The 50,889-nt window shown below is 35.6% G+C and overlaps 1 protein-coding gene across 1 annotated transcript; it reads right to left on the bottom strand.

Annotated features, from left to right (window-relative positions):
* Nucleotides 1-8,127: 8,127 nt before the first annotated feature.
* On the bottom strand, nucleotides 8,128-28,302 carry LOC129232673 (uncharacterized). Its single transcript, XM_054866806.1, has 4 exons — nucleotides 28,265-28,302; nucleotides 17,376-17,598; nucleotides 12,935-12,979; nucleotides 8,128-8,329 (listed from the first exon to the last, which is right to left on the bottom strand). The coding sequence occupies exons 2-4, from the start codon at nucleotides 17,585-17,587 to the stop codon at nucleotides 8,251-8,253; spliced, it is 336 nt and encodes a 111-aa protein (XP_054722781.1). The 5' UTR covers nucleotides 17,588-17,598; nucleotides 28,265-28,302; the 3' UTR covers nucleotides 8,128-8,250.
* Between the last annotated feature and the right edge of the window lie 22,587 nt (nucleotides 28,303-50,889).

Consider the following 50,889-nt stretch of genomic DNA (forward strand, 5'->3'; position numbering starts at 1 on the left):
GGTAAAAACCACTGTCCTGTCTTAAACCAGTTTTGGACAGTTTAAAACCCAATCCTGGTTCCTAATTCTCTGGAAAAATATCATGTCGGGCGACAAATTTCTGACTGATAAATAAACCAAAGCCTGTATGAGTTTTCACATTTACTTTAGTTCAGTTATTACCGAATACTGTATTATACAGTGAAACCTGTGCAAGTTGACCTCTTGCAGTGCACTACTTTAGTGCTCAACTTATCAGTGTTGCCAGATGGTCAAATCCAGATTTCCCCAATCCCCTTCTAACTTTTCCCCAAAAAGCAATGTTTTCTACCAAACTTCCCCAAATGCAAAAATTATTTTTCCACTAATATTTTCATAAAATGAATCGACTTCCTCTAATGTTTTTGTCTCTTGAAATTTTTTTCCCCCCAAATAGCCAAATTTTCTTATAAAATTCCCCAACTTTTATTTTCTTCACATTTTCGCTTTTTTTTTTTTGCTTCTTTATCTTTATCTTTCTTTATCTTTATCTTATAATCAAGCTAAAATTATCTCTGTCTGGATATCTCTCGGTCCGGATCTTTTTCTGTCTGTCAGGATCTCGAACACGCATATAGCACCAAGACCGTTCGGCTGATTTTCAAGAAATCTGGCAAAGAATTAGTTTGTAGCATGGGGGTGTGCACCTTTAAGCGAATTTTTGAAAATTTGATTTTGTTCCTTTTCTGATCCAAGTTTAAGAACATTTTCCCGAGCAAAATTATCATAAGATGGACGAGTAAATTACCAAGTTATCATAACGTGGAACCTAACGTAGGCAAGCCAATTGGCGAGAAATTCATCATGCATTATTTGTAAATATACAGGGGGACCAAAAGACCTTTTAATTTTCCACTACGGGCAAAGCCGTGCGAGTGCCACTAGTCATTAATACAAGCGCCTGACCGAGAGATAAAAACTAACCAAATATTTTTTTCTACTTGCATTTACTACTCTGCTTCTGTATGTACATTTTAAACTATGATTTTTGTATATATTTATCCAAGAACACTCTTCATCACACTTATTTTTACCTGTTTCACGTATCAACTAGTTACTCACACGGAACATTAATGCGAATTCCATAAAGTTGAGCAAAGCTAACCCAACACTGTTTGATACAAAAATGTGCCCACTACTTCTTGACGCGAATTTAAATACGAAAAAAAATCTTTTTTCCCCAGGTTTTCCCCAAGGAAAAAATGTTTCCCCAAAGAATTCCCCTCAAAACCCATTTCCCCAAAATTTCCCCAGAGAGCACCAGATTTCCCCAAAATGGGGAAATTTCCCCCAATCTGGCACCACTGCAACTTATAGAGGTTGAATTATATGATATAGATCTAATTCTGTGCATGAAAATAGCTGTCAACTTACAAGGTGGTCAACTTTACAGGTTTTACTGTATGTTTAAATTTTTTTAAAATTTCTTTGTTGTATGCTTATATCTTTGTGCTTAAAAATATATGCACTGAAATTTTGTTTGTTTTTGAGAGCATCATAATCCCTCAATTGGTTGTTAATTTTATAAATTGCGAATTGGTGACATACTTTTTGCGTTGGGTACATACATTTTTACAAAAGGCTAACAAAAGTGCAAAACTGTGGATATCATTTTTTGTGTCTTCGGTAGCCAGTGACTACGATTTAAAATTCCTAGTCTAGAAATTTATGGTAGGAAAAAACCTATACCGTAATTTCGGGTAGATAAGCCGCGGCTTATACGTGTTTTAAAAATGAAATTTTACTTGTGCAGCGTATGTGAAGAAATTCCCCCCACCGTTCTTTCTTAGTATTTCTTGTGTTTGCCTAAAAAATGTAAAATGTAATGTCGAGCGGCAATGCTAGAATTCATTTAAAAATTGCTAGTAGAGCTCTCAAATTGCACCATGAAACAAGTTTCTCATTTAACTTAATTTTTCATTCCCTTAAACCTGCGTTAGTTTGCTCTGATTTTACTGCTGTTCGCTGTTGTTGTTCTTTCCAGTGTTGCCAGATTCATGATGGTGCCATATATTTCACAAGGCTGAAAAATGGAGGAATCACTAACTTGTTTGAGTAATGTTTTAAAATGTCTCAATGATGATAAATAAAAAAAAAATGATAAAATTTAAACAATTTTTCGATCTGTTACTAAGTGTAACATGATGAGATGATTTGAAAACTTCTCATCCAACCTAATGTAGATGTATCTGGCAACAGTAATTTTTTGCCTAACCGTAGCGTTTTCTGAACTTTTTCTTTTTTACATGAAGTTTACTTCATTTCTATCTATCAACAAGTGCAGTCGCTTTTTACGCTTTCATTCTAACTATAATAAATGTTCACATACATATATATATAGAGAGAGAGGGGGGGGGCGCCATGTTTTGATACGCTCTTCTGCGGCATATACAATGGGGTGGCTTATGTGATGAACTTTTGTTTTTAGTTAGTAAATTATTGTACAAGCGGGGTATACGATCGGGCGGCTTATCTATCCGAAATTACGGTATTTTCTACCCTGGTCCTGATTACGGCAGAGGCAAGTGGGGCAAATCCGCACAAATTTTATTTTTCTATCTTCCCTGATTACTGATAGAAAAAATTAGAAGAATGAAAAATATTATGATGTATTCATCACTGCAAGACTACTTTTCTTAGTGAATGTGTCTGAAAACTAGTCAGTGTATGACTAGAAGAAGGAGAAGTTTATTTTCTAGTCATTAGGATTATGTAATTGTTTTACTACTTCATTAGTATGTGAGACATTTTTACGCATTTGCACTGTATTCTTGGGGAATTTGAAACTTTTCTATTACATCACAATGTAACTAAACATATAAGAACATCTTTAATAAGTATTACCTACATATGGTTTGTTGTGATACTTCCCCTTTTCGTATCTTTCTCCCTTCGATTTATGTCCTGTTACCTCTCCAAATCCATTGTTATATCTTTTGACTGTCTGGCAAATTTTATTTTTCATACATAAAAAAGAAGCATGAATATCTCGAATCTCACAGGATGGAAAAAAAATCGAGATATTGAGTTTTTGAGTTATTAAGGTTTTGAAACAATTACACTACTAGTAACTCTCACGATTACACTCACATACACTATATACAATTATATATGTACTATGGGACCACTTTGAATTACAATGAATGAGTTAGTCTTCAATATTTTGCTGGATTTGAAATTTTATAATTGCTGGAAAGTGTACAGAATGAGATTTTGGAAACAACAATTTCGACTTTGTTAGTTCATCTAAAAATTTAAAAATTAAAATTTTATCTTCAACCAGTAACCACCCTAGGGTAGTTCAAAAAAACTTTTTTTCAGCTAGAGTTCAGACCACCCCCTTATTTTTTTAGACTTTTTAATAGCATTATGCTGTAAATGTTTTCGCTTCTTGCTCAAATTTCAAGAGTGGTTCAGTGACCCCTTCATTTAACATTAGCCGTATCATAGAAAATGCCACAAATTGAGAAATATTTAATTCGCCAGCTGTTTTTTTTGTAAATAATTGTTTTATTGCAATGTATATGCATATTTCTAGTGTATATCATAATGTGTAGCACTGTTTTTTCATGTCGATGTATTTTTTTTGACCCCTCTCCCCACACTATTGAAGTTTGAGCACCCTCTTTCAGTTGTAATAGGAAGCTAAAATTCTTCCAATATATTGCTATCCACAAGTCTAAAAATAATGAGGGGTGTCCTGGTATCTGGAAGAAACCTTTTTTTACATGTATTTTTGAACCATCCCAAGCCCACGCTCAAAAATTTTTCAGCAGCCATTTTGTTTCAGTTAAAAAAGCAGAATGATGAAAATGAGGAACGCATTTTCCATTTCGCAACAAAACTGACGAAAAATCAACCCCCTGCCCTCAAAGTGGACAACATGCTCGAAAGAAATGCAGAAAGATTCTAAACTCTGGGGAAACACTGAGATAAAAAAAACTCCCTGTATATTCTTTATCTCCTCTATTATCTTGCCCCAATCCCCTGTTCTCGAAATTTCTGAGAAAAGGGATGGGAAATCTTCAAGCAGTTGTCTCTGAAGCTGGTTTTAGTACAAAACTGCCCCCCCCCCCCCAAAAAAAAAAAAAAAAACCACGACATTTGAAACTTGCTTCTGTGCAAAAATTTCCATATATCAAAAAATAATTTTGAGATAAAAATGGAAAATACATAGGAGTTTTTTATGGAAAATGCAGGGGAATTATTATTTATTATTTTTTTTTTCTGAGACATCAAGTGTTTCGAGATATCAAGGTTTGACTGTATTTAAAACATGAACAATTTTTTTGTATTTGTGTATGTTTACATGAACTATAATGTTAAAAAAAAAATTTTAATCTAAAAATATTTTTTTTTTAAATGAAGTCTGTGTGTGTGTGTAAACCTACCGCTGCTGTTGCTAATAAGCCACCAAATGAAAATTTGCTTTTTGTTACAGTCATTTTTATTGTCACTTTTTGAGTTGCTGTAATTCCTTTCTTTATGGAAATGAGACTGAAAAAATAATTGTTCTATTGAAAACCAGTGATTTTCAATTCTTTTTAAAAACATTCTATGTATTTAAGTTGATTTTACCAATACATGCTATGCTTTTGAAGTAGGGGAATGTGGGGCGAAGTGAAATGATTAAATATTTTCAGTTTGCAGCGCTACCTATCTAGCGATATTTTAACTAGGTTCTGAAACTCACAAATGATTCTGATTAAAAAAAGAAATCGCTCTACTAATTAAAGCATCTAATTTTGCGAGTCCTTTTCAAAATTGTATGCTCATATTGTTTGATTTTTTGACCTATCAAAAGTAATTTTTGTTGTTATAGAATGAAAAAGTTTTTGTAATAGACGTTTTCAGGGCTGCCACTGACGACTAAAAAGGCGACTATTGCAACTATTTTGAAGAGTTGCAGACTATAATGACTATTTTAGCCTAAATTTAGGCAAAACGACTATTTTGTAAAAAACTGCTACTATTTCTACCTACAAGCGACTAAAATGTAAAAAAATACGACCGGAAAAATATTTTATTTTTCACTTACATGGGGCAAAGTGAAAATTTTCCACCTTTTTTTTTTTTTGGACGGTTCCACTGCAAGTTTTATCACAAAATGCTTTTTTTATGTATCGTAATTTTCAAACCTAATTTCCAATTAAAAAAACAATCTCTCTTTGTTGATTTGTCTATACTCTATACATTGCTATTTCTGTCCACAAACATTGAATTGTTCTCTATTTTGTTAGTGCATTGTTGGAATTGATTTTGAATGATGATAACTATTTCACTATTTAACAATAATTACTTCATAATTTTTGCACAATTAGTGTCACTGAAAGAATAATGCCAGATGTCTATTAAAGAAATAATAGATCGGCATTGCCTCCCAAATTGATACAATTTTAATTTAAAAAAAAAAAAATCATGCTCCATACTGAAACAAAATGCTCTTATTTATTTTTATTTTTCAACATATAAAAACAATTATGTTTACTTCGCATTTATGTTTTATAATTCATTTCTAAATAAATTAGGTTTTTGAGCCCAAACGGGTCACCTAAAATTGCGAAATAAATTGCCCTTTGACATGTGGCTTATGGGATCGGTAATAGCAAAGATGTGGATGGTGTGAAGCAGCATAACTTATTCTGTGTTAAATGTATTACTTTTGTACAGTTGTCTCTTGAAAACCAATGATCCTTTTTGTTTTAATTGTATCATTTCCGTTTTCACCAAGATTCAAACATTCAGTCGTGGAATTTGTGCCTTATTTATGTTTATAAAATCTCGCAAGGCTGGTTTCTTATTCTTAAAAATAACTCACTGTCAATGTTACTGCATGTTGTGTCTACACAAATCCTAATGAAGTTTGGACATGTGTTGTATATTATGTATTTTAATAAAATTCTAATATAATAATAATTTGTGGTTGGTTGTATTGAATTTATTGGTGCAAGAGCCTTAATGGGCTATACTGCGCCAAAGAATTGCTCAGTATAGCCTATTAAGGTGCTTGCGTTATTAGTTGTGTTATTTATGTGTCTATTTATAAGTTGTGTTATTTATGTGTGTAGTTATAAGTTGTGTTATTTATGTGTGTTTTCCTAATTTTCCTGATTTCAGTTTTGCGACCGCCTTTAGTAACAACCTAACAACTCCAACATTTTGTAGGAAGAAGAAATGCATGACTTCGGGATATTTCATTGTATTCATTTCAAACCTGTGCTTGGAATTTAGTGCTCTTTAATAGCATAAAATATGGGTTTTCTTTCTTTGCAAAATAGTTGAAAATTGGGGGGAAACCAGTTTAGGAGGCCAAAATTTTCGTATTTTTCGTGATTTTCTTAAGAGGAAAGAAATAATCAAAATTTCTTTAAACTTGGAGGATATTTTATTCATCTTTTAAAGTACACCTTGTCTTTTTTTGAAGACCTTTCCACCAGAATTAGTTGAGTTAAAAGCTGTGTCCATGGGCGGTTACCATCAGAGCTTGTTTCTGGTGAGTATTACCGAAGCCACAATTTTTGCCTGTAATCATCACAATTTTTCTTTCTCATCAACAACATATTTCCCAAAATATGAACCTAATTGTGATCAAAAAAGTTGAAAATGGCACGTTTTTGAGGTGTTTGATTACAATGTTATGTTTTTCTACTATTGTTTTCACACTTCTTGCATAATTTTTTTTAATTTTTATTAATATCATCGAAGAGTTAGGTTCATTCGCACAGATTTTTAGAATGATTGGTCGAAAACTCTTTCATCTAGAACGCACACCAGTTGAAAAAAAGTTGTTTCCAGAAAAATGCATTTGAAAAAAAAAAAAAAAAATGCTGTGAACGTTTTTGAATCTTTCAGTCATTTTAAGTGCTCATAGCATCGGAACTAATGTATCTGGGATTTTTCACTCAAATTTTGGCAACATATTCTTGAATAGTTTTACTAACGTTTTATGACATTAAAAAAAAGTTAATTTTTTGACCGGTCTAAACTAGTTTCCCCCCTTAAAAGAAGCTTTTGAGTTTTTAAACGCAAACAGAACTTTTAAGTTTAAAAGTCAAGTTCAAGTTTTGAAAATTTATTTTTTTTTAAAGATTTTTTTAAGTTTCATAAAAAGAAAGGAAAATTAAGAATGCGTTTCGTGAAACCCTTGATTGACATCCATGGAACCCCTGGGTTCTGTGGAACACAATTTAAGAAACACTGGTCTATAAATGGTTAATATAATGCTTCCTTCCCTCCAAATTACAATAATATCTATGAAACTATCAAATTGCCAACAAATTATTGAAATTACTAACAAAATAAATATAGTAAATTGTTCATAGAAAAATAGTACTCTTGAAAAATGTTTGAATAGTTTACTAACAATAGTTATTAGTGTAGCATATCAGTGAGTAGCTTGCTTTAATCTGTTTTTATTGCAAGAGCAGATAACACCAATTTCAAGTTTTTGACGTCACGAATTTATAGGCGGCTGGTGCTCCAAAAAAGTGGGGTTTCAAAAGAAGCGTTAGGGGGCGTGGCTCCGAAGCTTTTCTCTCTCTCTCTCTCTCTTTTTTTTTTTTTTTTGTAGAAAAATATATATTTGGTTATATTAAAGGCTTTTAACATTTATGATTCAATGGCCCTCAAAAAGTGGAATATGGCCCCCAAAAATCGGGACGGATGACCACCTCCGACTCTCCCCTTCCAATTCAAAGTTCCATTTTCATGAAATAAGATGAGAAAAGTTCATTTATTTGGAATTTTTAGTTTTTACTTTCGAAAATCAAGCAATCCACCCTATAAAAATCATTTTTCAATGCGTCATTAATTTTTAACTCTGAAAAGTGAGGGGCCAAGGCCCTTTTATTTTTGGAAATGACGGGGCTGTTGCCCCCCCCCCCCTTCGTGTGAGTAGCCTATGACAAATAGAACCGACAATGTCAAAAACCTAACAATCCTGATGTGAGCTAACGAACGAAAAACCGTCTGACAAAAGAAGAATAATCAGAAAATAGTTTAAATTGAAGGAAAAAAAAACAGATTGAATAGTAACCAATGATACTATTGTCAACACAAGTGATTATAAGCAGATGAAGAAAATATTCAGTCGATTTGTAAAATGGCATCATGAACTTTAATCACTGTTAAAACGTAACATGGTATGTTAGTGCGATGTAAAATATCTCATAAGAATTTACAATGGTAAATTTTTCAAACATTGACTTCTTGAACCAAATTCCACAAATATTGTTATCTTTTCCACCACCATCTGTGATTGATGTCCACTAAACTTCCGTATTGCGAATCTGGAAACACCTGAATTCCAAGCCTGGAAAGAAATTAAAAGAGTTTTTTTTTTTACTTATCTTCAAACAGTTTTATTTCAATAGCATTAGCAAAGTATGGAAATAGCAAATTATTGTGAAAAGTAACCTGTTTCGGAGTTACAAACGGGATATCCATGCACCTGGAAAGTCCAGGAAAATCATGGATTTCGAAAATGGGCATTTAGACCATGTGATTTTCAACAAAAAATGCTAAAAAGTCATGAAAACTGACAATGGGGTGGTTTCCTTTGGTCAAATGTACTACTTTTAGTCATTGAAATGGATAGAATTACCAAAAGAAAATAACATGGACCCAGAAAATACTTTCATTTTCCCAACATTTTTCTTTTAATTAATTTTTTAAAATGTCCGATTTTTTAAACAAGGCGTGGTCTTGATGACGTCACATTTCTACCATGTTATGATTATCAAGAAGCGAATTATAAATGTTGCGCTGTACCATTACTATCGACCATATCATTGCCAATGCACGTGAGTAAAGATACGAATTAAATTTTTTGCACTGCGAATGTCAACACAGAATGACATTTTATTATTTGATGACATGGGCAGAAGCTGTAAACAATAAAAGCACTCCGATTTAAGTATTTTTTTTTTTAAATATTAAACTGAAACAAATTATTTAAAAAATGGTCAGATTCTATGTTTTTAAACATGCTCTTTCAGAAAAAAAAAAAAAATACTTTTAAATTTTTGGAAACGACCCCATTGGTCATGGGCTTATAAATACCTAATTTACCGAATCCGCGCTTTTTTTTTTTTTTGAGCAAATTCTGATTTTCAAAATCCAATTGCATCCCGGTCTATAAAATTTGCTTGTTTTTGTTTACTGTGTGATTTTACCATTAAAAATTTTATATGTTGTTATTTTAAATCATTTTTGTTTTAATTTATGACTTGCTCACTCGTCATTTTGCCACGCCCACTCGGAAATTTCAAGGACGTTTATAGGGTAAAGATAGAATGAAATTTATATTTTGTTTTGGTTGCTTTTTAGTTATAATAGTATCTCAGTTCGTTATATTTTGCTTGATTTGAATTTTAGAAACATATGTGCAAACTGCAAAGCTTAAGCATAGCTCAGATGGTTGCAGTTTTATGTTCACAAAGCACTAATACAGACAATTCTTGTGACAAATGTATGTATTTTCTGAAAACATTGCTTCCCTTGAGTCATGGAAATGTAGCAGATACCTTGTACAAAGAATCAGCCGCGGCGACAAATGGGGAGGGCGGAGGGGGGGGGGGCTTGCTTTAACATGAAATATTTGGGAGGACATAGATGCAAAAATAATATTTTTTGAAGTACACTTTCCAAAATTTACCAGCCGTGTCTCTTTTTTAACGAATGAAACCTCAAAGATGGATGGAGTTTTGTTGCAAGTTTTTGCTACAAAAAAGGTTAAACGGATGAATGTTTTTATGTTTTTTAAATTTATATATTTTTCGATAAGAACCAAATATAAATGAGCAAAGGAAATATCTTATATATCAAAAACTGAGTGTATCTTTGTATCTATCTATCTATCTATCTATGTATGCCGCTCTAACTTCTTCCGAACGCCAGAGAATTGACGATTGAACTAGGTCGATAGAATAGTAATTTTTTCTGGCTCATGTTTATTAAAGTTTCGTTTTTCTACGCCTTTAATTAGCGAAGATATTAATTTAAACATTTAAAGCGTTTATTCTTAAGAGCGTTTTTCGCTAGAAGGAAATCACTTTGACATGGTGCCAAATTCGACCTTTGGTTCTTTTCCCAAATCTACGTTGAATTTGCCTTTGTCGGGGGCCTTCTTTCCTGTGTTTATAATTGCTCTCTTTTTTTTCTGCTTAAAGCTGAAATTATTGAATGGTTGAGTTACAAGGTGACTGGGAATGGGATGATTCTAGAGCTACGCCACGCTGAAAATTAATGCACTTCTCATTGATTAATGTACCGACGCAAGCGATGCGATGATTCTTTTCCTTGAAAGGAATGCAATTTGCTTACCAGAAACGTAAATTAATTCTCTTTCGCTAAGCGCAGCCCCCGAAGTACAGCGCCAAAGACGCTGTACTGCGGTACTTCGGAGGAACCGAGTTGAACACCAACCTGTCTGAGGCGGGCTGTACGAGCCGCCGTAGGCGGCTAGTTGAAATGTTGCAAGATGGAAACAAGTGAAAAAACCGTATTCGCAACTCCAATAAACTATAGGGGGCGCTGCAGCCAATGTCTAATGGCGGATGAAAAAGGTAAAACAAACGCATGCCGTAACTTATAACTTGCTTTGATGCTTAGCGAATGACAGACATTTTTCATCGTGTTTGTGGGAAGCTTTTCTATTCTTCTGAAATTACACCCCAAACTGTCTGAAGCGTGTAATTTACCTAAAGAAAACACGTGGAATGGAATTTGCCGTTTTCTTTAGTATTGTTAATCACCGCAAGGCAGGATTGCCAATTTAGGGGTTTTCCCCCTAGATTTAGGGGGAAAATTTTAGTATGGGGTTTTTTTAGGGGTTTAAATTTTAGGGTTTTATTAGGTAAAAATGTTTTTTTTTAACCTTTGGGAATGCAAGTTCGACTATTTTATTTTATTTTTTTACTTACATACATTTTTTGAGGCTTTTTGGACCATTTGTTTTGATTAGAAATGGCATAAAAATGAAACAAAATGCCTTAACTCACCCAGCATCGACACTAGCAATGGGCACGTGACCTTTTAATTTGCCATGTGTGTGATGTCACAGTAAAAGATCACGTGACTTTGACGTCACATGAATCTTTTCAATCGCATTTAGGGGTTTTTTGAGTTGAGTTTAGGGGCAAAGATTTTTAGTAGTTAGCAACCCTGCCGCAAGGTAGCGTATTCAAGCCCTGGAGTTGCGAATTGATTGATCCTGAATTACTCTATTTTTGCAAACGATTAGAAAAGTGGTTTGCAATTTAATCATTTCTTACAATTTAAGCATAAGATTATTTGGTGCAGTACCTCAGAGGGTAATTTAAGAGTATTTTTTTACGTTTTTGCGATGATAAATCTTTCAAAAAAGTGCCTCCCTGAGACGTATTACTTGAATGCTATCTTTTCCACCAACTGCCGATGATGTCCACTAAACTCCCGTTTTGTGAATCTGGGAACACTTGGATTCCAAGCCTGGAAAGAGAGAAAGAAGCGTGGAAGATTTTGACTGTTGTTTTGTGTCCAACCAGGGCCTGATTATAGCACAGGCCAACCAGGCCTGGGGCCTCATCTTCCTAAGGGGCCTCAAATTTCCTAAACAATTATGCATAATAATTAAAAAATAATAACTTATTAATCGCAAAAAACTTCCTTAACACTCCGTCGGGCGCAACTGATCTATTAGGCACACCTCGAGTTCTTTAGTTAGCCACGCCCCCTCAGTAGCTTCAATCAATGTACATTCATTTTCTCAAATAAACTTATGTTACATTCGAAAATCATGGAAAACTTTTATTTCTCTTCTTTGGTGTTTGTAGTTGACAATTTTTTCGTAAGAAAATGTGAACATGCGTAGATCAGTAGATCAAAGTGTGCTTCCCAGGCTCAATGCGCCCGATCATGTTCTACAACATATTGCGCCCGACGGAGTGTTAAAGGAGAATTTTTATTCATTTTGCTATTAGCGAATTTACCATGCCACAACTATGAGGAATGGGAAGCATCATAAAGGGAATGAAAGGATCCTGAAGGGATGCATAAATGCACATGGTTAATGATTTACGTAATTCTGGGATAGAAAAAGAGGCCCCAAAAATGAATTCCGACGTGGACTAAACCTGTAACCTCCATATCCCGTTATAGTCTTCAGGGGGACTCCAAATTATTGTGGGCCTAGGGCCTCACTTTTAATTAGTCGGGCCTTGTATCCAACTGGAAGAGAGGTAAACTGAGAAAGATGCTTGGCGATACCCTGGGGCACAGTAGCGGCTCGTGAGAGGGGCCAGAGGGAGCCCGGGCCCCCTCACTTTTTTCAGACAATAATTTATAACTTTTTAGTTTTTTTCTTTTTTTTTTTTTTTTTTTTGCCGTATGTGTTTGAAATTAAAAAAAAAAAAAAAGTGGATTGATGTGGAGGAGGGGAAGGGGGGTCAGAAAATATTTTTAAAGATTTACTTTGTTTTATTTCCCCTCCCCCTGGAATGTCTATCCTAATAGTCTCAACTTTTCCTTCAAGAAAGATCGGCGCGAAGCCGGTCGAGTACTAACACTAGACATTGGTCCCAGGACCTGTCCATTTTCCCTGTTTTTCCGTTATCGCAAAAAATCGTGTTCGTTACCATTCGAAACTCTGAATTTAAACAAGTTTGAACCCTTTAATTCGTATTAAAAAACAGATTTTTTAAATTTTCTATTCAATTTTAAAACTTGAAAGAAATAATGAAAAAGTACCTTTGAAACTCAATAAGGGTCAAATTTACCTCTAACTTTGAAGGCCCGTCTTGCACCCCCCCCCTCAACAAGAACATTCGGCAGGCCTTACTGCCTACAAGCATTAAATGTAAAGCATTTTTGAAAATGTTATGTGGAAAAAATGCCATGTGGTTTGTTTAATCGCGTATGAAAACAGAAGTCAACCTACTTGGCTGGGCCATCCTTCTTCCTGCGCAGGAACATAGAGAAAAACCTGAAAATAAGTAAATGAAATAAATGCTTGTTTTTTTCTTTTTTTGAAGCGTAATATAAATTCATTGACCAATACAGTAACCTCCGCTTATAGTGTGATCGCGGTTTATGTTATCAATCGCTCTGTCCCGATTAAAATTATTGCTTTATGCGAAACGAGCTGATCCTTCCGAAGCATTTGCGCTCGACAGAGGAAATTCAAAAAATATTTTTTCTTTAAAAAATAACAGCAAAAATGTGACTTATTTGTTTATTTTCCACTGATAGAGGTGCAAAAACCTTTGAAATAAAATCTTACTTTTTTAAAGTTCGATGAAGTATTATGGAAGTTATGGCTTACCCACCAAAACACCTTTAAGGAACAACGCGATTTACCATGCTGATATGAACTTTTTTCTTCTGATTTTAATGCAACAACACAACTGTGGTTTTGAATCCTCTAATCCTACCCCCATTGAGTTAAGATTGTATATTCATGGAGGTTTGGACCAGAATTCGACTGAGAATGATTATGTATTCGAAAACTACATTTTCTGGCCTATGGGAAGATCAATTCCATGCCCTTCGAGTTATCAGCAGAACGCTCTTATTAATTAAGCTAATAGGCTTTCAACCCTGAATGCTATACACATGGATTGTAAACAATCACGTTTCAACGCAACAAAATTAATTAAAACTGATGCCTCTATTTTGTTAAAATATTGTTACAAATTCTGTAAGTAGTAATTATTTTTGTAATTAATTTGTCGTAATCTAGCTAAATTTGGCGTTTTTTAAATTATCTTTCGTCTAAAATTATTGTAGTAACGTAACCTCTAAGTAGTTTCCTGTAATGAATATACAGCCCCTGTACATTCGGCTGAAGTATACGGTCTCCTCATTTCTGAATGATAAAATTTGTGAATGGAAAGAAATAAAATAACGGTCTACGATTTTCGGGAATCTTTTGGAATATTGTGGAAACTTTTCGATGTGTATAAAAAGCGGCCCACAGGTCAAAAAGTCAGTCTTGAGTTAGCTTTTGCCTGTGAATCGTCGCAGCGGTACGCTGGAGAGCATTTATTTCTCTGTTTTGTGAAGCCTTTTGAGCTGTATTTTTGCTTATTTGGATGTAAATACGTGTGTAACCGTTGAGTTTACGGTGTTGATTGTTATTTGCTTAATTGCTGATGATTCATTTTGCAGTTGTCAATGATCTTTCCTGTACATAGTGTAAATAAATCCCCTGTGTTTCTCTCAAGAACTGTGTCGTCCTTTCAAGAAAGTTGGAAGTCGCACCGGATCTGTTACAATATTTTTAAATACTGCGATTTACTATGTTAAAATTATTTCTTGTTTCATGATTATAACAGCAGAACTGTACTGCCGTGCTAAGAACAAAATTGGTATCTGCACTTTTTATCAAAATTGAGTTATGGTCACCAGGTTGTACTTTGTCACGTATTTCACTTAAATATAATGTTTTATGATAATTTGTGAGTGGGAAATATTTAAAAAAAAAAAAAGTCTGAAAAAGTTGCATCTGAATCAAATATATGGAGACGCAAAACTTTAAAACGGGAATTTCTCCTTTTGAACTCGGCTGCAGACAAGACTGCGCTTTTAGCACGGCGGTGTAGCTCAGAATCCTGCAATGTGTTTTGCTTATATGTTCATGGAAATTTAGATCAGAATTCTGCTGAAAAAAATAATGACGTACAACGGGGTTGTTTCCTTCAGTCAAAAGTATTACTTTTAGTCACTGAAATAGATAGAATATAAGCAAAATAAATATATATATATATATATTAATTTGAATTTTGGTCATCTTGAATTCAAATTATGTTTTTCTCAATCACGAGTGTGTGTGTGTATGTAGGCATGTGTGTGTCTGTGTGCAGGCATGAGTGTGTGGGTAGTTGTGTGTATGTGTGTGGCGGGGGGGGGGGGGGTATGTGTATGGGTGGGCATATGTGTTTGTGTCTGTGTGCAGGCATGAGTGTGTGGGTAGTTGTGTGTATGTGTGTGGCGGGGGGGGGGGGTATGTGTCTGTGTGCAGGCATGAGTGTGTGGGTAGTTGTGTGTATGTGAGTGTGTAGGTGTTTGTGTACGTGTGTAAGTATGTGTATGCGTGTGTGTATGTGTTTGTGTAGGTGTATATGTGTGTGTAGGTGCGTGTATGGTATGCGCGTGTGTGTAGGACATGGATGCAACCTGGAGACGGCTTTCGCTATACGAGCAGCATCGTGAGGAGCCGGTCGACGGTGATGCTGCAGAGGGTGCTGGCGGGAAAATAAAATGATAGGACGCCAAAAACAGTCAAATGAAAGCACTAAGCAATCGTGATCGCTCAAAATAATAATAATAATATGGACCCACAAAATACTTTAATTTACCCAACAGTTATTTTTTAATTAATTTTTTAAAATGTCCGATTTTTCAAACAAGGCGCGGTCTTTATGACGTCACAAATGATGCACTTTGGCGCATCTTTCTATCCCGTTTCCACGTTATGATAATCAAGCAGCGAATTAAAATTGCGCTCTACGCTTGCTATCAACCCTATCGTTGCCAATACACGTGAGTAAAGATGCGAATTAAATATTTTGCTCAGTGAATGGCATTTCATCATTTGTGATGTCATCGGCAGAAGCGTAAACAATGAAACCGCACCGATTGAAGTAATTTTAAATAAATTGTTAAAAAAAATGGTCAGGTCCTATGTTTTCAAGCATGCAAATTTTGGAAACGACCCCATTTTTCGGCAATACAATAAAAACGTAATTTTTCGGCCGTTGAGGATTCGATCACGACCCTTCGCAGTATTAGCACGGCGCTCTAACCAGCTGAGCCAATGCATCTCCGTTTCGGGATGCTGTTCATTGAAGCAATGCGTAATTTTAGGAGGAAAGGGTGACCTAAGAAGAGTTATATGCTTCAAGGCTTTAATTTAATGTGTTAAACGTTTACTTTCTTCTTCATCTGTTCATAAAGAAATAACAGAAAGCTAAATTTGTAAAGATTTTCTTTTTTAAATTTCAGACGGACTTTTAACCCTTTTAAGGGGAATTTAAACTTTTGTTCTCTTTAGAATTAGTGATGTAAAATACCTGGGTATTTATTTTTAGGGGTAAATACCCAGGGTATTTACCTGGGTATTTATTTCAAAAATTTATATTCAACTAAAATACTTTTTTGTCTACTCCACTGTGTATATATATAGCCAACCATATACAAAACAATAAATTTTTGTCCAAAAATTGTATTTTGATCACATATTTAAAGAATTATTGTGTGAAACAAGTTAGCAATCTAATATGATATTCACATTAAATGTGTTGGATATGCCTAATCAATGTCCCCATCTTTCTTTTTTGTTTTTCACTTTTCAAAACAAAATTTAAACTTTTACCAGTACAAATACAAAGTGAGTGACGAACTAATGCCTCCTAAATACTAAATGCCTGTCACATTCTCCCTTTTAACATAGAGCAAAATGATCCCAGTAAGCATATTTTCGGTCTTCTGGCTACTTCCAACTATCGAAGTTCGAAAGCATTAGAAATTAAAAGTGGAGAAAACAATTGGTTAACTTCTAAATTTAAATTTTAAAATTAACCAATTTACGATTTGATTTGAATTGTTTGGATCCATCGTCATAGCAACACCATCTATGTATTGCCGTCAGGTAGTAGCGTCGTTGTTTGTGTACCGGCGGAGGATCACTTTTTAAAACAAATGTGGTAGGTATACATAATATTCTTAATAACTTCTCAGTAAATTCTTCCAAGCATCCCCCATGCTTCCTTTTTTTTTTTTTCATTTTGGATATGACTAACCTAGATTGTGATTTTGATATCCTGAAGTTCATCATTGAATTGCTTATACTTGTCCAATTATAGCATAAAAAGAAGGATTCTTTGGTTCACGATATGTTTCTTTCAAAATTTCATCAAGTCTTCCAATAAAAAATATTATAAACTGTGTAATACATATGTATGTATCAGTTTTACCAATTATTTCATATTTAGATTTTTAAAAAATTTTCAGACTCACTTTTTGCATTTTTTTTGTAAAATACCCAAGTTTTGGGTATTTACCCAGGCCTTGGGTAAATATCCAAAAAGTATTTATCTACCACTGGGTATTTACCCGATCCACATCACTATTTAGAATACATGTAGAAATTAATCTTTTAAAATACATCGTTGTACGTTGAAAAATTCTAAAAGCAAAATCAATGCAGATAAAAGTTTCAAAAAAATCTAAAGTAACGATCAATCCTTATTGGCTTGTTTAAATGACAATTTTGCTCAAAATTTATTTAAAAAAACTAACAGTAACATTGTCTCTAGCCCCCCCCCCCCCTATGGCGACCAATGGAGACTACTGTGTAACATTAAAAAACTCGAACTTACGGAACTCTTATATTCAGATCGATGGGTCGTCGACGTTTTTTGATTCTGATTCGCGTCCCGTTGTCCTTTTCGTCGTCGTTATTTTTTTTGTCTTCGTCGCCATACAGAGCTTTGTCTTCTTCATCATCGTCATCATACTCGTCGTCGAATGTCATCGACAAGGTCAGTAGAGCCGCCACCAGCAGCAACGGGAATATCCACTTTTGTGGCATCTTAATCGGACCTAGATTAGATCAGGGTAAAAGCTTAAGTGAATTTGACGTAATTTTAAAGGACATTTGTTGAAAGCTCGTTGCTGTTGGAGGAACTTGATTTGAAGCATTTTAATCCACTCTATAACAAAATCTATGTAAATAAAACAAAGAATATATGTGTATATATGTTCCCTATACAAATCCACAGTTTACGTCGGATCACGACCAAATTTGGCAGGGAGGTACTTGAGCACCCGAGAAGGAACGTGGGGGTTTTTTCGAACGCCGAAGAAAGAATCGAACCGTTCGAACTGCTCGAAAATGGCATTAAATCGCTCTCTCTACCCGAAATAATTATCCGATCAGTTCAAATTTAGTGCTTTTCGAAAGCCCGCGAGGGTTCCATGAAACTTGCAGTATTTTTTTCAAATTGTTCAAATTAGTCACTTAAAAATAACATTTGGGTGAAGTGTTTAACAAATATTTTTCAAATGTACAGCGGAGAAAATATTAATTTAGTGGATTAAAAGAACATATATTGCCAATGTATGGTCAATAATGTCACTCCTAGAATTATGGCTGTTACTAAAATACCATTTGATCTTTGCTTGCACTAGAAATTTAAACTGATGTCATTCATTGAAATTATGGTGCAATTTAAAAGATGAACGTTCTCATAATTGCATCTTGACACTTTTACCACTATCACACCATAATACGTTGTGCCATGCTTCAGTCGCATGTGTTGGCACTCATGGCAGAGCTCCCAGGAGCCATTTTCAACACGACAATGCTCGGTCGCACACAGCAAACATGTCAGAAGGCTTCTTGCACATTATCACTTTCTAGGGCCTGCTGGATCCCCTGAGCAAATCTAAAGAAGTTCTGCCCTTATATAGAAGTTTGGTAAGACCTCATTTGGTGTATGCTGTTCAGTTTTGGTCTCCTTATCTTAAGAAAGATATTAATGTATTGGAAAGGGTTCAAAGGCGGGTTACAAGGCTAATAAGTGGACTTTCCCACTTAGATTATGATTCCAGGCTCAAAAGACTAAAAATGTACAGTCTTGAGCAAAGAAGGGACCGAGGGGACATGATTCAGTTGTTTAAATTGAATAAAATGAAAGATGTTACGGGGCTGAAGTTTAGCACTGAAAACAGGCCAAGGGGTCATTGTTTTAAGTTGTTTAAATCTCAGGCTAACATGGATGTTAGGAAAAATTACTATTATAGCAGGGGAGTGGAACCTTGGAACAGCTTACCGGAAGAGGTGATAATGAGCAAGGGAGTAGATGGTTTTAAGAGGGCCATTGATCTTCACTGGGGATTGTAAATTGACTAGGACCAGTCTAGCTGGGCCCAGAGCCTGTTGCTGGTCGTCACTATTTATTTGTATTAGATCGAACATATCTGGGATCGCTTGAAACGTTTAGTTGATAGCCGACGAGTTTGATATTATTAGTCGCCCGTTTACAGTAACTGTGCACGAGATGACGTAGGACATCGTACGAGACTGTTATGCTTCGATTCCCTTTTGTGTCGCTTCGTACATTCCCGCTAAAAGTTGCCCAGCAAGTGTACACCAAAACCTCCTTTCATTTGGGATTTGTCCAGTCCAGGGCGGTCATTCCAAGCTCGTCAACTTGCGAGATCGAGATTCTCGCTCACGTGATTGGTTGTGACGTAGAAATATCGCAAAGTAGTATTTTAATCTACTCGAACTCAACTTGCGGCTAGGTTCGAGTAGATCAGAATACTACTTTGCGACACTCTGGTTTCGTCACAACCGATCACGTGAGCGAGAATCTCGATCTCGCAAGTTGACGAGCTTGGAATGACCGCCCAGATGAACATTTTGCTTTCATTTTGCAATCACTTTCTTATATCAATGTTGTCCTCTGTAAAATTTCGTATTTTGGGACCTAAAGCAATCTGGATAAACGAAAACCCGGATGATCCGGGTAACATGGGTATTAAGCAAAACAAATCCTTAAATAAAGAGACATAATTTTGATTACAGCGAAAAACAATGCTTTGTCATAAAATGACATGAGATTGTTTCGCACCGAGTCCACACTTCATATTATTCAATCGAAACCTTGATCATTTACAGTTCAGTCAAACTGACAAGCCGAAAAAGTGCGCCATGATGATTAGTTTGCCACAATTTATTGCGCGATCAATGTAGGAGTTGTACATTCATTCAAAAAAAAAAAAAGGGCTGATGTGTGCATCACATGACTTCCTTTTAGTCCAACTTAATGTCATTTCCTCATGATTGGCAATTTTAATGTGATTCAATTGTTTACTCTCTAAATATCACCAACAGTGGCCACATTGAAACAAATTTAAAATTAAAAAAAAAATCGTCAAATTTGTCGCCAAGTTGGCGACCAAAAGACTGGCGATATATCGCCAAGCGTCCGACAAATTATAACACCACTTGAGTTTACATCGAAATTAACAATGATTTCCCCACAAAAGGGGCAAAAGACCCCCTTAGGAACATCCGAATGCAACCAAAAGGGAAGGTGCACAACTAGACCCCACTACGAGTCTATGTACCAAATTTCAACTTTCTAGGACATACCATTTTTGAGTTATGCGAGATACATACGCACATACGCACATACACACATACGCACATACATACAGACGTCACGAGAAAAGTCGTTGTAATTACCTCGGTGATGGTCAAAATGGATATTTCGCGTGTCTATACATTCTTAGGCACTTTTCCGCATGTGGTCGAATCGAAAAAAAAACTCAACATTCATTTGGGGGTGAGCAAAATGGAAATTAAGGGCGATTTTTGAGTGAAAATTTTCTCGCGAATACAATACTTCCTTTTTTGTAAAAGGAAGTAAAAATCAAGAAAACGTATGTGTCTCATATCTTCAATCAAAATTAAGAGCGAATGTTGAGCGCACTAAAAGTTCAGTTATCATAATTTACTATCATTTCAACTGGAGCGCCCACCTGGAGGGGGGGGGGGGGTCATGGCGCAGACTACGACATTGAAATTTAAAGGGGGGTGTTTTGATGGGTATTTTTCTCTTTTTTAGAAGGGCTCTTGCTTTTTGAGGGGGGAGGACTTCGCGATTTTTAGGGGGGTCGCCCTTGCTTGAAGGGGGGGGGGGGCACTCCTGGTTTCAAACTCTTTTTAAAACTCTACAATTGTGATACGGAGATCCGGATCAAGGGGAAGGGGGCGGATAAAAGAGGTTCCACTGTGCCACTATCACTTTTTTTGAAACTTGTAACTTTACATTTTTTTTGAAATAGGTAAAGTGTGTTTTCTCTAAGAAGTGGCAATTTAGGAATTTCAGGAAGAAAAAATAATTTGAATTATGACATCTTGAATTCAAATTATGTTTTTCGCAATCACGAGTGTGTGTATGTAGGCGTGTGTGTTTGTGTGTAGGGGGTATGTGTATGTGTGTGTAGGCATGTGTGTTTGTGTCTGTGTACTGGCATAAGTGTGTGGGTAGTTGTGTGTATGAATGTGTGTGTGGGGGGGGGTATGTTTATGTGTTTGTAGGCATATGTGTTTGTGTCTGTGTGCAGGCATGAATGTGTGGGTAGTTGTGTGTATGTGTGTGTATGTATGCGTGTGTGTATGTGTGTAGGTGTATGTGTTTGTGTGCGTGTGTGTGTGTAGTTGTGTATGTATGCGCGTGTGTGTAGGAGATGGATGTAACCTGGAGACGGCTTTCGCTATAGGGGCAGCATCGTGAGGACCCGGTCGACGGTGATGGTGCGGAGGGTGGCGGTGGGAAAATAAAATCAAAGGACATCAAAACAGTCAAATGAGAACAATAAGCAATCGTGATTGCTCAAAAAAAAAACACTTCATAAGTGTGAAATCAGTGGTGTGTGTTGGTGTGTGGAAAATATGAACTCATCATCAACAAACCAAGGCGGGAATCCCTTTGTTGCATTTACAAGGAAAAGAGATCAGACACACAATACGGGTTTCTTTTTTTGTTTTCTTAAATCTCGGCAGAGATCGAGTTACGGAATGTTAAGCGATTTAATAGTTCAACTTGACCTTGGATGCAATACTCTGTAATCGATTTCGCGTGACAAGCACGCAATGCCTCATTAGTGAGGTAAAGTGGTGGTCAGACCACCTCTCTCTCACTCTCGCGGGAAACCGAGCGATGGAACTTTCTCCAACAAGTCGATGGATTTGTGAACCTCAACTTCAGACCTGGAAGAAGTGAAGAACATAAACGGAGCACATTTTTTTTACAACGGACTTTTTTGTTGTCAGTTCCCTTCTCAATTAAAAAAAAAGCTGAATGACACAAGAGTATTACAGCGGTGATTGTGAGTTCATGAAAAAATACCTGAAAGTTTCAAAGCGAGACCGGGGGGTGGGGGGGGGCGGTAATCTTTGGCCCCTATTACTTAGGTGCACCTTTGCCATAGTATTAAATACTTCTGAGTCAAAATATTGTGTATACATGTGATTAAATTTTTTAAGGTTAGAAAGTTACTTTTGAGCTGGTGTTATATAAATTATCTTGACATTTATTTGTCCATCTTAAGGGATAGGTGTCCATCTTAAGGCTCTTGCAGGTATATTTGATGAGTATTATATAATTTAAAAAAATTGCGGAGGTAGGGAGATAAAAGCATAGAAAAAAAAAATATATGTATAACTCCGGTATTTTCGGACATAAAAATACCGGAAATACGTCCGAAAATACCGGAAATTCGGTAAAATAGCAGAACACAATCACTCCTGAGTAAAGTATACAGGGGTGCCCCCTCAATATCACGGACTGGGTTGCCAGATTTAAGAACAGTAAATACGGGACAGGCTTCTAAAGGGGCGGGAGGATGATATTTTTGTGGTGAGGGCAATTACTGCTTATGGTGTAGTTTTAAGGGGTGATAAACAATCATGTTTCAATAGCTTTCGAAAGATTCCTCTTAGTATGTTTATTTGTGAGTACACTTTTGAAGGAACTCTAACTCAAAGAATAAATTAAGTAATAGAACGAAGTTCAGCATACAGATCGACGTTGATAGGAACAGGTGCTAATTAGTTTAATCACGTTTTTCGTTTTTTTTATTTTTTTACCTTAAAATACTGTTTCGTATTATAAAATATTGTTATTAGCTAAAATACGGGACATAAGCCGTCCGGTATGGAAGTTCCCCGGGACACGGGACATTTTTCAAAATACGGGACTGTCCTTTGAAATCCGGGACGTCTGGCAACCCTGGTCACGGAGCCCCTCCCCCCCCTTCTCCAAAAAAAGCAAAAACCCTCCCAAAAATGAGAAAAATACCCCTCGACCCCCCCAAAAATGTCATTGGCGCAATCTGCGCCATGCCCCCCCCCCCTCCCTTCCCTAAATAGGCACCCCTGTATACTTTCAGGGGTGCCCCGAAGGCAAATTTTTGGGAGGGCCTGAATCTCTCCATTTGCAGAGTGGAACTCCAAATGTTGCCGAATGATGATAATTTTGTGGAATCGTCAGACAAAATTTGCCGAATTGGGGGTGGGGGGGGGGGGTACCATTCGATAGTGTAATGATGAAGAATAATCTAAATCAGCAACAAATCGAAAGAATGCAACCTTACCTTTCTTTTTTTCGACGTATAAATTGTGTTCCTGAAGTTAGAAATGAGTTCATTATAAAGCCTGCAGAAATTTTAGACAAAGTTGCCAAACTGATCGAGTTTCGGTGAGCAATGGAAGCCGTCTTTCACTCGAATTGCAGATGGATGTCCTGCCACATGAAGACGGTGAAATCTGGTACCTTGAATTTCTCGTCAAGTCTTTAAATTTGACGCTTTTCTTAACATTTCGGGAGACTTTCAGACCTTACATCTATGGATATCGGGGCCACGACGGCAAATAAACTTTGCTTCAAAAAAAAAAAAAAGGAGGAGGGGGGGGGGGGGGGTTCTGTATGCTTTTTTGATTGATACCTGTTTAAACTTTTTAAATTATCTTAAAATTCGTGTAGTTCTCTAGTTAGAGCCATGTTAGAAATGGGATCTGAAACTAATTAATACTAGTGGTTTAGTAAAACTAAAGTTGCTGTAAGTATCAAAATTGGCCATTTTTATTTATTGACTAGCAAAAATACCCGGCATTGCCTAGGTCAGTAATAATTATGAGAAAAAATCGTTACTTGCTTTTGTTTTCTGTTTTAAGTGAAAGAATTTAAAACACATCTTTTTGACGTGATTAAAAATCGAGTTTCTTCCTTACGCATAAAAGTAAAATAGCAATAAGTATAAAGAACAAAATAGTATTGATTTAGAAACGAAAGCACTATATTTAAGCATATACAAATTTCCAGAACATGAAATTATTCTTCTCATGTTTAAAAAGATTAATCTGTTGATACTTTTTTTTTTTTTTCATATGGAGTCTAAAACCTTCTCTGTATGGCTAATGAAGTACGAAGTGGTTAAAAAAAAGTAGCTCCGCTCGTAATCCCCTTATACCTGCTTTAGTTATTTTGGGAAATTTCAATCATTGTGGGCTCTTGGTGCGATTTTACCGAATTTGCGAAAGTCGTTTTGGGGTACCTTCGATGATGCTCCCCCCTTCTTTCCTTACTTTGTAAAACGATCTTATACATATAAAATCTGAGTATCTATCTATCTATCTATCTATGTCCAAGCTTCTTCTCCCGAACGACAGTGAACTGACCATCGAACCAGGTATCGATGGGTTCGTCATCCTCCCGTCTTCATGTTTGGCTATTTAACATAATTCTCCGATAATAATTAGCGGAGATATCAATTAAAAACTTTTAATTATGACTCTTAGATTTCAAAATCAAATCACTATTTTTCGAAGGCTTTCCTCCATTCAAATTATTATTCAGTGCTTCAACTCAACTTTCCGGATGAACGCTTTTATTAAAATTTACAACGTGAAGAAAATCATTGAAAAGAAACATCTGTTGCAATTTTTTTTCTCGAATATAAAGAAATAAAATTAGGCTTTTGTTTTAAGGCTTTTCCTGTAATCAGGGTGTTTAAGTTGTTTACTTTTCGATTATTTTGCCGTAATCTGCAGCAAAATTTTGCTGTTTTTTTTTGTTCAAGCCTGATAGTTAAATACGCGTCACATGACATAACTTTCATTTTCGAGGAGGACCGTGCACGTCGTAAAGTAAATGAGTGATTTACAAGTTATTTGAGTTCTTTGAGGGTTTGTACCTGGAAAACGGATTGATGTAATTCTTGTACGACCATGTGGATAGAATCCATCCAAATATTTATCTGAGTGGTATGTTGCATTAATAGACACCCGGGCAACGCCGGGTAGTAGACTATTTTATGTAAAAAGCGGATTGTTATTGTGCATAAATATTTCCGATATAGTCTATCAGATGTAATTCAGTTTAACGTGAGTAAAGATTATAGTTGATAATGCATATATTTTCCCCTTTTGTGCTGACTGAAAATGTACTCATAACTTGTATCATTGATAACGATTATTAACGTTGATGAGGTGTTTTGGCAAAAATATGTTTTACTGGTGTTTTGCAAACCTTGCTTTACGCGCATTTATTTATTTCTTAACGCATTAGAAACTAGTGTCAGTGTACTACAAAAGCATCAACTGGACTGCTCTTACATTTTTTAGGTAGCCCGTGCAACGCCGGGCACGCAGCTAGTATGATATTAATTTTCGTTACAGAGATATCGTCGCCAGATGCTGAGATATTTTTGGTCACCATAAAATGGCGCTAAACAGTTTCACACGAAATGTTACCAAAATAAGTAATAAAATTTGGTGATTGTTTGAAATTGTGCAAAAAGGAAAATTAATGGAAGTTTTTGTGCTGTTTATGGATTTGCCTAATTTAGTTGCTGGATTATTTAACACAGTAAAAAAAGTCTTTTGAAAATTCTTTGATTGGCGATGATTTGTTTACATGGTGAAAGCTGAGAAACATTATGACGTAGTCTTCGGCTTTAAAAACAGCGACGTTGAAAAAACTGCCAAATGCATCAGCTACGGAAATCTTTCTGCAAAAATTTTGGCGATCTGCTGGTTGATATGATAATGAGTAAGTGTTCAATCAGTATGAATATCAATAAAAACCATTAATTACATTAAAGTTCCGTTTAATTGGAAAATGATCAGCCAAATCATGTATTATTTGCCAATCTTGTGCAAAAATCATACTTCAAGATTTGACTTGAGAAAAGCCTTGAATAGTCACGAAAAGCAAAGATAGTCAACAATACAACAATTGTCGCTATCGACAGGGAGTTGAGATGATACACTAAATACTGTATTGAGTTGAGGAAAGCCTTTGAACATGGAACTAAAAAGCTCATAACTCGTTTTTTATTCGACTTAGAAATTTGGAACAGGTGCCATCTTCATCAGAAAAATCAGAGCTTTCGATGGAGATATAATGTTAATATGTGCAAGTATTTTTTCATCCCAATATTAGAGAATTTATACAAAAATTGTGTTTTATTGCCCCCCTAAGGGGGTTTTGCCCCCCATAACGGGACGAAAACTACCCTATGTGTTATTCTGATGCATAAGCTATATTATTGTAAAGTTTCATAAAAATCCGTTCAGCAGTTTTTGCGTGAAAGAGTAACAAACATCCATACATCCATCCATACATCCATACAGACAAACTTTCGCATATATAATAGTAGTAAGATTTATTTCTTTATTTTTTGAATAATTATTAAATTACGTAAATGCATTACCAATGCCAAAAAAAAAAAGGTTTAAAAAACTATATTGATACATGCTAGAATTTAATTGCAACAGAAGTTTTTTCATATAATCCCAGAAGTACTGCAGCATTTAGTTAATTAACTTCCAGTACCGTCTGGGTATAGAAGCAGACTGATTTTTGAGAATGATTTTCGGCTAGATCTGCAGGGCTGCGGAGTCGGAGGGAGACTTTAAGAGTCTTCGTCTCCGGCATCCCAAAGTCATAAGTCAACCCTACTCTGCCTCCGCAATACTAGAAGAGTTGCAGACGCTGAGGAAAAATGACAGACTCCGACTCTTGGGATTTTAACCTTCGACTTCCGACTCTTTCATCTCAAACTTTTTTGTCCATACTTATGCGAATTACCCATTTTATCCGGATTATCGATTATTCGGATTGCCTTGGTCCCAGATTGGGATGCCCCCGCCAGTAGCGTAACTAGAGGTTGGCAAGAGTGACTCTCGCCAGGGGCGCAGCAGCTAGGGGGCGGCATATCAACTGATTAAAAAAAAAAAAAATTAAAGAGTTTTTTTTTTTTTTTTTTTGATCATGAAATTTGAAAAATGCTTTAAAAAAATTAAAAAAAAAAAAAAACTCGCAAGAACAAGAGCATAATATCTGCTGAGAAGGAACATTGGGCATCATAAAAACAATTCTAAAAAAGAAAATAAGAAAAAAATTACAATGCTGCCTCCTATTTGTCGAATCAACTAATCAAAATTTTCCAAAAAAAATAGAGGTCACAATGACCTCCGGTGACTTCCCATGGGGAGGGGGGCGCAATTTCTTTAGTTAGCCAGGGGCGCTAGAACTCATAGTTACGCTACTGACCCCCCGCCCCGAACTCAAATTTTTGGGAGCTGTAAGAATTCTCAATTCGCCAAACAAACTTCCAATTTTTCCGAATGACAGAATAGGAACATGCACACATATACATACATGACATCTAATGAGGACAGTGGCGTAGTTAGAACTTTCTCAAAGGGGTGGGGGCTCTTATGAAATTTTTCGAGCCAAAAGGCCGAAAAGCAGAATTTTAGGCCCTTGCATGTGTGTTCGTTAGTACAACTTTGAGTCTCATGGGGAGGGGGTATCACTCTAAGGACGTGTACAGAAATTTTGGGGACTATCACAAATGACTTTTCCGGGCCCCCCTTCATATTGTTTACCCCTATATTTCACCCCTAGTTTTAAAAATATTGGGCCCTCTTCAGGCTCGGGTACGGGCCAACAGGTGTTCGTTAATATAATTTTGAGTCTCATGGGAAGGGGATATCACCCCCCCTCTAGACTACGCCACTGAATGATAAGGAACATTAGGCATTATTAAGAAACAATTTTAAGATTAAAAAAAAAAGAATATCAATGTTGAGATAGTCTCTAAATTCACCAAATCGTCAGCAAAATTTGGAAAATAAGGATTTTTTTTTTGAGAGGTCACCCAAGGACGGATACAAAGGGAGGGGCGATCGCCCCTCCCTTGAGAGGTCTTGCACTAGCAATGTTTCGGAAATAAAGTAATAAAAACGCAGAATTCAGGGGCTTTCCTCCGGTAATTTTTCGAAACTGAAGTTTCAAAACACAAAATTTTTGACGAATTTCGAAGACAACAGGGATGTTCGAAACAGTCCTCCCACTCAATTATTACTGTTTCGAGAGATCTAAAAATGCAATTTTAAAACTTTTGATAACGTAAAATGAGGAGAACATTAGGGGGCCTCCTGCAAAGTTCCTTCTAGTCTAAATCTCTCCAAATAAAGTTATGTGGCAGCCCCCCTTCCTCCCCAAGCAAACGTAGTAAGAGATAAGTGAAAAAAAAATCAGTCGTCCCCCTCCTTGAAAATTTTCTCGATCCGCCGTTGGGTCACCTCCCATCGGAGCGCCTAGTTAGCCCAGAACTTACCAAAATTACTGTTAAAATTTAATACTTCACCAAAATTTAAGATCGAAAGTTAAAACGCACTTACCGGAGGAAGATGAGTGCAGCGTATGACGTTTTCTCCCATCGGCGCGAATGGAAATCTCAGGAGGGAGCTGGGGCGGCATTCCGGTTTGCCTAGCGGCCCGTTAACATTCCGAAGCACGTGAAAGTATTAGACGACTCTTCGGTCATCCCCGGTGTTATGACAGGTCATCCTTCTAACATCATTAGGGACCTCTGATCGAGGGACACTATATTAAAGGGACAGTCGCAGAGAAACAGATCACAAAACATAGTACAGTCGAACCTCCGTATATCGAACTTCCACATATCGAAATTTTCTATATATCGAAATCCCATCAAATTTCTATGTTCATTACATAGAAAAATTGTTTCTATATATCGAAAATCTCTCTCTCTCTCTCTCTATATATATATATATATATATATATATCGAAAAAATCTTTTTCGAGACATTCGTAGATTTTTTTTTTTTTTTTTTTCACTTTTGACTGTTTGTCTCATGAAAACTGAAGATTACGGGAGAAAATTATGTTCGCTAAAGGTTGCTACGAAACTCATAAGGAATCTGGGGTTGAGGGGTGTGTCGATAGGTCGTTGTTTCGTTCTGGAGTTCTTAAATTCCCTCAAGTTTATTTCAAATCTTAGTTTTAACCAGTAGCACTGTAAAATCAGTTTCAAGTTATCCCTTTTTTCTGTTGATTATCATTCCTAGTCTTTTTAGCTGCAGTAAAAATCATTCAAGTTAGGTAGAATGATTTTTACTTTTCTCCGATTGCATGTAAAAACGAAAACCTTCCTTACGTTGCGGATCAAGTTGAATTGCCGAAGAATAAAGATGTATGAAAGCACAAAAATAATTTCTGTTAATTTTTTAATTATTAATTTTCATTTCATCCGATGCTTGTATAAATTAGAAATGGGGTTTCATACACGAAAATTAGCTTTAATTTTAATGTTTTAGGACATTTTTATGATAAAACTAGCTTTTACCCGCGGCTTCGCTCACGTTGATGTAGGTTTTTTTTCAATCGATTCAAGTTAACGGTCAACACAGGCAGAGGTCAAATAGTTACTAAAAAATGGTTTGTCTCCAGTTTCGCTGACATTTCCAATTGCCTGCCCCTTTAAATTTATCAAAAGGTATGATTAAAGCTAAAAATCAGGGGGAAGGGGGGGTAAATGAAATGTCGGCGAAACTGGGAAGACACCCAAAAAAATCACACAAAATAAATCACGAAAACGTTCAGGAGTTCCAAAGAAGTTAGTTTGAGTAATTCTCAAAAAATCCAATTCGAGTGAGGTCAACTATTCTTAAATAAAGTGAAACTTTTTCCTTATAATCCTGATCTCCGTCAAATAATATCCAGCGCTACACCGGCTATCCAAATTATTGCATAATGTATAGCTTCTTACCGGAGATATCGTCCCAAAATAGGATCAACAATCACTACAAATGCTGATTCTAATAATGTCCCTTTAGAGAACATCAAACCTTTAAAATCCCCATTAGAGGGAAATCAACTGTTTCTAAATAACGTAAACGGTTCTGATTACAATACCAAAAAGTTCAGAGTGAAAATACCATTAAAATTAGAGTAAGGACAACAGGTTTTTTTTTTATTTTCTTAAGTTCCCATTTAAATTAGCACAATAGTACAAAAAAAACTTCTCATTTCGCAAAGAGAAAAATTCCCAAAAGTCTCTATTAGAAAGTCTCTGTCAGCGTTTTCAAATAACATTTCCCTTTGATGATCTAAGTCATGATTATTTCAAAAAATATTCATCAGTACAGGTCCGATAGGATAAAAAAAATAGAAAAACAAAATAACAGAAAGAAAGAAAGAAGAATTTTCTCTATTGTTGCCATTAAAATAGGGGCATTAATTCCACAAAATCCTAATTAGCATCATTAACCCTTAAAAATACACACACAAAAAAGAAAATGAAAAGTTTCATAAAAATTTTAAATAATTCGCCAATTTACTAACGTAGTCGCCTGGTAAAACTGGAGATAAAAAAAGATTTTGGTGGATTAATTTACATTTTAATAGTAGTTTTAATGTTAAGGGTGTTGTTTCACTAATTTGGCGAATTAATTTTAATTTCAATACCTCATAGTACTTAATGATCTTTTTACCAAAATTAATTTGACGGAGTTTTTACATTTTAATGCAACTTTTGCAATGGCTCTAGCGCCAAAATTTTTGAACACTCGTCCCGAACACGTTATCATAACTCTTCCTATCAAAAAAGTTTTGGGGGGCGGACTCTATTTCATAACTTTATTTAGTTACCAGATAATTGTACGTTGCAAAAATGCCCGGCGTTCCTTGGGTCTGTAATAATTATGAGAAACAATCGCTACTTTTATCCGTTTTCTGCTGTAACTGAAACAACTCATAACACACCGCTTTGACGTGATTAAAAATAGAGCTTCTTCCTAACCCATAAAAGTAAAATGGCAATAAGTATGAAGAACAAAATAGTACTCTTTTAGAAACGAAAAAACGATACTTAAGCATATACAAATTTGAGGAATTTCCAAAATATGAAAATAAATTTCACTTGTTTAAAAAGATTTATCTTTTTTTTTTCGAACATAGTCTAAAACCTTCTCTATATTGCTATTGAAATACAAACTTTTTAAAAACGTAGCCGCCCGTAATCCCCTTACTGCGATTTAAAATGTTATTAAATTTGCATTAATCGTATTGGGATAACTTAAATGAGGCTCCCCCCTCCCTACTTTGTAAAAATGTGTATTACTAATTTTCATCAAAGAGATAGTGTCGCCAAATACTGAGATACATACTTCTTGTGATTATAAAATGTTGCTACCCGAAATGTTCCCAATAAATAGTAAAAATTTGGCAATTGTTTGAAATTGTGTTCAAAGACAAATGAATGGAAGTTTTTATGCTGTTTATGGAATTGCTTGATTTAGTTGGCGAATAATTTTACGTGTTAACAAATTTAAAGAAAGAAATATCAAAGAAATCGCGATATTTGGTTACATGGTAAAAACCGAGAAACGGTATTGCGTACTCTTCAGCTTCACAAACATCAACAGTTGAAAAAATTGCCAAATGCCTTAGCTATTGAAATGATTCCAAAAAAAAAGTTTGACTAGATTTCTGCTGATCGATTAAATACCCAGTCAACACAAATAAATAAAAAAAACCGCATTAATTGCCTCAAAGTTGCCTTAAAAGGGAGAATAATCAGCCAAATCCATGTATTATTTGCCAATCTTGTGCAAAAATCTTACTTCAAGATTTGACTTGAGAAAAGCCTTGAACAGACACGAAAAGCAAAACAATTGTCGCTCTCGACAGGGAGTTGAGATGATACACTAAATACTGTATTGAGTTGAGGAAAGCCTTCGAACATGGAACTAAAAAGCTCCTAACTCGTTTTTTATTCTACTTAGAAATTTGGAACAGGTGCCATCTTCAGCAGAAAAATCAGAGCTTTCGATGGACATATAATGTAAATATGTGCAAGTATTTTTTCATCCCTATATTAGAGAATTTACACGAAAATTGTATTTTATTGCCCCCCATAACGGGACGAAAACTACCCTATGTGTTATTCAGATGCATAAGCTATATTATTGTAAAGTTTCATCAAAATCCGTTCAGTAGTTTTTGCGTGAAAGAGTAACAAACATCCATACATCCAGACAAACTTTCGCATATACAGGGTGTCCCAAAAGGTCGTTTACAAACTAACATGCTGGTCTGCCATATCATGATGAACAAGATTTACATAGTAACATACGTTCGCAAGCCCAATGCTGGCGCACTACGCACACCAAGTCAGGCACTAACGGATGCAGAACATGTCGCATATTTATTACACAAAGACGATTTTAAACAACATTTTAGTTTTCAAGGAAGGCTTATAGCTGTTGTTGAAATTTGCTGTCTTTAACTGTCAGACACCGTCGCAACGAACGAAGTACCGACCGTCGTAATAACGATTCATTCTGACAAGATTTCTCTGATCGCTGCGTTGTCGTTGCAACGTGATTATGAGAGCTGGCAGGACTCAAATTTTAGCAACTGCTTTAAGCTTTCCTAAAAGACTAAAATGTTGTATAAAACCGTCTTTGTATAATAGATATTTGATATGTTGTGCATCCGTTAGTGTCTGACTTTGTGTGCATGGAGTGCGCCAGCATTGCGTTTGCGAACACATGTTCCTATGTAAATCTTGTTCATCATGATATGACAGACCAGCATGTTAAGTTTGTAAACGACCTTTTGAGACACCTGTATAATAGTAGTAAGATAAGATCGTTTCCATGTATCAAAATTTCTATATATCGAATTATTTTCCGGCAATTTGCTACTTCGATATATAGAGGTTCGACTGTATTTTAGGAGGGCCATATCACGGAAAACGGTCATTTTGTTTGTCCGGCACGTGACGCCTCATATATTTCATTCAAAATAAAATAATCCTCATACACATAGGCGCCCATATGAAACATAATAAAGGGGGGCTCAAGATATTTTCTCCATGGTTTAGCAGGATATTTTCCCATGGAAAACGATTTCAGTACAGATTAGAGTTTTTATAACTTATTCATGAATGGCTGGAGAAGAAATTTTTTTACATTTTTATAAAGAAAAACGTACCAAAAGCAAGGAAATTTCGATTTCTATGGGGGTAGGGGGCTTGATCCTCCACTACATGGGCGTCCATGCTCATACATATAATAGCCAATTCACTAATCGAGTAACGCTCCTTACTTCACCAATAATGAAGCGCGCGCCTTGGCATGACAATTGGATAGTATTTTTTGGTAATGTTTGACATGCAGAATGCTTTATTTCAGGGTTGGCCCGATTGGACCCAACAGGGTTTGACCCAATGGGTTTTTTTTTTTTTTTTTTGTAAAAACCCATTGTTTAGCCCACTTTTGGGCTTTTTAAATTTTCTGAGAAGTTTTTAAAAAAAATAATTAACTTAAATACTTTCGCAATATAAACTTCCTTTTTATTTGTTCTTCACCGCAGATAGGACATAAAAATGAATTTTGAACTTTAATAGTATTTCTTAACTCTTAATGGCATTAAACACAAATACTTCAAGATTTTAAATAAATATATTTAACTTTTTTCTTTAACTGGTCAACAAATAACTCAAATTATCTTGACTAAGTCCTGTCACGTCTGATTTTTTCGATATTTGTTGATTGTACAGAGGAAACTACTCTAGCTATAAGGCTTTCATGTGAATTATTTTCTGCAAACCAGCATGTCACAAATCTCGAATAAACAAGGTATATTTTTTAGAAATTAACAGGTTTTACAAACGGTCGGACAGAAAACAGAATAGGATATACAGTATTTTCATTATCTTACGAAAAGGTTTAATATTTCTTACTCTGTACACAGAAATAGAAAAACAGGCAACATAAAATTCAAAGAAATGTCTTGATTAAGCTGGAATTCAGTAAAAAGGGATTTAAACTACTTGACGTTCTACAGTAGTTTTGCATAACAAAATGAAATACAGTAAAGTAAAATGCAAAAAAAAAAAAAGTAGTAATTAAAAACGAACCAACGAACAATAAATTTTATCACTCGAGAAGTAACTTTGCCCTAACTGTTGGTAATCATGGAAGCTAAAAAATCTGAAACTTCACCATTCTTGGGTTTCTTTGTCTTTTTTACTTTTCTTCAGAAAACGCTGAATTTTCCAGCCTTTTTAACCCCAAGACAATTTTTATGCTTTGTCCATATAATTACACTACAATATGCTACAAGCACCCCATTTATCCTAAAAAAAGACAAAAAACCCACACTTCTTTTAAAAAACCCAGCTTTAGTTGGGTTTTTTGGATTTTATTTTAAAAAAAACCTTGGGTCCATGGGCTTTAAAAAAAAAAAAAAACCCGGGTTTTTTGCCAACCCTGCTTTATTTAGACGAGGCTGAACTCGATTCGGTCTCTTAACTGTTGTACTGGTAAGGCTCATTTGAGGGGAATAAAGAAACGGAAAAGTGATCTACAATGAACGCTATCTACTGGCGTTTAGGGTTAATCCACTAGACTTCGGGTTAAAATGTCAGCTATCAAAATCACCAAACAGGCATTGGCTTCGTTCAAATGTTGAAAACAATTTTCACCCGTCATACCTTGACACAGGCGATTTTCTATAGTACTTTAAACATTAATGAACAAATTTTTTTTTCTGCTTAACAAATTACAGGGATTTCTTAAGCAAAAAATTTCGTCATTGCCCTTTAAAATTATTATTTGTAAACTAGAAAATCGCCCGTCAAGATATGTCGGGTGAAAATTGCTTCTAAATTAGAAACGAAGCAATTGCCTGTTTGGTGATTCTTTGATAGTTGATAGCTTGAGGGGTCACAATACCTTTCAAGCAATTTTTTTGAAATTTAAGTAAATTTTATATTTTTTTGAAACCATAACATGCATACTTGTTTCGTAATCAATAATTTATTTTCAAAATTTAAAAATATTGCCTACTTTTTTAAAAAATTCAAAAAATTTAGGAAAATTTCAATTTTTAAAAAAATTTCTAATGCTTTTTTATTTTTGCACTAATTAAAAAAAAGTTTTTTGCTGAACAATCACTAGAATCATCTCTAATAATCTGTACTTCATTTGCTTATGAGTTTATTAGAAAAATTTCTGTGATTAATTATGTAAAAATTCAAAGTTTTTTTTAAAGAAAATTTGGTTTTTAAAGGTTTAACATGCTCTAAACATTTGAGTAATTCTATAAAATGCTTATCTAATGCACAGTTTTGTCAAATATGTTATCCCAATTGCAAAAAGTATTACTTTTACTTTAAATCTGTATCTTCAATAGAAAAAAAATCCTTAGGGATTCTAATGACATGAAAACACACACACACAAAAAAAAAAAAAAAAACCATTATCGAGAAAAAGCAATTTAGTGTTTTTCTTTTGCATAAGAACACATAGCGAGCATGGTCTAAAACCACTCATAACTTTTTAAATATTTGAACTAAATCAACGAAACTTTTCCCCTGTGTTCAGAATAATATTTTAGTTTTGAAATAAGCAATAAAAAATTTTTTGATTGTTTCATCATTTTTGAGGTACTGTATCCCTTAACCCTAAATCCAGTGGATTAACCCTAAACTCCAGTAGATACGTTCATTGTTGACCGCTTTTTCGTTTCTTCATTCCCCTGAAATGACACAGTCTTACCGGTAAAACAGTTAGGTTGCCGGATCCAGTTCAGCCTTGTCACAATAAAGCCTTTCCCCGCATTTTAAACATTACCTGAAAATATTATCAAATGATCATGCCGTGGCGCAAGTTTCATTGTTGATGACTTCAAGAGCGTTACTCGATCATTGGCTATTATATATATGGTAATGAAATATATGAACCGCCACGTGGGGTACAAAGGGTTGACTTTTTCGTAGATGGCCTATGAAGAAATATAAGAAATAGTTATTTAGACTAGAAATCAAAGTTCATTTTTCCTCTAAAAATTAATTTACTGAAAATTTGAGTTGTGCAATGAGGCAAGTAAGATTGCTGAAATTTACATGCATACTTTTCTCTCTCAGTAATTTATTCAAGTAGGCGGAAAGGCTCACGGATGGGGCACGCCCACTAAAAAACTTGAAGTGTGAACTAGTTAGGTAATTTACAATTGTAAATCACAATTGTAATTTTACAATTGTAAATTACAAGCAAATCCATGTAACGAATGAGTTCAAAGTAATCCCACCAAAAACATTCTGTAAAAAACTTAGCCAAGTCTCGATGGAGCTGTTTGTTTATCTCTAAAAAGTAATGAAAATCTAAACAATAGTCATGACAAGTCGAAGGTTCCTTACTGCGATTTCTTTATTGTTATAGTTAATGTTGTGTGACTTGGCCGTTAAACATTCTTTATACGTTAGTGGGTACAAGTCAATTTTGTTTACACGTTTTCCAAGTGGCAATTTTCCATCGCCAATGGGTAGCGGTTCTGGCGACAGATTGGTGCAATCGTGTCATGGAGCACCTGATTTTGTACCCTTGTGTATACTCTTTAACGGCTAAGTCACACAACATTAACTATAACAATAAAGAAATCGCAGTAAGGAACCTTCGACTTGTCATGACTTTGTTTAGATTTCATTACTTTTTAGAGATAAACAAACAGCTCCATCGAGACTTGGCTAGTTTTTTACAGAATGTTTTTGGTGGGATTTCACTTCTTTTTGTAGAAACATTTAATTTGTGTGATGTTCGAGTAGACTAAAGTTAGGCTAGATTAAATTAGAAGATGTGTCCCACTACGCTGGACTTTCGCAATGACAGTCGATTTTTTGATGTACCAAGAGTAGAAGGGGGCATTACCATATCTAATACAGCTGAGACCAGCTGAGGGTTCTTCATTAGATACTTCAGACTTTCGATTTTTGACATCAAATGAAGCGGCCCACCAAGTTGAATATTTTTTGTAAAGGCGGTTAGCCTAGTTTTTATAGTTTTCCCTTTATGTAGTCATCAAACCCTAACTCCGTACCAAATTTCACCTCTCTGAGTTTATGGGAAGTACTAGTTCTATTTTGATGATCATGAGTGAGTGAGTGCCATAAATGCGAGACTTTGCTTTCGCTTAACTTCGGAACTAAATGACCTACAGACTTGAAATTTCGGATTTCCATTGTGTGATTATAGCTTACTGGATGACGAAAATTTCTGCGTTCTGGTCTCATCAGAAGGTTCTCAAATAGGGGCCTGAAAATGCGACGAAATGGTTCCAGTAAAGATGGTACGGCAGTGTTTGCTTCGCGCTCGACTTGGCTGGGGCACTGCCGTGCCCCTCGATTACTATGTGCTACAAAACTTTGGCGCTAGCAAATTTTTAAAATTAAAATAATAAAATTTAGAAATTTGAATAGTTGAGGCAGTGAGAAGCAAAGGGATGTCAGTGGACATTTTCAAGGTTATAGTAAAACGCGTTTATAGTTTAAGTCCTAGGTAGGCTTTCATTGAAAAGTTTTTCTAAATCATACTGTACAACAGCACCTACCAGGGCTACTAGTACTGTCTCTTGCCCAAAGAAAAGAGGTTCACCTACTATTCGTGCTGTTTATCACCAAATTTTTAATTTTGGCACCTACATCCCTTTGCTTCTAACAACCTCAATTGTGAATTTTGTTCAATACTAGCAGTACCCGCACGGCGATGCTCGTGCTGAGAATTCAAAGGAAGACCGTTGAATATAACAAATCCACGCCCCCGCCCCTCTGATGTGAAATGATCATATTTCTTCCGCTAAAAAACGTACACTCCTTTTCAAAAAACACGTATTAAAGTTTCTTTGGAATTTAAAACCATTTGCCAAAACATTGAATTAGATTTACAGTTGCCTTGTAACTTAAAATAATCCTCTAACTGTATAGTTCATCGCTTAACGCACCAAACAGCCACGCTACCGTAACCTAGCCCTTTAGCGTGTGAAGCGTTTTTTTTTTTTTTTTGCAATTTAGAATGTTTTGCCGAATAAACAAAAAAGCATCAAATAGTATCCTTCAAATGTAAAATAATTCCACAACTCTATTGATTATCTCCATACTCGCCAAGCGACCACGCTACCACAACCCATCTAGCGAACGAAGCGAACTCCGATTGATTAGCTATTCCATCTGTCTCACGAAAAAAGAAGTCGTATACAGTGGACTCTCTATCTGAACACCCCGATATTCTGAACACATTTTGATGGTCCTGGCGAAACTCCATAAACTTAACATAGGCTGACCTCTCTGCACTCTGAACACCCCAGTATTATGAACGCTATTTTTAACCCCGTTCAATTATTACCTCTCTATATACTGAACATGTTCACAATCGGTACTCGGGAATTCCTATAAATCAAATTGTAGTTATTCAGTAGTACCATATTTTTGGAAGTAAGCGCCGCACCTGGTGTAAGCGCCGCATCGTAACAAATTTGCAAGGGATTTTTTTTTAATATATGCGTCGCACCCAACATTAAACAACTTAAAAGCACAATTAGAAATGTAGAAAACTGGAATGAAGTGCAAATGAAAGAAATATTTTAATTAAAGTAACTATATATACTTTACTCTAAATATAATTTTCTTACCTTGGGAGGAGACATTGGTTGGTTATCGAGAACGAGGGACGCGAACCCTTCTCCTCAATGCCTCGTCAATGACAAACTCAGGCCCAAGTGGCTTAAGTAGCACAAAAATATCAATCGACGTAGAAACGACATAGTTCGACGTTGAATCTCGAACAATAACGGAAAAGGTTCTTGAAACATAGCTTTATGTCGAAGTACGTTTATTTGCCGACTTGATTTAAAAAATTATTTTTGCTGATTATTTCGACGTTTGAAATCAATTTATCATTATTAAAAGCGTTTATGCAGTAATATTTTTATTATTATTATTTTTTGAAATCAGAAGCAAAATAGAGAGTATTGCAAACATCGAAAAACGTTTTTCAATGTTAGAAAAAATATTGAAACACGTACTTTTTCTTCGTCGATCGGTATGTTGTGCTACCTGCGGGCAGCAGGTCTATGTGGTGCCATCTAATGGCAGCATTTTCAGTTTTTTTGCAATAACTTTTTTTTACTTAAAAAAAAGACATGGTATCCGCAACACCCGTTGTATGTGCCGCACCGGCAATTTTTTTTTCTTGTATACGCCGCGGTGCTTATTCCCGAAAATACCTTAATAACATTCTAAACTACTAGGCTTGTATTTTTTTCTTTTTAGTTTTTCTGGTTTTTACGCTGTCGGGGTTTTTTGTTTTTATTTAATAATTATTTTTGTTTGCTCTCTGATCACTCTCATCCCTGAGCCTTTAGTATCAGAGACACGTTAGAGCATCTAAACTATCAATATATCTGTTACGCTCGAATAAATCCATGTAAATGTTTTTTTTTCTTTTCAAATACATTTTTGAATATCTGTAGACGATTTCCCCATCACTGAAGGTAAAAAATTTCTTCTTCTTATAACGTAACTTTCAAACTCTAATAATTCCTCAAGACGCTCGAATAAATCCCCATTTAACATCATGGGCTGCCCTTTACTATTGCTTCTTGATTGTGGATTAACATAGAACAGTCTACATAGAACTACAGTCAAACTCGCTTATAACGAGCGTGAAGGGACCACGATATTTTCTCGTTATAAGCGAGTGCTCGTAAAAAGCGGGTTCATGAAAAAACATAGAAATTCATATACACTCACTTTTATATTATTACTAGTGGCACCCGCACGGCTTTGCCCGTTGTAGAAAATTAAAAGTCCATTTGGTTCACCTGTATATTTACAAATAATGGATGATGAATTTCTCGCCGATTTGCTCGCCTATGTTACAGTTCCACGTTATGATAATTTGGTAATTTACTCGTCCACGTTATGGTTATTTGCTCGGTAAAATGTTCTTAAAATTGGAATAGAAAAAGAACAAAATCAAAGTTTCGAAAAATCGCTTCGAGGTGCTCCCCCATATGCTACGAACTCATTTTGTGCCAAATTTCATGAAAATCGGACGAACAGTCTAGCGGCGTAACAGAGATCCAGACACAGACTTTCATCTTTATTAGTAAAGATAAAGATTTTTAACTTTCTGTGTAGTACCGAAGAAGTTGGTTCGCTTTGAACTGTTTAATTGTGTCTTTCGTGTGTGTTGGTTATGTCCTATGGCCACAACTAACATAATTTTCTAATACTTCTTCACTCTACATTTGTTTTAAAAAGGGCACTCGTCACTTGTTTCCAGAATCTATGACGTATCACTAACTTTCGGTTGACTTCATAATGTGAAATGATTTTTTCCAAGAAAGGATAAGCTGGTCTGGAAGTCTAAAGAAATTTTATGAATCACAAATATTGCTCGCTTTAAGCGAGGTTTGCTCTTTAAAGGCGAATTATGCCCCCACAGGGGGCATTAACATTTTACCAATCAGGGCCGGATTAGCCATAGAGCAGAAGTAGCAAATGCTACGGGCCCCGCGCCGTAAGAAAAAAAAATCCAGAAAAAAAGTAATCATTTCCCGTACTTTTACCTATTTAAACTTTTCGCTCTTTCTCTCTGTATTTAGATCTAGCTTTTCTAAATGCTCAGGTAAATTTAAAAACTTATTTTTTTTTTTTCATCAAAGCGCAGACTCGTAACGTATACGAGATAATACACCATCCAGACCATTATGATTGGTGCTGGCAAGAGAGGGGGAGGGCGGGTCTTGTGTTATTTGAAGACGGTTAGAGCCTTCAAACTGACAAATATTGAAAACACTCACTGCCTTTTAATTCCACATGTGTGTCCATTAAGCCATCTAGGCATTAGAGGCTTTGAAGTAACGATATCTTTAGCCACGTCAGAAGAAGCACGAAGGGGATGAGGGGGATCGGTGGATACTTTCCAGTAATTTCTCTAAGTTGAAGTCTTAAAAACGAAATTTTAGTTCATCTTTCTTGGTAGGAAAAGCTCAGTTGCGTCAGGAAATTTTCAAAACTCACCTAAAAGTTACAATTTTAAGCAATGTTTGGTAGTGCTAGGAGAACGGAAGATAGGCTTCCCTAGTTTTGTTTTTTAAGTTGAAGTCAATTTTAAGGTATCTTTAAAAAATTAAGGAAGTCAGGTATTCTTCTTACAATTTTCAGCTATTCAAGTCTAAAAAAAGCAAATTTACGTAGTTTGATAACACATGGTAACAACAGAGGAAAGAGGAAGATGTTCTTTTATGAAATTGAGTTTTCAAGCTATATGGGAAATTTAGAGAAAGGCATGAGGGACTGAACTCACCCTTAGAGCAGGAATTGGAGTCTTGGAGTCTTCATTCCCTCCATCTCATCTTCTTCTCAGTGAACTCACCCAGTAAAATGTCCAAATTGAAATTTCAAATCACCGTTTTAGATTATCACCGAAGACATTACAAGGGGGGGGGGGGGCACGAATTTGTTTCGCAAAATGTTAGCCTACGTCTTTAAGATTTCAATTTCTATCTTTAGCAATAACTCTGGGTAAAGTGTAGTGGTTTGGGGCAATTCCCCCGAAGATTGAGAAGCTCGGGAAGTGGGTGGGCATTCTCCTTTGGAAATTTTTTGAAATTGAAAGTATAAAAATGCTCTTTCTCTCTCAAGGTAATTTTGAGAATAAGAAACGAAACGAGGAGGTTCAAGGGATCTCTCTGGAATATTTCGGAATTTAGGCTCTGAATACGCAATTCTAAGTATTTTTTTTTTTTGAGATAGTAGTGGAGGGAGAATTCTCAAGCTCTAAAAGCACAAATTCTAAAACACATTTTAAAGCTCTCTTTGGCGATATTAGACAAGAGAGGGGGAGAGGGTTACCATCCAGAAATTGTTTGAAAGTGACTTTCTAAAATCTCTATTTTAGGCCATGTTTGTCTAAGTTAGGGTAGAGGAGAGACGAGAAAGTGACTTTCTTCTTGAAGTTTTTGAAATTGGAGTCCTGAAAAGCTCATTATTATAGTCATCCCAGACTCTCTTTGGTCTCTTAACTTCATGTCAATTTGCGACATAAATCATGACACGAGGGAAGGAAAGCTTCTTAGACTGTTCACACTCATGCTGCAGAGCATTTTTTAAGGAATTTTTACTAGGCGACACAAGTTCATCATAAGAGTAAAAATTATTGAGAAGGTTACAGCCTTTTTCTCAACAAATGTATGCATAATCGTCGCCCCAAAGTGGAATTTCTGTAAGTACTGTTTGTTCTGTGGCGGCTGTATAGATCTTCTGATTTAAAAGGAAGCCGATATGAACCAAACCTTAAGAATAGTATTAACTCCGAAGTAAAGGGGGTCCGGGGGTTTCTCCCCCGGAAATTTTTCGAAATTTTTAGTCTTGAAAACGCATTTTAGACGATCTTTGGTAATGTTAGGATTGAAGAGGTTCGGTGTCACTCACCTGTCTATTTTTCGAACTTCTAGCTCTAAGAATGCAGTTTTAGACGATCTTTTTGATGATGTTAGAGTGAGGGGAGATTTGAGGGCCCATATCAAAGGAAAATTTTCTTTATTTGTAATTCTAACTGACTTTCGTAATATCATGCGCTCCGGTGCGACTCCCTCCCCACGCCCGTTTTTTTGAAATTGAAACGTTCAAAACGCAAACATTATGTCCAATAATGTTCAGAAGAGGGTGGTTCGGGGTTGTCAGGCGGATTTCTTTCTGCAATTGTAGTGCTAAAAACGGAGTTCAATACGTTCTTTTTGTGATATGACGTGGAGGAGTAATTCAAGGGCCCGCCACAAGAAATTTTTCTAATTTGCATTCTTAAAGATGCATTCTACTTGTCTTTGATAATGGTAGGGGAGAAGAGGTTTGGAGCACTCCCTCGGAAATTGTAGCTCTAAAAAATAAAAGATGAAAAAACTAAAACCCGAATACGGCAAAAAAAAAAAAAAAAACCCTAAAAGATAAGAAACAAGGTAGGTGCTGTTTAATATCATCGTCCTATTGAGTAAAACCAGTAATTTGATAGGTTAGATACTCCTGTTTATTTAGTTCTATTGAAATCCTCTGCCACTTTCGCATTAATAACATTATAATTCAATTCAAATGCCGTTGTCGTGCGTTCTCAACTACAGTTCTACTATACCGCACGACTACGGTATTTGAATTGAATTATGTTATTAATGCGAAAGTGGCAGAGGATTTCAATAGAACTAAATAAACAGGAATATCTAGCCTATCAAATTACTGGTTTTACTCAATAGGACGATGGTATTAAACAGCACCTACCTTGTTTCTTATCTTTTAGGGTTTTTTTTTTTTTTTTTTTTTGAGCAATCACGATTGCTTATTGTTCTCACTTGACTGTTTTTGACGTTCCTTTGATTTTTCCCCCCGCCACCCTCCGCACCATCACCGTCGACGGGCTCCTCACGATGCTGCTCCTATAGCGAAAGCCGTCTCCAGGTTGCATCCATGTCCTACACACACGCGCATACATACACATCTACACACACACACGCACACACACACACCTACACACACATACACAAACACATACACAAACGCATGCATACAGACACCCACACATATACACACAAAAACATACACACACATACACACAACTACCCACACATTCATGCCTGCACACAGACACAAACACATATGCCTACACACACATACACATATCCCCTCCCACACACACACATTCATACACACAACTACCCACACACTTATGCCAGCACACAGACACAAACACACATGCCTACACACACATACACATAACCCGTACACACAAACACATACCCCCACACACAAACACACACGCACATACACACACTCGTGATTGCGAAAAACATAATTTGAATTCAAGATGTCAAAATTCAAATTAGTTTTTTTTATTTATTTATTTATTTTTATTTTTATTTATTTTTTTTTTTGCCGTAGTCGGTTTTTAGTTTTTATTCTTTTATTTTATTTAAATATTTTCCGTTTTAATCTAAGATGGACAAAAAATAATAGCGTGAGTAATTTACGGTAAGCATTTTAGTTTGATATACAAGAATATCATTAACTTAAAACTTAAAAGGTAAACCTAATTTATTGCTATTACATGAAGCTGATAGAAAATTTAAACAATAAAAGATTGATTTAACTCAATAAGACTATAATAGTAATCAACACCAAACTTGTTTCTTACCCTTTGTTCCCTTAGTCGGGTTATTAATAAATTTATTTAAAACCCACTCTAAAAAAATCATTTAAATTCGAGTTTTGCAAGGTAAAATCAACTCCTCCTATTGTTGAAGTCGATTGATAGCGTACGTTACTTGAGCCATAATAACGAATCAATTGACACTTATTCATGAAAGTCGGATAAATTGTTTAGGTGCTACAATGGAACATACGCAAATACAAAGACTGCTATTTTTTTTAAAAAAAGCAAATTATTAATGATTTTTTTTCTGCTCTATATTTGTCTTTTCCCCTGAGACATAAAGTTATGCTCTTTTCTTTCTTCCTTTCTTTTTTTTTTTTTTTTTTTTTGTGCGTGTGTTTTTTCAATGTGTATTTCTCTGCCTTTTTGGATTTCCCTTAAGAAGGGGAATAGCATTGAGAGAATGATGCAGGGATCCCAATTTAGGGGTCCCGGGGGTTCCCCCAGAGGGAATTATGAAAAAAAAAATCTAGTGAAATTCTGCAGTTTGAAGCCATATAAAGGAAGATTGGAATCGAAAATATTCGGGGAAAAATAGGCAAACAAAACTTTTTTTAAATTATGTACTCTTGCAAGTTGAGATAGTATACAGTAACATTTTTTTAGGGGTTGACACATCAATGAGGCAGTCGACAGAGAGATAGAGCGAGGGAGAAGAAAGTATAATGCATTGTTACTTGCTCTCATGGACTTTCGATACAGTTAGTTTTTAATCACCTCTGCAACCCATCTACAAAGTGCTTTAAAAGAAATAGGGTACACACTTAGAAAATAGGTAGCAAGAGAGTAACATAGTGCCCATTTGAACAATTCATAATTTATACGCTTAGTAAGAAATAAAATTGAAGCATACTTCTTTTTATGAATATACTTTAATCCAATGTTAAAGCAACCCCCCCCCCCCTCGCGCGCACACACACACACACACACACACACACACACACACACACACACACACAAGGGAATAGAGTTTGATGGAATAATGAACGATGCTAAGAGTAAGAGTATAATTTCCATGAAACCTATTGTTCAGTGGCAAATCATGTAATTAATTGAGAAGTTCAAGAAATAAACTGCTAAAACTGGAGGTTATGTCCTAGCTGGGTCCAAAAATGTGAAAGTTCTGTCTTTGGACCTATTGTCCGTCGGACATTGTGTCCGTTGGACGTTATGTCCGCTGGACGTTATGTCCGTCGGACGTTCTGTCCCACGGATGTTTTGGAACTGGACGTTATGGATCTGGACCTTATGTGATGTCCGGCATTCCATTGAAGCACACACTGAATTTAACATATTTTGGCACTCCTCCTTATCAACTCCAATTTGTTAGAAATTTTAAAATTCAAGGCTTGTAGCCAAATTTTTGTAAAATTTCAAGCATTTGAAAATGAAATTGATTTTTTTTTCTTCAAGTATTTTCATTTTTTTAGGAACGACAACTCACACAACTTTTCGTGATAAGCAATAGGTAAGCATAACTAAATATTAAGCGTGATAAGCATAACTAAAATGTAAATCCGGGCCCTGGAAATGATAGTATAAATAACAAATGTCTCAAAAACATTTTTACAAATTAAAAGCGGTAATGGATAATTAAAGTAAAAGTTTTTGAAATAAGTAAATTTTCTTACGAACCAAACTTACATTTAAAAATCCTTTGTTTGAATCATCAAAATGAGTTTCAATTTCATTATGACTTTAAAAGGATTTTTAATTACAGCTAAAACGTGTTACAAATGACTCCATCATTCTTCAGTCCTGTTGCCTCGAAAGTGGAGAAAAAATAGATTGCCAGTGCCTACAAGTTTCAACGCGCGAATCCCTTTTATTCACAAAGCCATAAAAAAGGAAGTGGTAGGTGTGGTATAATCCTCTGTTACCCTAAAGCAAAAATTACTGAAAAGAATTCCAGGAAGCAACCCCGACCCTTCAGCCTTCGGCTTTTCTTTCGAAAAAATACCTCTCTCTTTGCATCTTTGAATGAAAAAAAGCTGTTTTCGTTCCGCAAACTGCTTTTATTGCCGTCCCGTCCCACCAAGTAGTGTCCCTGCAGGGTCCTGTCCTGTACCCTGTACACAGATAGACGTGAAATGGTTATCGGCTATCATCAATGAAAGAGCTAATGAGATGGGGTGCTAATCGATTGCTTAATCTGGCGCCGAGTGCGTGGTGGGCCGGTCCCCAAGGGTAGAAAAAGAAGGCTTTCGTCATGTACGAGTCGACGGTTTTTTTTTTTTTTTTAAAGAAGGCAAGGGTCTTCCTAAGATTTTTACAAAGATTTGAAATCCGTTTACAAAAATGAGTGTACCAATTTTAGATTTTCCAGTGACGCCCAGTGGTTTGATTTCGCATCTTCTAGGCGACAGATTTTTTTCACTAGGCGACATTGGTGTCGCGCAGTTCGTATGTTAAAAAATGCTCTGTCATGCTGGGCAAAATAAATAAATGAATAAATTGTTAGGGGAGTATTATTTGTTGAAGAAGAAAATAATAATTATGTGTAGAAGGAAGACTTTAAACCTAGTTTTTATTTTTTTTTTCTCTGAAAGGGAGGGGGGTAAAAAGCTGCCGCCTACACCACTAACCTAACCTTTTGGCCAAAAACGTCTTTGTCGAAGTAGAAATTCATAAAAATTCAGAGATAAAATAGTCTAGTGTAATTGAAAACCCGCTAAAACTTTTGTATGGAACTTCAGTTTCGAATAACTCTCACGACTGAAATCCGAGCCCGATCCCGCCCTATAACGTCAACTGAGGTGCCTACAAGTGCATATTTCGGACTTGCTTTCCGTGGAGAGTCCCTGAACCATATCCCAAACCAAAACGTTACCAGCGATGGACTACAATTATGTTTTCAACACTTCAATTTCGAGAAGTCTCCAGTGAATGACTTTCGTGAACCCCCCCCCCCCTCCCCGCCCCTGACACAAAATTATCTAATATTGTAAAAAGTTACCCTTTTAGAGTCTATAATTTTGAAAATTTTCTGTTTAAAATTATGCTTTTAGAATTAAATTCGAAAAATTTCCAAAGAGACCTCCTTACACACCCGTCTAGTTTCTCTGTACAACAGCATTTAGAGATCATCTACAATTTCATTTAAGACTGCAATTTTGAAAACCTGCCTGGAAAGAGTCGCTGTGAACCCAAATGTCTTACTTCAATCTTGACTAAGATGGGATACAATCGCTTTTTTTGACTTCAGTTTCGAAAAGCCTACGAATAAAGACCTCCTAACCTTTTCTCTTCCTAATACCATCAGCAATTGTCAGAATTGCGTTTCAGATTTGAAATATCGCAAATTTTCCGGAGGTAAACCCCTGACCCCTCTTCTTTTAAGTTGTAAAAAAAATTGCCTTTTTGGAATTAGAAGTTAAAAACGTGTGGTGAGGGGAAGACGAGGGGCAATATAAGGGATCATAACCCTCTTAAAGCTCTAAAATTACATCCATACGTATGTATTCATGCGTGTAACTGTTATAAGGGCACTTATCGTCCCCAGGAAGTAGTGCACTATTGTTCACTAATCTTTACTTATAATAAAGCTGAAAGTCTCTCTGGATTCCTGGATCTCTGTGACACGCATAGCGCCTAGACCGTTCTGCCGATTTTCATGAAATTTTGGCACAAAGTTAGTTTGTCACATGGGAGTGTGCACCTCGAAGCGATTTTTCGAAAATTCGGTTTTGTTCTTTTTCTATTCCAATTTTAAGAACATTTTCCCGAGCAAAATTATAAGATGGACAAGTAAATTACCAAGTTATCATAACGTGAAACCGTAACCATACATTATTTGTAAATATACAGGCGAACCAAAAGACCTTTTAATTTTCTACTACGGACAAAGCCGTGCGGGTACCACTAATATCATATAAAAACGAGGGCCCCTATGAAACTTTTGCTATGGGCCCCGCGCTGGCTTAATCCGGCACTGGTACCAACCAAATAATTATGATTTCCTCGTTAAATCAGGCCTTGTTATAAGAGAGAGTTCAACTGTAATAAGAAACCACAAGAAGCGAAACACGCTCTTTCACCATAGCAAACATAGGAAGAAAGCATCGTTTATTGGCTCCAAGACGGCGGACTCTACTTTAATCTACGATTCATGGTTTACCTGTTGCAAGTCGCCGAAAGATAGTTGGAGGGTTGTAATCAATCTTCAAATACTGGTCCAGCGGGGGAGAGAAAAAATCCCCGGACTCCTACCCCTATGCTCATGAAGGATGGCCTATAGTTTCGATAGCTGTAGAGTTGTAATCGAGCTTCAAAAATTTACCTGGAGGGGGCGGGGAAGAGACAAGCCCCGAACTCCCACCCCTATACTCACAAAAAAATAGCCTATAGTTTGGTCTTTAAGACTCCCCAGTTTTGGATTTTTTTCTACAAAGAACCCTTCCTTAGTATTACCTAAGACAAGGCTTACCAGATTTCTGAAATGTTCAATCGGAACACCGGAATGTCCCCTCTGCCCCCCCCCCCCCCCAGCGTAGCTAGTATTTAAAGGTGTACACACCACTGGTTGATTTTTGAAGCGTTTTATAGGGTAGGCTATTCTCAATTGCTATGAATAAATTGTTATACTGATTACAACTTATAACATTTTGGCAATAAAAGAAGACATAAGCAGATAAAATTTAAACATTTCACTTCTGAAATGTAAATATTTACAATTTATTTTAGTTAGAAAAAACATTTTGAATGAAAAATAAAAAATTGAAACAGTATTTAGAAATACTTTTCATTTGATAGGACTTTTTAAGACAGTCTTTTTTTGGTTTTAATCATGTTGTAAAAATCCTCACAACCTAATTCGTTATTCATTTTACAAGTCAGTGTTGAATGATAAAGTAATTATCCAAAATAATCTTCACAATTAATTATTTTTAGAGCATTTTGGTCATTTGTAATCAAATTTATCTTTTTCCGGGACAAAACCGGCCGGGACACCAGGATTTTGTTTGAAAACCGGGCAGCCCTAAGACAGCCTAGAAGTTTTTAAGACTTCAGTATCGAAAATTTTTCAGAAGAGATCCTCAGTAATTCCCTCCCATAATTCACTAAAAGATAGCCTAAAATGGAGTTCTCAATACTTCAGCTTCAAAATATTTTTAAAGGAGGCAAAATATTTGCTTTCGTAATACGTCATCAGCACAGTCCCCCTTCTTACTTTTTCATTACCAAAGACTAAATCTTTACTCCAGTTTCGTTTTTTTAAAGCTTCCCTCCTCCCTCCCCCTCACATTTTTACACCACTTAAGAAAGCCTAAACTTTTTTTAAGACAACATCTTTCAAAACATTCCAACAAAAATCCTGAAGTATTCTCCAAACTTCAGAAATTGCCCACAATTGTGATTTTTACTACTGTGTTTTTGCACGATTCTCGACTTTTTCAAAACTTTCGTTTTTGAAAGTGCTCTCGCGTCCCCCACCCTATCCTTAGATTATAAAAGATGTACAGTACTACCTCGACATCTCGGGAAGAGAAAAAATTTCACGACATCGAGTTATCAAGGTTATGTAAAAATTACACAAACTGAGGTTTTTATATATGTACTATGCGACCACTTTTCATAACAATTAGAAGCTATTCTTTAACATTTTACTAGATTTGAAATTTATTGACATCCCTGTTTCAATGTAACAATATTAAGTCTTCAATTTTTCGACTTTTTATAGCTGCTTCTAAATAAGCTTAACTTCCTAATTTTCATTTTTGAACAACTTCTTTCATCATAGTTTTTATTAATAACTTGCCGACTTTTTTGTTTTGAAATGAACAGCAATTTCAACTTTCTTTTTCCATCTATAAACTTAAAAAGTCTAGTTTTGTCGTTTCATGTGTTTTCCGTTTTGATTAAAAATAGACTCTGTCCTCAAAGTGATCAACATACTCCGAAGAAATGAGCAAAGAATTTAAATTCTGAGGAAAATTCAGAGATACAAACGACTCCCCCGATACTTACATCAATCTATTATCTTTTTGCCACACTCCGTTATTCTTAAAATTTCCAGGGCAGATGTCTCCGAAACTGGTTTTATTAACAAAAATTGCCAAGGAAAAACGGCAATTAAAACATGCTTCTGTGCAAAGATTTTCACATCATGGGTGCAAGTTTGGTGATGTGTTCAAGACGGAAAATATTTCCAGTCCCCCCCCCCTCCCCACATCATGTGTGCTTAAGGAAAAATTTATGTGCATAAATGTTGGACATTTTAACTATGCCAGTTTTGGAATCTGTTTGATTTTAACTTTAAGCTTTTGACATTTGTAACAACATGAACTTATATATTCAGTAAATTACCGCCCATTAGCTAGGGCTAAAGCAGAAATACGTGAAATACACCGCCAGCTCAGTCATTTCCAGCCGAGGACTGCAGTTTCGTGCTTATTAGCACTCATCAGCCCGGCATAGGAAAGTGACTGAGCCGGAGATGGAAAACCTCTTAAGGGGTCTAAAGACCCTTAACCTTCAAAATTTTCAATTTTCTGGAAAAAGTATATGTTATGCATAACTTAATTCTGAACAATTTGATACCTTATTTATTACCATACGCCAAAAACTTTTCAAGTTATCGTAAAAATGCGTAAACTTTCCCCATAGAGATTTATGTTAACAGCAGCTGATTAAGCCTCTTTTTCTCATGTGCCGGTTTCTCGTTTTGCGTGCGTGATATCTTAGAAAGTTTCTAATATATTTCCGTAAAACTTTTCCTGCATGTTTGTCTGGTTTATTTTTAAGATCTGAACCTAAATTTTAACTAAAAATAAAAGTTAATATTGAAATAAAAATATATTTTCCCCCCAAAATTTTGGAAAATTTTGATATTAACTTATAAAATTTCAAAAATAAATAAAATATTTTTTAAAAGAATTAAAAAAATTAGCTTCAGATCATAAAACTAAACCAGACAAGCATGCACAAAAAGTTTTACGGAAATATATAAGAAACTT

Source organism: Uloborus diversus, unplaced genomic scaffold, assembly GCF_026930045.1.
Source record: "Uloborus diversus isolate 005 unplaced genomic scaffold, Udiv.v.3.1 scaffold_13, whole genome shotgun sequence".
Taxonomy (NCBI): Eukaryota; Metazoa; Arthropoda; class Arachnida; order Araneae; family Uloboridae; genus Uloborus; species Uloborus diversus.

Excerpts from the sequence above, each read along its gene's own strand:
- LOC129232673 (XM_054866806.1), bottom strand. The coding sequence starts at position 17,587 with ATGCCACAAAAGTGGATATTCCCGTTGCTGCTGGTGGCGGCTCTACTG. Across the intron at positions 12,980-17,375 it reads GATCTGAATATAAGAGTTCC|GTTTTTCTCTATGTTCCTGC; the intron begins GTAAGTTCGAGT and ends ACTTATTTTCAG. Across the intron at positions 8,330-12,934 it reads AAGAAGGATGGCCCAGCCAA|GCTTGGAATTCAGGTGTTTC; the intron begins GTAGGTTGACTT and ends ATTTCTTTCCAG.